Source organism: Meles meles, chromosome 8 (assembly GCF_922984935.1).
Source record: "Meles meles chromosome 8, mMelMel3.1 paternal haplotype, whole genome shotgun sequence".
Lineage (NCBI taxonomy): Eukaryota > Metazoa > Chordata > Mammalia > Carnivora > Mustelidae > Meles > Meles meles.
In genome coordinates this window covers 16,453,544-16,525,632 of record NC_060073.1, presented here as the reverse complement: position 1 = coordinate 16,525,632, position 72,089 = coordinate 16,453,544, and the positions used below count along the sequence as shown (strand labels likewise).

The following is a 72,089-nucleotide window of genomic DNA, read 5'->3' as shown; positions in this document are numbered from 1 at the left end:
GATCACAACTGACACCAAGGGAGTAGAAACAATGATCAGAAGTTATTATCAACAGTTATAGGCCAATAAGCTAAGCAACCTAGATGAAATGGGTGCATTCCTGGAAAACTACAAATTCCTAAAATTGAACCAGGAAGAAATTGACAACCTGAATAGACCAATATCTAGTAAGGAGATTGAAGCAGTGATCAAAAACCTCCCAAAAAAACAAGAGCCCAGAACCTGATGGATTCCCTGGTGAATTGTCTCAAATGTTCAGAGAAGAAATAACACCTATTCTCCTGAAGCTGTTGCAAAAAGATTGAAACAGAAGGAAAACTTCCAGACTCTTTTTATGAAGCCAGCATTACCCTGATCCCCAAACCAGGCAAAGACCCTACCAAAAAGGAGAATTTCAGACCAATATCCCTGACAAATATGGATGCTAAGATTCTCAACAAGATCCTAGGAAACAGGATCCAACAGCACATTAAAAAGACTATCCACCATGAGCAGGTGGGATTCATCCCTGGGTTACAAGGATGGTTCAACATTCACAAATCAATCAATGTGATAGAACAAATCAATACGAGAAGAGAGAAGAACCACATGGTCCTCTCAATTGATGCAGAAAAAGCATTTGACAAAAATCTAGCATCCATTCCTGATTAAAATGCTTCAAAGTATAGGGATAGAGAGAACATTTCTGAACTTCATAAAATCTATCTATGAAAGACCCACAGCAAGTATCATCCTCAATGGGAAAAAAGCGGACAGTCTTCCCATTGAGATCAGGAACACGACAAGGATGCCCACTCTCACCACTCTTGTTCAACATAGTATTAGAAGTCCTAGCAACAGCAATCAGACTACAAAGAGAAATAAAAGTATCCAAATGGGCAATGGAGAAGTCAAACTCTCTCTCTTCGCAGATGACATTATTCTTTTTATGGAAATCAGAAAAGAGTCTACCCCCAAATTTCTAGAACTCATACATCAATTCAGTAACGTGGAAGGATACAAAGTCAAAGTAGAGAAATCAGTCGCTTTCTTATACACTAACAATGAAAATGCAGAAAGGGAAATTAGATAATCGATTCCATTGACTATAGTACCAAGAACCATAAGATACCTGGGAATCTACCTAACCAAAGAGGTAAGGGATCTGTATCGAGGAACCACAGAACACTCATGAAATAAATTGAAGAAGACACAAAAAGATGGAAGACCATTCCATGTTATTGCATCTGAAGAGTAAACATTGTTAAAATGTCTATACTGCCGGGGCACCTGGGTGGCTCAGTGGGTTAAACCTCTGCCTTCGGCTCAGGTCATGGTCCCAGGGTACTGTTATCAAGCCCCGCATTGGGCTCTCTGCTCAGCAGGAAGCCTGCTTGCTCCTCTCTCTCTCTCTCTGCCTGCTTCTCCAACTACTTGAGATCTCTGTCTGTGAAATAAATAAAATTAAAAAAAAATTTAAAAATGTCTATACTGCCTAGAGCAATCTATACTTTTAATGCCATTCTGATCAAAATTCCACTGGTATTTTTCAAAGAGCTGTATCAAATAATCCTAAAATTTGTATGGAATCAGAAGAGACACCAAATTGCTAAGGAAATGTTGAAAAACAAATATAAAACTGGCAGCATCACATTACCTGATTCAAGCTATACTACAAAGCTGTGATCACCAAGACAGCATGGTACTGGCATAAAAGCAGACACATAGCCCAATGGAACAGAGTAGAGAGCCCAGCTATGAACCCCCAAATCTATGGTCAAATAATCTCTGACAAAATAGGAAAAAATATACAGTGGAAAAAAAAGACAGTCTCTTCAATAAATGGTGCTGGGAAAACTGGACAGCTATATGTAGAAGAATGAAACTTGACCATTCTCTTACACCGTACACAAATATAAACTCAAAATGGATAAAAGACCTCAACATGAGACAGAATCCATCAGAATCCTAGAGGAGAACATGCATGGAGTACTGGGTGTGGTGCCAAAACAATGAATACAGATACGCTGAAAAGAAATTAAAAAAAAATGTTTTGTTTTCTTGTGGGAAAAAAAAAAACTGGTTTATCTATAGGGGTAGCACTGATTGGGGAAAGGGGATTATTACCTTGAAACTTAAACATCAAATTCCATAATAACCTTTTAACCTGAATTTTTGATACATATACCTGTGTTTTTCTTTGCTTTTCTATTTTTTTTAATTTTATTTAAAAAATATATATATGTTCATATATATATTTAAAAAAGTATAAACTAAACTAAAATAAAAGTTAAAAAAAATAGAAAAGCAAAGAAAAACACAGGTATATGTATCAAAAATTCAGGTTAAAAGGTTATTATGGAATTTGATGTTACTGGACATCTCACTGTGATGGTAAATAGGTTAAAAAGTTATATACATATAAATGAACCAGAATAATGGGAACAAATTAAAAATAAAAGCTGTATTTATGAAGCAGTGGTGGTTTTCCTCTTGACTTTTTTTTTTTTTTTTAAATTGACTTTCTTGGGGAGAGTTCTGCTGCAAGTGTTTTCAGGGAATCTTGCTGGAGTTAAGTCCTCCTGCCCCCATCAAGAGTGTGGATTCTGAGGAAACCAGTTTTTCTGGCTTTTGTTCTCTGCATGTTTTTCTGTTTGTTTGTTCATTTGTTTTCTTTCCCCTGGGCAGCTTTTGATGGTGTTTGGAGGTTTAGAGAAAAGCAAACTGCCCCCAGACATCCCTCTCTGAGAGAAGCCTCTTTCTGTTCCCCTCTGGGTACTCCAGAGCACATAAATTTCCCCTATGCCACTGGCACAGCAAGTTCCCAGTCATGGTCTCTGGGGCCACAGGAACTCCTGCTTGTACCCAAACCATGATAGCCGCAGTTGTTTGGGCAGTTCCAGGCCACCAGAGAGGTCCAAACAGCGATAGCACACTGAGATTTTCCTGCTGGCCTGGGCTGGGAGTACTCAGACTCTCTGGGGTTCAAGAGAGTGCAACTCACACCTGCAGGGCACCTCTCTCAGGGGAGGGTGTGGGGCAAGACTCAGACTCTGGTCACAAGGCAGCAGGCAAGTGTGGAGAGTGCAAAATGCTGTGGTTCTGCTGGCTGGTGAGGCTCCCTCACCCTCATAGGAGCCACCACCCAGACACTCTCAGGGGCACTGGTGGCTCAGGGACCAAGACCTGGATTCTTCGCTGCACTCTCTCTGGCTCAGGGCCAGCGGTGGCTGTCCTGGGTCAGGGGACTTAAGCCCCTGTCCCTCACTGCTCTGATTCCCACAGCCTCCCCCTATGATCCTTTGCTTTTTTTGAGTGCTTTCAACCAAACTCCAAGTTAATGCTGGTCCCCAATCTCAGGGCACTCTCGTATTGGGGTATTATTTTCCAATGAGTCGCTTCTGGTGGCTCCTTCCCCCTTTTGTTTATCTTCCAATAACTGTGCACATAACTGATTTTACGCTGTAAACTTGTTCTTACCGTATCAAAGTCTACAAAATCACCTATGTTTTAAACTAATTTTTGTATGATTAAATTAATATTTCTTTCTAGTTATTATTAAACTCTAAGTCCCAAGTTCTGCCACTCATAAACATGATACCAGTTGAACAAGTTCATTTTGAGATGATTTCCTCCCTTTCTATTCACATCTAGCAGGCCCTCTGTTTTGGTAAAAAGATGTTGAGCTCTGATGTTTGACACCAAGTTTTTCTCATGGCCTGTTTCATCTTTGTGTTTCTCAGTGTATAGATTAAGGGATTGAACATAGGAACAATGATGGTGTGAAACAGAGCAAGTATTTTTCTTCAGAGAAAGGGTCAAAGGTAGGCAAGGATTGAAGGCCCAAAATATAAAGCTATCACAGTGATATGAGACCCACAGGTAGAGAGGGCTTTGCATCTTCCTTCAGCTGAAGGATATTTTAAACTGAATAACATAATAATGTAAGAAAAAAACAAAACCACAAATGTCACTAAGGTAACCAGTCCTTAATTGACAACCCTAAGGACACCAGGGATAATGATCAGTACAGGCTACCCTTAGCAAAGGAAAAAAATATCACAAAAGTAATGATCAATCTCATAAGACCACAGAAGGGCAACCTGATTACCATAAGAAATTGAGGAAAGGAGTGGACAGCCCCACCAGCCCACGCAGCCAAGACTAGGAGATGGCATCTTGTCCTGTTCATGATAAGCAGGTAGTGGAGAGGTTTGCAGATGGCAGCAAAGTAATCAAAGGCCATGACTGTAAGGATTAAAACTTCAATCATTCCAAAGAAGTGCATTGTAAAGACCTGTAACATGCAGCTACCATAGGAGATGGTTTTTCTTTCCACTAGCAGGTCAGCAATGAATTTAGGTGTAATGCTAGAGGTATAGGAGATGTCCATAGAGGATAAGTGGCTGAGGAAGTAGTACATGGGATGGTGCAAAAGAGGACTGCATTGAATGGAGACAAGGATCAGAAGGTTTCCTGCCAACAGGGCAACATAACAGAATAAGAAGAGCACAAAGCAAAATATTTGCATGTTCTGCTCATACAAAAGTCCCAAGAGAATGAATTCTGAGACATTCCTCTGGCTCTCCGTGTGTTTCAGACTGGCATAGATTATAAAGAGATGGGTTAAATATCTGAAAAGAAAAAATAGGAATCTGCATAAAAAATTAGCTGCATGGCAACAATACTATAAAATTTACCTTAAAGCAAATTGATGTCTTCAAATAAATATTATTTATTCCTGATAACCTAGATTTATGCTTCTTTTTTATTTACCCTATTTTAGAAATCTATTGTAAATAATTCTATAACAGGAAAAATGAGGTAATTTTCAACATTACCATCCATGATTATGGAATAATTAAATGTTAGGTTGATGTTAAAGAAATAATTTTATTATTATTAGTTGTATTAATTAGATAACAAATGGACTATAATTTATATCGTTAAAAAATTTGCACATTTTAAAATGTAGATGTTTATCCATAGGTGAAACTCTTTTTCTTTCAGGATGATCTGGACAAATTCTGTTTTTATTTAGGAGTGTATCATCACGAATGAAAATTTACTGAAAATATATCAGTTTGCGGAGTGCCAGGGTGCCTCAGTTTGTTAAATGTCCAACTCTTGATGTTGGCTCAGGTCATGATTTCAGGGTCGTGAAACAGAGCCCTGTATTAGGCTCTGTGCTATTGTGGAGCTGCTTAAGATTCTCTCCTTCTCCCTTTCTACCCCAACCTCTCTCTCTCTGTGTCTCTCCCTCTCTAAAAAAAAAAAAAAAAAAAAAAAAAAAAAAAAAAATTAACAATATAAAGGATTATCTTCCTTGTCCTGTGCACATTTAAAACTAAAATATTATCAGTCACATTAAAATAAATAATGTAAAAAACAGTACAACAAATAATCTGTCAATGGATTCAATTTGTAAAAAAAATAAAGAGCCCAGTCTTTCATTTCTCCTATTTACATTTTACAAGATAAAAATTGTTTTAAATTTATCTAAATTTATGATGGTAAGTGAAAAAAGAAAGATAAAAAGAAATCTCCCAAGTATATTTGCACTGTTTATATTTCATTTCTTTTCCTTGGAACTTCAGTATTTTATACATGATCTAGCGAATAAAATTCAACAAAAGAAGATGGTACAGAATGTAGCTCCAAGAGAGATTTGTTTCAACATTCAGCAACTAGATGTTACATCAATGAATGGATCAAAGATTCACAAATTTGCATCTTTCGCAGAATCTTGAGACTTTATTTATATACAGAAACAAAGGGTTGGATAGACAGAATAAACTCTGGGAGCTGTTTTAACCAACACAGAGGAATTAAATGTCATTCAATGAGATGCAGACACTACAACACAGCTTTCACCTTTATGTAACCTGATGTAACTACCACATCTGGCCACCCTGGGTGAATATTTTAAAAACACAGAATGCTACTATAGCCAAGGTATTTAGAAGTTATCAAATCCACCAAAAACTAAAAACCTATGACTTTGAGATCATTTTAGAGGTAACTGCTATAGCATTTTTGAAAAAAAAAGAATCCATCTGCTTTTACTATGACTTTGGTACCACTATCAGGCTTCCTGACCTCTCTCTTGTTTTTTTTTTTTTTTTTTAATGTTTAATTCAAATGGTTTTTATTTGTTTTTTTTTTCCATTTTATTTATTTTTTCAGCGTAACAGTATTCATTCTTTTTGCACAACACCCAGTGCTCCATGCAAAACGTGCCCTCCCCATTACCCACCACCTGTTCCCCCAACCTCCCACCCCTGACCCTTCAAAACCCTCAGGTTGTTTTTCAGAGTCCATAGTCTCTTATGGTTCGCCTCCCCTCCCCAATGTCCATAGCCCGCTCCCCCTCTCCCAATCCCACCTCCCCCCAGCAACCCCCAGTTTGTTTTGTGAGATTAAGAGTCATTTATGGTTTGTCTCCCTCCCAATCCCATCTTGTTTCATTTATTCTTCTCCTATCCCCTACCCCCCCATGTTGCTTCTCCATGTCCTCATATCAGGGAGATCATATGATAGTTGTCTTTCTCCGATTGACTTATTTCACTAAGCATGATACGCTCTAGTTCCATCCACGTCGTCGCAAATGGCAAGATTTCATTTCTTTTGATGGCTGCATAGTATTCCATTGTGTATATATACCACATCTTCTTTATCCATTCATCTGTTGATGGACATCTAGGTTCTTTCCATAGTCTGGCTATTGTAGACATTGCTGCTATAAACATTCGGGTACACGTGCCCCTTCGGATCACTATGTTTGTATCTTTAGGGTAAATACCCAGTAGTGCAATTGCTGGGTCATAGGGTAGTTCTATTTTCAACATTTTGAGGAACCTCCATGCTGTTTTCCAGAGTGGTTGGACCCAAAAACTATAAGATACCTAGGAATAAACCTAACCAAAGAGACTAAGAATCTATACACAGAAAATTATAAAGTACTCATGAAAGAAATTGAGGAAGACACAAAAAAATGGAAAAATGTTCCATGCTCCTGGATTGGAAGAATAAATATTGTGAAAATGTCTATGCTACCTAAAGCAATCTACACATTTAATGCAATCCCTATCAAAATACCATCCATTTTTTTCAAAGAAATGGAACAAATAATCCTAAAATTTATATGGAACCAGAAAAGACCTCGAATAGCCAAAGGAATATTGAAGAACAAAGCCAAAGTTGGTGGCATCACAATTCCGGACTTCAAGCTCTATTACAAAGCTGTCATCATCAAGACAGCATGGCACTGGCACAAAAACAGACACATAGATCAGTGGAACAGAATAGAGAGCCCAGAAATCGACCCTCAACTCTATGGCCAACTAATCTTCGACAAAGCAGGAAAGAATGTCCAATGGAAAAAAGACAGCCTCTTCAATAAATGGTGCTGGGAAAACTGGACAGCCACATGCAGAAAAATGAAATTGGACCACTTCCTTACACCACACACGAAAATAGACTCCAAATGGATGAAGGACCTCAATGTGAGAAAGGAATCCATCAAAATCCTTGAGGAGAATGCAGGCGGCAACCTCTTCGACCTCAGCCGCAGCAACATCTTCCTAGGAACAACGGCAAAGGCAAGGGAAGCAAGGGCAAAAATGAACTATTGGGATTTCATCAAGATCAAAAGCTTTTGCACAGCAAAGGAAACAGTCAACAAAACCAAAAGACAACTGACAGAATGGGAGAAGATATTTGCAAGCGACATATCAGATAAAGGGCTAGTATCCAAAATCTATAAGGAACTTAGCAAACTCAACACCCAAAGAACACACAATCCAATCAAGAAATGGGCAGAGGACATGAACAGACATTTCTGCAAAGAAGACATCCAGATGGCCAACAGACACATGAAAAAGTGCTCCACGTCACTCGGCATCAGGGAAATACAAATCAAAACCACAATGAGATATCACCTCACACCAGTCAGAATGGCTAAAATTAACAAGTCAGGAAACGACAGATGCTGGAGAGGATGTGGAGAAAGGGGAACCCTCCTCCACTGTTGGTGGGAATGCAAGCTGGTCTCTCTTGTTTTTAATAAAGCAAACACGATTATCAGTTCACTGTGTTCAATAGTGAATGGTACTTCAATAGAGGTTAATAATTTTATGATTCTTTGACCAATTTTCTCCTAACCTTATTACAGCCAGTGCTGATTCCTAATTGAGGAGATGACATGCCATTTACAGAGAGATGGTGTGCCTAAAACAAATGGACTCAAAGTTAATTGGTAGATAAACAACTTAAAGTGGACATCACTTATATATCCAATCCCCGGGTTTCCAATAAAAAAGATACAGATCAAGATAATCTAGGTAATTTAGCATTAAAATGTAATATCATGTGGAGGATAGATATCTTTATTCCCACTCAGTCCAGAGCTTAGCCCATGCTTGTGAGCAGTATGAGATGATGGGGTGTCCTGCAGACCAGCAAGTGAGAATATGCCTTTTGAATTCTCATCCCAATTATTAAAAACAAAAAGGTGTACAAGGTAACAGATTACTGATCACCTAATCTATGTTTATGAGTATTTTGAGGGATATATTTTGCAGTTAATGTTAATATATGTTCTAGCATTCTTGATTCCAAATCATTTTGAAACAAGTTTTTCATCAGTTATAGCAATGTGCCTTCCTTCTGGTAGGATTCTGACTCATTTTCCAGATTATCACCGATGTTTCACCCATAACAGCTCTTATGACTTTTTTTTTAAAGATTTTTATTTATTTATTTGACAGACAGAGATCACAAGTAGGCAAAGAGGCAGGCAGAGAGAGAGGAGGAAGCAGGCTTTCTGCGGAGCAGAGAACCCGATGTGGGGCTCGATCCCAGGACCCTGGGATCATGACCTGAGCCGAAGGCAGAGGCTTTCACCCACTGAGCCAACCAGGCACCTCTCACCCATAACCGCTCTTAAACTCTCATCCTGATATCTGAGCTGGAAATGTTATTATAATTACTGCTGTTAGCTGAAGTAAAATGGATCTGTGAAGGCAGTCTGTGATAGATTTATTGTGATTGAAACATGTAATATATCCTTGGCCATATTTTCTCAGTTTGTCAAGTAATTGAAATCATAAGTGATGAAAAGAAGAAATTTATGCATTCCCTGGTTGGAATCATGGAAAAAGAAAGATATAAAAACATGGAGAAGTATAATAACTGAACGGTAAACTGTTTTGCTTCAAGTTGTTTTTTGATAACAGTACCAATCTAAATATAAAAGGAAAACCATTACCTAAATACTTCCAGTGGTTAGAGGTTTGATATTAAGTAAAATGTGTCCTTATATATGCTTTATTCCCCTTTAATTATGATTATTTAAAATAGATGTATAAAGTTTCAAATCTGAATAATTTGGCCAATGTTCTATGAGAAGTCAGTTACCCAGTATAAGCAAAGACAATACCCATTTTTCTCATTAACGTTGTTTAACATCTTCCTTTCCTAGACATCAATAATATTTAAAAAGAACTCAGTAAACAAAACTAACTTTCTCCCTTTCCATACCATTTATGAATGTTGAGATTATTGCTAACTCCTTAAAGCTTCATTGTCCACATTTATAGGATCCATAAATTATTATATAAGTCAGACTATAGTGAAGAATACCAAAAATAATGTGGAATGTCCCAGTGTCATACATAGTTCAAAGTCACATATTAGCATCCTTTTACTTTTTCAAGTTAGCAATCTCTGAGATTGCCATGTACACATCTGTAACCAACCCAACAAGGAAAACAAAACAAAACAAAACAAAACTAAATGTCACAATAAATATTAATGAGTTTGACAATGATATAATACAGTTTGAAGCAATCTGTTAGTAAAAAGAAATAAAAATTAATCTATAAAATTCCTGGTCGTTGGAGACTTCTTAATACTAATCACTAGCCTGTAATTTCCCTGCACTATAAAAATACAATCAAATTATTATTTTATTTCTTTGGTTGCATTGCATAAAAATTCTGCATTGTGTTTTGACTGTGCTATTTAGATAATAAGAATAATTGCTCTTATAAAGTAGAGTTTCCACCATAGGTTCAGATTTTCTCCCAATGATATCAGAATATGGCCCATGATATTTCTGTTAATTCAATCAGATAAATCTAGTCCATTTTAGAATGACAAATTTTTTGAAAGTTAGAAAATTACTCTTCATTGGGACATGCAATCACAAATTGGGCTATTGCTTCATAAGAATATAATGGAAAATATAAAAGCACCAAAAAGAGACTCCATAAAGTTCACTGAAACTTAAAAATTTCATTAACTTCAACTCAACTGTTTTTGTTCTCATGTGGAATTCCACTCATGAATAATGCACAATAAGACTATAGTTAGTGAAATTATTTTACAGTAATCAAATTATCTTATGCTGCTAGAGAAAATATGGTTTAAGGATGAATTTAAGTTTAATAAATTGAATAGCATATAACCAACCCAAAGCACAGTTGGTGGATCATTCCCTAATGAAAGTGGCATGGTTAATTCACTGATCATTAGATCTCAGTGGCTGTAAGATTGGCTTTAGGTGAAATCAGGAGGGCTCCCTCCTGAGGTACTCACTCTGCTGATTCTTCTCCAGTATCTAAAGGTAAAATAAAATGCAAAGATTTATAAACGAATTATTCAAGCATATTTAGGTTAATTCTCTGAAATTATTTAGAGAATCTCAAAATGTCTTAAAACATTTTATACATTTGCAAGGGCAGTAGAACTTAAATGTCGACTGAACCATCAGGGATGTAAGAAGTGAATTTTGAAAGAAAGAAAGAAAGAAAGAAAGAAAGAAAGAAAGAAAGAAAGAAAGTTAAGTATTTTGAAATTCTTGCAAAAACAAATATACATTTTAAATTCTAGGAGTCACTTCTTTTATGCCAATTGCTGAAGGAAAGTTGATTCAGAAGAGCAGAATGTAACATATGACAACACAAGAATTAATAGGTCTTGAAACTCTAAGAAATTATATTCCCAGAGGCATTTCTGAACAGATCTTCACCGAAAGCCTCTGTGTTGCTCTCCATGGTATTGACTCAGGTGCCTGTTGGCAATTTCTGGATATAACTTTACTGTTCTTCTTTGTGTTGTCTTGTGTCAAACACTTTCTCAGAAGTCTCCATAATGCTCTACTCAAAGCAATTCAGAGACTCTGCCTGACTTGCACTCATCTTGCTTTCTGAATTAAAATAATACAGCATGGAATAGTATTAGGGAAGTGTTGGTTAAGAAAGGATTCACTGAAAACAAAAACATACATTTACTTGGGCAATTAAAATGACTATTTGAGAGATACAGATTCAGGTAGAAACCTAAATTGTGTTTCCAGGAAATCAAAGAGAAGCAGAGTTATACAGGTGAAAGGCTATGAGTGTAATTCTCATTCAGGTCCTCTATGTAAAACAGAGCTGGGAATTAGGGTTACTTAAATTGGTTGGGGTAATATGCAAATGAGAGATTGGAGCTCCTTTTGAAGTGAAGGATGCAATAATTCAGGTGTCATGGCAAAAACAAAGTTAACTCCAGGCTGGGGCTTGCAGCTCTCTGAAAGTTTCAGAAATCTTCTTGGGTTCTCTAATGGGGCCATGCATAAATTGTTCCTCACTAATGAATTCCTGATCCTATAAAAAAAAAAAAAGACTCTCTTAAGTAGGTTTGCTTGCTCCATTTTGGAAATTTCCTTTTATATTAGCCTCAGAAAACTCTGAAATGGAAAAAGACAAAAAGAAACAAACACATGCAATACAGTTCAATACACATCATTACCTAGAGTAACCTTCATGGGCAGAGTAGATAGATCAATAAAATAGTGACCCACCATCAAGACTGGAACAAGGGTTATTTATTGCTAAGGACTAACAGTGATGAAATAGATGGCTGAGGAATGGAGGATGGAAGAAAAGGAAAGAAAAAAGAATAAAGAATCCATTCTTTATTCACATGCTAGGGTAAAAATGTTATATCATTAAGTGAGAATTTAATAAAATATGACGAGAAATCAGCACTCAATGCCAAGCAATTCTGTTTACTATTTGTCCTGGCCCTATGTGTAAGTTCATTTGTACAGGTTATTTGGTTCAGCCAGAAATGTACACATTGACATTCAGGGAACAAATTTTCCATCATATACAAATCCATATATAAAAAATTTCCTTGGGATGCCTGGGAGGCTCAGTGGGTTGGGCCTCTGTCTTTGGCTCAGATCATGATCTCAGGGTCCTGGGATCAAGCCCCATGTAGGGCTTTCTTCTCAGTGGGGAGCCTGCTTCCCCCTCTCTCTCTGCCTGCCTCTCTGCCCACTTGTGATCTCTCTGTTAAATAAATAAATAGAATCTTTTTAAAAAATTTCCTTTATATATGTTAAACTTGAGGAGATCAAATTTTATAGAATCTCATCAGATACAAAATACTACTACTACTACTACTAATAATAATAATAAACATTTTATCAAGAGATTATTTTGTGTTTTAAGTTTATTGTATCATTGCATCTCCCAATAGTGAATACTGTGAGTTAAGTAATATTAGTTCTCTGGTTCCAATAAGAATACAGTCCTCTAGAAATTAAAAAGATTTGCTCAAAGTGCTACTAAATAAGAATAAGGAAAAGAACTGTGTGCCTTCTATGCGTGAAAAGAGCTGGTTTTTATTTGTTTACTATTTGCCTCCAGCTTGGAAAGTATAGTAACCCTGAGGAAATAAGAGATTCTACTACTTCAGAACTCCATGTTTTACTGGTTGTCCATTTCAACATAATGCGTGCTTTTGACAAAGCTTCACTCAGACCTTGTATCAATACACAGGAGATAGATAGTTGGTCATAAGTCTATCAATAACACACACAAACATATCAGGATACGCCTTAGAGATGTGTACAAGTACCTCAATTTTCACCTCAATCCCTGCATTTGTCTCAGTTCATATTAACTCACCCTTCTGAGAATTGATTTTGTTATATTTTTACTCTTTTCTAATTCCCTTCTAAAACCGTCTGTTTTTTGGGTTGTATGAGCTTACTTACAAAACTGAGATTTCAGGTATTTTTGAAGATATTAGGTATTACTCGATAGGCTGGAAAGTGAATTCTAGAGAGAACTACTTACAAGTGGATAACTAATCAGCTTCAATATATTTTTGGTGGGCCTACTATAGAATATTTTTATATTTTTTGCCAATAAAATCTTACAGATTCTTGAGAAAAAAACACAAATCAGAAAAGATTTTGGTTTTTTTCAGTAGCATTCTTTCTGATTTTTTGAGTATTTCCTTTGACCCATCCTGAAGGCCCTCAAAACCCCACATACCACACACCCAGAGACAAAAATGATCACACATATAAGGCACAAGTATTATGATACTATACTTTTAAAAATAATCCAAATTGTTTTTTGGAAATTTATATAGGTTAAACCAGGTCAAAACAAACTATACTGGACAGACTTAATTTCCTATGAAAGAGGCAGAATGTTTTCCCTTGATATTCCATAGGTTTTCATAGACCCATGGAGAAAAAAAAAAAAATAGATTTGTGAAAAGTTTTTTTTTTTTTATATTTTATTTATTTGACAAAGAGAAACCACAACTAGGCAGAGAGGCAGGCAGAGAGAGGAGGAAGCAGGCTCCCTGCAGAGCAGAAAGCCTGATGTGGGGCTCAATCCCAGGACCCTGGGATCATGACCTGAGCCGAAGGCAGAGGCTTTAATCCACTGAGCCACCCAGGCACCCCAGATTTGTGAAAAGTTTTAAGAGCAGAAATACTAAAAGAAACTTTCCTGACATTAAAGACAAGCACTATCCCATTTATGGTTTTACCTAGACTTCTTCTTGTCTGTGGGGCAGAAGAATTTAATTGAGAAAACTGTGTGTGGAAACAGTACAGTCATTCTGCTGAGAAAAGGCAAGTGCCTTGGCAGAGAGAAACGTCTACCCAAATGGGAGCCAAAACACAAAGCTGACTGGATTATGTGATTAAAAATACAAGGGATAAATGAAAATTAAAATAGTAGCACCTCAAAATGCAGAAAATAAGTAAAAAGACCCAATAGGTGGCTGAGAGTCAGTCACTTTTCATTCACTCCCTGATAGCTACATGAAATGTATGTTGAATTTTTAACCTTTCTGACATTGCATATTTTATTACTAATTCATGATAATTCATAGTGTAAGTGGAAGTGCTGGATATGTAAGAACAACCTATAAAGTTAATAAAAAGATAAGATAGAGTATTTGACTTTAATTCATTAATTGTTTATTTCTTAATTTTGTGCATTTATTGCTAGAAAATAGATAAAAGAAAAATGAAAATATAGTGCATCTTTGACTGAGTTGACTCAAACCAGGAAAATATAAGAAAAAATACTAATATGGGGCAGAGGATTAATTTAAAAGGAATAAATGTACAGTTTCATAACAAGAAAAGACAGAGAAAAATCAGAAATACTTCTGGTCTATCCATGAATTGGTAAAAACTCCTGGAAAAAGAAAATATCAGGAGTGTGACTTACATGTAAGACATGAACACTAACGCATAGTGGGGCAGCATTATAAGTAGAAAAGATAGAAGAAACAGTCATAGAGCTGATAGACTTTAGAGTGTGTTTCAGGAATGTGTCCTTTGGTGTAGTTGGTTGAAAGCAACCTAGCAAAGGGAAAAAAAAAATGAAGAAAGGTAAGGAAAGAGGAAAGATATATAACGTGTTTCCAGTAGCCATACGTCCTAGCAAAATCTTCCCATGTGTTAGACAAAGTACTGCTACAACTTCATAAAGTACAATATTATGCATTTCATAGACATTTGAAAAATGAGAATGCATATATAATTAAAGCATATTACCAAGACCTAAAGATGAAAATGTACAAAAGTCAGTAATCCCCCAGCTCTCCCTGACCCCCCAACCTGTCATTGCAACACCATAATTTCTACCAATGTATTGCTTCTGAGATTAGCAAATTTGTCCAGGACCAATTTTGATAAGCAAAAGAGAAGTTTGGATTTTATTCAAGGAAAATAGGTTTCCATCTATATTTTTGGAGAGGGCTGTGCTATGATTAGGCATGTGTTTTAGAAAGACATTTCTAGCATTCCTCAAAGCCATTCAACCACATCTGCCACTAGTTGGAAACTTTAGCATGTAGATTGCAACCTGAACTTTCTTCTTTGACTCTTAAAACATTAGAGATCATTTAGTCCAACTCCCCAAAGAAAGCTATATATCTTCTACAACATTCCAAATAATAAATGCTCTGGGAACACAGGGTCAGAAGTAAAATAAATATCATCTTTACCTGAATTTTTTTTAAGATTTTATTTATTTATTTGACAGAGAGAGCAAAAACAGGGGGAGTAGGAGAGGCAGAAGCAGAATCCCTGCTGAGTAGAAAGCCCTATGTAGGGCTTGGTCCCATGATCCTGAGATCATGACCTGAGCCAAGTGAACCACCCAGGTGCCCCTACCAGAATTTTGAATGTGACATTTTAGACCATACCTTCCCCATGGCAATTCTCATCTCCATGTTTCTCAGAGTATAGATGAGAGGATTCAGCATGGGGGCAATCACAGTATAAAACACAGAGACTTCCTTATCCTTGTTCTCACTCCCAGCAGGTGGAACATAAATATAGATACAAGGCACAAAGAATAAGATGACCACCATTACATGAGAGCTGCAGGTTGAAAGAGCTTTGCGTCTCCCTACAGAGGAGCGTGTCCTAAGATTGTGTAATATGAGAATGTAAGAACCCACCAGGACAAGAAAGACAGCAACCACCACCATTCCTGAGTTTGCAATCATTAAGATATTAACAACATGAATGTCTTTGCACACCAGTTTTCAAAGAGGCTTCACATCACATACATAGTGATTGATCTGATTAGGACCACAGAAAGGTAAATGGAGTACAATCAGCAAAAGAGAGACAGAGTGCCAAAAACCCACACCCCAGGCCATGAAGACCAACATGTTACACCTCCGCCGGTTCATGAGGACCATGTAGTGCAGGGGCTTGACAATAGCAACATAGCGGTCTAAAGCCATGGACACCAAGATGAATATCTCCACACCCGCCAACAAGTGGGCAGTGAAGAGCTGGGTCATACAGTTGTTATAGGAAATGTTTTTTCTTGCTGCAACCAAGTCCCTGATTAGCCTGGGGACCACAGTGGAGGTGTAGCAGAGATCCATGAGGGAAAGGTGACAGAGAAAATAGTACATTGGTTGTTCGATTAAATGGCTGCAGGTGATCGTGAGTAAGATGATAAAATTTCCAATTAAGATTACCAAATAACAAAGCAGGAACGAGAGAAAGAACAATAGCTCCATTTGCTTATTTCCCCACAGACCCATGAAGACAAATTCTGTGACATTGTTCTGATTTTCCATGTGGTTGAGGTGATTCCAGAGACATAATAGAAACTTAATTTATCTGAAATAATACAGAACATATGACATCTTTAATAGCACTTTAGTGTTTTGTAATATTTACAAATTGAAAAAAAAAGATGTAGGTTATAGAGAATTTGTTACAATCTTTTAAATCCTTTCAGATCAGGGGTGCCTCCATGGCTTAGTCATTAAGCATCTGCCTTCAGCTCAGGTCATGTTCACAGGGTCCTGGGATTGAGCCCCACATCAGGCTCCCCGCTCAGTGGGAAGCCTGCTTCTCCTTCTGGCACTTCCCCCGCTTTTGTTCCCTCTCCAGCTGTGTTTCTCTCTGTCAAATAAATAAAATCTTAAAAAAAATCCTTTCAGATCAAAGTCATCATTATATTTCAAATTATATTTAATGAAAGCATGTTTTATGTTGGAAACTATTATAAACATTTTACATGCATTTAACTTACAGCAACCCAGTGGTTACTATTCTGATACTCATTTTACATAGGGGGAAACAGAAAGATAGATTGCTTCAGTTAATTCCACTAAATCATTAAGGTATTAAGTAGCAACCTAAGATATGAACCTGTATCAGATGCTATTTCCATTCTCTTAACATTTATGCCACATTACCTACAGAACAAATGGACTTGCAGCTGTTTTACACCATCTTAGAAGATATGGGTCTTACTCCATCTCTGCCATTAACTACCTATATGACTTTAAACAAGTCCCATCCCTTCTCTATGCTCCATATAATTTATTTGTGTTTGTTGCATGCGGTTGTCATATTTCTTTTCTATTTCATTTTTAAAAATTTCTTTTCAGTGTTCCAGAATTCATTGTTTATGCACCACACCCAGTGCTCCATGCAATACATGCCCTCCATAATACCCACCAGTTCTAGTTGATTGACATATATGATAAAACTGGTTTCAGGTACAGAGTCTAGTGAATCATTACTTAACATACAACATTCAGTACTCATCACAAGTGTGTTCCTTAATACCAATTACCCATACATCTAGCCCATCTCCCACCAACTTCCCTCCATCAACCCTCATTTTGTTCTCAGTAGGAAAAAGTCTCTTATGGCTTGCTTCTCTCTCTCTCTTTTTTCCCTTCTCCTATGTGCATCTGTTTTGTTTCTTAAATTCCACAAAGGAGTGAGATCATATGGTATTTGTCTTTTTCTGGCTGACTTGTTTCACTTACCATAACACAATCTAGCTATATGCACATTGTTACAAATGGCAAGATTTCATTATTTTTAATGACTACTATTCCACTGTACACACAGGCCACATCTTCTTTATCTATTCCTCAGTTAGTGGACATTTGGGAATTTATATATAATGTCCCAATCACACAAAATTGTCCATATATCCAGTAGAACTAAAGATATATTCTTGAATTAAGGACAAAATCAAGGCTCTGAATCATAGCAGAGATTGGTTGATAATTAGTTGATAATAGTTTCAGTGAGTCTTCTTTTTGACAGGTTTGGTCAAGATTCAGTACATGGAGAGGCAGGGAGAAAGGAACTGGGACACAATCTGGGCATCTGAATATAAGATGCCCAGTCTGTTATAGCAACTTATTATTATATACAAGCTTTCCCTTTTTTTGTAATCACTTTAAAGACACATTTTGAGGTTGCTGTTTAAAATGCTAGATGCACTGTGGAGAGCTAGTTATCTTCTATTAACATATTGAAGAACCCAAGGTGATTAAAGAATGTGCTGCATGTTTAACCATGCAGTTAAGCAGCATAGCCACTTAGATGCAGTAGACCTCGGAGCAGAGAGTGACTATGTTGAGCCATCACCTTACCCATAACCAAATGACTGCCACAGTGGGCATAATTTGCCTAAAAGACTTAATGTCAATGAATTATTTTAATGGTGCCTCTGAAGGAACAGTATGATGTAATGGACAGATTTCTAGTCTAATGATCATGAACAAGCTCTTATGTCTTGTTACCTTTCTCTTGTTAGTGCAGGACAATTCATTCTCCCTGATCCTCTTTTTTCAGCTGGTATTGGAACCAATCATAAGGGATCTGTCTGTCCTGTTTCAAGGGCAAAATAAATAAAGTTCATTTGGGGATATAAAATATAGATGCTTATGATTCTGATATGATTAAGTCTGAAGGAGAGTGCTCCCCGAAATGGAAAGGAACAAGTTGTTGTATACGAAGAGAGTTATCAGTACTTCCATCAGTTCACTGGCTTTACCTGTGGAGTTTATATTCTTCCACAATGGGATAGTTGGAGAATTCATGTTAGACATACATTGAATGCAAAGAAAAAAAAATGATGCTAGTATAAATTTGTCCTGGGTTAATAAAACAAAGCTTAACAATTTATGTACAAATTGAGACTATCAAAACTTATTCCTTGTTAATGTGTCAGACTATGATCTTCCACAATGGGATAGTTGGAGAATTCATGTTAGACATACATTGAATGCAAAGAAAAAAAAATGATGCTAGTATAAATTTGTCCTGGGTTAATAAAACAAAGCTTAACAATTTATGTACAAATTGAGACTATCAAAACTTATTCCTTGTTAATGTGTCAGACTATGATCAGGTAAAGGATATATATGAACTTACAGACAACTTTTCATAGAATTGAAGAACAAAGCTGTAACAAGTTCAATCTTGGTTAAGACGCAACATCTTTCAACATTTGATCCAGTATTGCTCAGTATACACTGACTGAATATTAGTTGGGAAAACATAAGCCCATATAGAAAACAAACTAATAAACAAACAAACAAACAAAAAAACACTTTCACAAAACAGTCACCATAAAATTCTCTGGGAATGTTGCCTTATGCATATATACCCTCTGTTCATATTTGAATCATTTTCCTTTTCATCATTATTTAATCCATTAAATAAAATTCCTGTTTCTCTTCTCTCTCTCTCTCTCTCTCTCTCTCTCTCACACACACACACACACACACCCCGTATATGTGTATGAACAGGGTTTTTGTAGTAAATTTAGAGTCCACCTTTTTTTTTTTTTTTTAAAGATTTTATTTATTTATTTGACAGACAGAGATCACAAGTAGGCAGAGAGGCAGGCAGAGAGAGAGGAGGAAGCAGGCTCCCTGCTGAGCAGAGAGCCTGATGCGGGGCTCCATCCCAGAACTCTGAGATCATGACCTGAGCCTAAGGCAGAGGCTTTAACCCGCTGAGCCACACAGGCGCCCCTAGAGTCCACCTTTTTACATACGTTTTTATTTAACGAATTTCTCTCAAGAACCACTCCTTAGATTTTAAATCACTTGCGAAAAATCTATGAGGAATTCTTTGCATACACACCTTAACTACAGGTTAAAAGGAAAAGAAGTTTCATTAGCTTATTTGGAAGTGGATATTATGACTGAGGACATGAGAATCTATGGATAGTGTAAAATCCATCAAGGTCAATTTGATATGATTTTTCTGGCTTTTTAAAACTATTCATTCATTCATTCATTTATTTATTTTAGAGAGAGGGAGAGAGAGAGAATAAGCAAGCAGAGGCAGGGAAGGGACAGAGGGAGAATAGAAAGAGAATCTCATGCAGACTCCACAATGAATGCAGAGCCTGCCCGGGGCTTGATTTCAAGACCCTGAGATTGTGACTAGCATGGAAAATAAGAGTCAGATCCTGAACTGACTGAGCCACCCAGATGCCCTAATTCTTCTGGCTTTTTAAAACTATTACATCCAGGGCACCTGGGTGACTCAGTGCTTAAGCATCTGCCTTTGGCTCAGGTCATGACCCAGAGTCCTGGGATTGAGCCCTACACTGGGCTCCCTACTCAGTGGAAAGCCTGCTCCTCCTTTTCCCACTCCCCCTTCTTGTGTTCCTTCTCTCACTGTGTCCCTCTCTGTGAAATAAATAAAATTAACTTTATCACATCTATAATAAAGAAAAATGTGAAACTGAAATTTATGGGCTCAATTATGTGTCACATTTATACTAACATGTTTAAAAACCGAATGGTAAATAATAATATATTCTAGGCACTTTAGTAAACGCTTTTCATTTAGCAACCATTTTGTCTACACTATGACCTGATGAGGTATATTGTTGTACTATTGCTTGCAAATAAGGAAATTTGAACCCAAGGTTACACAACTATGAGAGGGCAGTCTGTATCTAATCATTTTCAATGTGATTATTTGGAAGCTCATACTTTATTCATTTTGCTTAAATACCCTCTCATAAATAAAAGCTTTAAACCTTCCCTTTGCCCTCAAATTACCAAGATTTTATCTTGAATATCCTGAATAACCTCTCTTAAAAATAACCAACAAGAAAATTTATTCCAGAAGAATTTAAACTTAAAGATAAGGATTCAATAAGATTACATTTTTACATAAAATAAATTGTTAAACATCCTAGTTATTTCCTCCCAATTTAAACATACATATTTATGTATATATATACATACATCAATATGTAAACATACATTACATTATACACATGCACACATACATACATAGTAATCAGGATGCGAACTTCTGTGAGATTTTAAATCTCTTTGGAATGTCAGGGTGATCCTTCAGGCTGTGTTGTTTTTATTTTAATTTCTGTGTCTGTGCTATAAAATAGCAAACACATGTTGAATGTCCCTGACTCTCCTGTGAATCTTCCATACAAAAGAAGCTTTCAGGAAAGTGTTACTGGGAATACCTTGAATTAAAAGGACGAATACCCAACTTTTGTAGCAACATGGACGGGACTGGAAGAGATTATGCTGAGCGAAATAAGTCAAGCAGGGAGAGTCAAGTATCATATGGTCTCACTTATTTGTGGAGCATAACAAATAACATGGAGGACATGGGGAGATGGAGAGGAGAGGGAGTTGAGGGAAACTGGAAGGGGAGATGAACCATGAGAGACTATGGACTCTGAAAAACAACCAGAGGGTTATGAAGGGGCGGCTTGGGGGTGGGGGGGGGAGGTTGAGGAACCAGGTGGTGGGTAATAGGGAGGGCACGTACTGCATGGAGCACTGGGTGTGATGCCAAAACAATGAACACTGTTATGCTGTAAATAAACAAATAAAAATAAATAAATTAAAAAAGACAAAAAAAGAAAAAAATAAAAATGAATAAATGGAGGATGCAGGAATAAAAAAAAAAAAAAAAAAAAAAAAGCACAAGAAGGAACTGAGGGAAAAGCTCCCACAGGCATTTTACAACGGCCGATGAGTATGTGGTTATAATTTGAAAACTAAAGCCCACGTTTTTATAAGGTCATATAGATGAGCTCGAGGCTTTTGCCATTTATCTCGTGAGAGTTATTAGTGAGTGGTTCAATGCTTCTGCAGTGTTAAAGCCCTGCTGTAATATTATGGGTATATATATATATTTTTTTCTCTGAGGTTGCCATCCATTTCATTTCTGTAAGTCTATCAACATCTTACAAATTTTTTTTTTTCAGTGTACCAAGATTCATTGTTTATGCACCACACCCAGTGCTCCATGCAATACATGCCCTCCTTAATACCCACTACCAGGCAATTCCATCTCCCCACCACCCTCCCTTTCTCCCTCTCTCCTCTTCAAAAATAATTTCCTTGAAGACTGAAGTCTCTGTTGTTGATCACAATACATAATACATATTTAACAAATGTTGAATTATTTATCAATCTGATTATAACTTTTTTGTGCTATGGATATTACTTAGTTTGGGCACTTGTTAGAATTTGGAAATGCCAGAGTGCATAATCATTTTCTCCCATTTTTTGGGTTTGTTTTTATTTTCCTCTGCTTTATCTCCTTCTCCTTGAGTGAGAGAGACATAGAATGTCAGTAGAACCTCATGGGGACAGGTGGACTAAATCATAGCCCTTAGTACATCGTAGATGATCCTCCTGGGTCCACGCCAGGTCCATCTAGGGTTTTATTTTAATACATATTTTTCCTCTCTGCATTGCTCATCTCCATTTCTGCTTGCCCCTTCTCTGCACCCACCATACTCTAACACACTCAACTTCACTAGCCTGGGATGTTGCACATTCCTTGGGTTCTTCTATAGCTTTCCACATCATGAAAGTAAATTCTTCCAATACTGCCCTTAAATTATAGCATTTGTCTTTTCCTTGGTGCATAACCCATACTCATATATGCACTCAGTAATACAGCCTCAGAATGAATGAAAGAAAATTAGGTAAATCCATATAAAAAAAATGAATTCATCTTCACAGGAGAAAATTGCAATACCCTTTTTTTTTAATTATTGATGAGTAAAGCAAACATTATATCAGGAGAATAGAAAATATCTGAAAAATGCAACTTAAAAGTATTGTAGACAGACACATAAAATTATACATCTAACAAGTATATACATTATTTATATATATAGATAGGATATTTACACAATTAATCATTAGATCATTAAAAAAGAAAAAGCCTCAATGTAGTTTGAAGAGGCATTACACCAAAGTCTGAGGACAACATAAGGTAGACCTAGACCTATGTTATTATTATTTTTTGTACAGATTGTTTAAAGAACTGGATATCCATATGAAAAAGAATAAAATAGGACACCTCTCTCACACTAATCACAAACTTAACATGGTGTGAATCAAAGGCTTACAGATAAGACCTAATAAAATAACCCACCCAGAAGAAAATAGAGGGTAAGAGATTTTTGACACTACTCTTGTGAAGTATTTCTTGGACTGGACAGAAAAAAATAAAATAAAACAGGCAATAAAATCTAAGATAAAAAGTGGGCTATTAAGTCAAAGAATTTTGTATAAAAAACAAAACAGTACACTGAAAGGCAATCTACAGAATGGGAAAATATTCACAAAACATCTAATGGGGTGCCTGGGTGACTGAGTCAGTTAAGCATCTGACTTTAGCTCAGGTCATGATCTCAGAGCCCTGGAACCGAGCCCCACATTTGGTTCCCTGTTCTGCAAAGAGTCTGCTTCTCCCTCTCCCTTGCTCCTGCTCATGCTCTCTCTTGCTGTCTCTCAAATAAATAAATAAAATCTTTAAAAAATATATCTGATAAGGAGTTTAAAAATAATTAAAGAAAAGGAAATACATAATAAATTCATACAACATAATACTAAATAAATAAATACATTAATAAATAAATAATCCAATTAAAATTGGGCAAAAGACCTGAATAGTCTTTTTTTTTTTTTTAAGAAGACATATAAATGGGCAAAGGATATATGAAAAGGTACTCAACATCTCTAGCTATCAGGGAAATGTAAATCAAAACCATAAGAGAATCTCACTGAACACCTATTCAGATTGTCATTATAAAACCAAAACAAGAGATAACAAATGTTAGCAAGGATGTGGCAAAAGGAACGCTTATACACTGTTGGTTGGAATGTAAAATGGCACAGCCATTATGGAAAACAATATGGTGATAATTCAAAAAATTTTTAAAATATGAGCTACTCTATATGTGATTTAGCAATCCTACTTCTGGGTATATTTGAAAGACTTAATTCAGCATCTTGGGGGTGCCTGGCTGGCTCAGCCCATAGACCGTGCAGCTCTTGATCTCAGGACCTTTGGCTCAAGTCCTGTGTTGGGTGTGGAGTCTACCTGAACAAAGTAAATAAATAAAACAGTATCTTAAAGAGATATCTACACATCCACATTTATGCTAACATTATTTACAATAGCCAAGCTATGGGGAAAAATATAAATGTCCTTCAATAGATGAATGGAGAATATAAATAATATTCAGGCATTAAAAAGAAGGAAATCCCGCCATTTACAAAGACATAGTAAATCTGGAAAGCATTGTACTAAGTAAAATAAGGCAGAAAAAGAAAGGAGATGGAGAGAAATGAGTTGGGAGAAACTGGAGGGGAGATGAACTGTGAGAAACTGTGCACTCTAAGAAACAAACTGAGCATTTTGGAGGGGAGTAGGGTGAGAGATTGGGTGAGCCTGGTGGTGGGTATTATGGAGGGCACATACTGCATGGAGCACTGGGGGTGGTGCATAAACAATGAATTCTGGAACACTGAAAAGAAATTAAAAATAAATTAAAAATGGAAAAAAAAGAGACAAATACTATGATACCACTTGTATATAAAATCTCAGAGGAATAAAGAGAACAGTTAGAGAACTTATTCTAGGGACACCTGGGTGGCTCAGTAGGTTAAAGCCTCAGCTTTTAGCTCAGGTCATGATCCCAGGTCCTGGGATTGAGCCCACATCGGGCTCTCTGTTCTCTTTCTATTCAACAGGGATCCTGCTTCCTCCTCTCTCTCTGCCTGCCTCTCTGCCTCCTTGTGATCTCTGTTTGTCCTATAAATAAAATCTTAAAAAAAAAGAGAGAGAACTTATTCTAGCTAAACTATGTGTATATGTGTATATATAATCTCCCATAAACAACACTGTGTGGTATTGCTATAAGGATAAATGTATAGATCATTGAAAAAATAGAATATCCATAAATAGACCTAAATGTGAGTTTTTTAAACAAAAATGTCAAGATAATACAATGGGAGAAACAATACACATTTTTTCAACTATGTTGGGTCAATTGGAAACCCATATGAGAAAAAAAAATGAACATGGACTACTACCTCACACCATACACAAAAATTAACTCAAAATGAAGCAGAGACATCAATTTTAAAGATAAACCTATAAAAATACTAGAAAGATTATTTTTATTAAATATTGCACAATAAGCCAAAACTACAAGAAAAACTGAAAATTGAAACTTGTTAGTATTTTAAGTCTTTTGTTCATTGGATGTCATAAAAAAGGCAATTCATAGACTAGGAAAAAACTGCAGCATACACACTTATGTATAAACATTTTATATTATATGCAATTGTGTATTTAAAATATATATAAATATATGGTTTATATTTATTTATTTGTTTGTTATTATTTATTTTTTAATGTGTAAAATGTCTATATGACAAAAATACCTATATCTAGAATATATAAAGAACACTTACAGTTAAGTAATAAGATACCCAGAACTACTATTTTTATACTCTATGAAGGACTTGAAAAGAAATTCTCAAAGTAAGGTATAAATGCTGGATCATAGGGTAGTTCTATTTTTAACTTTTTGAGGAAACCGTAATGTTTTCTAGAGTGGCTGCAAACTTTGCATTCCCACCAACAGTGCAATTGTGTTCCCTTTCCTCCAATCCTCACCAATATCTGTTGTTTCTTCCATTGTTGATTTTAGCTATTCTGGCAAGTATGAAGTGATACCTCACTGTAGTTTTGATTTGTATTTTCCTGACGATCAGTGATGTTGAGCATCTTTTCATGTGTCTGTCAGCCATCTATATATCTACTTTGGAAATATGTGTATTCAAGTCTTCTGCCCCTTTTTAATTGGATCATTTGTTTGTTGGCTGTTGAGTTTGATAATAATATACACATATTGGATGTTACCCAACAATCCAGAAATTGCACTCATAGGTATCTGCTCAAAGAATAGAAAAATGCTAATTCGAAGTAATACATGCATCCCTGATTATAGCAGCATTATTTACAATAGCTAAATTATGGAAACAGCCCAAATATCTATCAAGTGATGAATGGATAAAGATAGGTGATGAAAAAAAAAAAAGGAAAGAAATAAAAGGTGATGATATGTGATGGCATATTATTTAGCCTTCAAAAAGAATGAAGTCTTGCCATTTGCAATAACATGGTTGTTATTGCAGCTAGAGAGTATTATGCTAAGTGAAACAAGTAAGCCAGAGAAAGACAAATACCATATGATTTCATTCATATTTGGATTTAAGAAATAAAGCAAACCACTATGAGGTGGGGAGTGGAGAGAGAGATAGAGAGGCAAAGCAAGAAACAGACTCTTAACTCTAGAGAACAAAGTAATGGTTACTATAAGGGGGTGGGTAGGGGATGAGTTAAATAACTGGTGGAGATTAAGGAGAGAACTTGTGATGAGCACTAGGCATTGTATCAAATTGTTGAATCACTATATTGTACAAATGAAAATAATATTAGCCTGTATGGAAACTAATGGGAATTCAAATGAAGACATTTATATATAATATATATTATATATCCAATAATAATATTAAAAAATGTCCAACATTACTAGTCATCAAGGAAAGCAAATTAAAACCATAATACTATATTACCACATAACTCCTTGGATGCCTAAAAGAAAAATGAATAACAATATCAAGTGACAAGTATGTGTAACAATTCTTCTGGTTAACTTCCTGCTTGTTTTGATGTCTTGCCACAATTTTAATGTTACCTAGTATTTCTTACTGACCAGATCATGAATTCCAGAGATTATTAATTGGAATCCTATTAGAGTTTCTATTTACTTTCCTAGCTTTCTAGTGAATGTGTAAAATAGTTTTTGGAGTCAAGAATTTTAATGGCTACCTTTCCATTTTTTTTTTTATTTTAATTACTTAATTTGTTTATTTATTTATATTTTTTTAAAGATTGGAAACTACAAGCCAGGGAGAGATTCTTTTTTTTTTTTTTCCATTTTATTTTTTCAGCGTAACAGTATTCATTTTTTTTGCACAACACCCAGTGCTCCATGCAAAACGTGCCGTCCCCATTACCCACCACCTGTTCCCCCAACCTCCCACCCCTGACCCTTCAAAAACCCTCAGGTTGTTTTTCAGAGTCCATAGTCTCTTATGGTTCACCTCCCCTTCCAAATTTTCTTTTTTTTAATAAACATATAATGTATTTTTATCCCCAGGGGTACAGGTCTGTGAATCGCCAGGTTTACACACTTCACAGCACTCATGATAGCACATACCCTCCCCAATGTCCAGAGCCCCCTCCCCCCTCCCAATCCCACCTCCCCCCAGCAACCCCCAGTTTGTTTTGTGAGATTAAAAGTCATTTATGTTTTGTCTCCCTCCCAATCCCATCTTGTTTCATTTATTCTTCTCCTATCCCCCTAACCCCCCATGTAGCAACATGGGGCGTACCTTTCCATTTTTTATGCCCTCACTGCTCAAACTCAGATGCAGTCAATAGCAGGTATCCAGAAAAGTTTTAATATTGTTAAGGAAGCAGTTCTCTCTGGATCTGGAGTCAACAGGTTAAGTATATCACAGTCCCCACAATGAAATTATGCCATTTTCCAATTTACATGACATTTAGCTTTCTAAGAAAACAAAGTTCATGGGACATCTGTGTGGCTCAGTCAGTTGAGTTTCTGCCTTTGGCTCAGGTCATAATCCCAGGGTCCTGGGATTGAACACAGCCTTATGCTCTCTGGTGAGCACTGTCTGTCTTCTGCTTTTTCCTTTCCTGCTCTCCCTGCTTGTGCACTCTGTCAAGTAAATAAATAAAATATTTACTTGCACTCTGTCAAGTAAATAAATAAAGAAAGAAATAAAGTATTTCAGAAAAGGAAAGATGAGGAACCAAATTCCCCAAAGAGAAATTTTGATTGGGTTCCAAGTACAGGGAATGTAGTTTCCTATTTGAAATTGCATGTTTCTCAAACACGTCTCTTCAGCACACCTGTTTTTAAGAAAAGGCCTTTCCATCAGAAGAGATAATTAATTCCAGATGGAGAAAGCAATAGCTATAAGCCAAGGTCCTTGACAAATCTCAGTTTTTCTGAGAAGAATTTTGAGGCTTTAGGCTAGGAGGAAAGTTTTAGACTAATAGAAACTACTTTCTCAAGAACTGTTGATTGGTTATCAAATTACCTAAATAGTCCATGCCTGAGTGTGTCATATCTTTCATATTGAAAGTTCCCTATCCAAGAAGACATCAGTTTGAAGATGGAATTATTTCTGAAAAACTTTAAATATCATTAAGATCACCTAAGTCTATAAGGTAAGTTTTTCATTAGTGTTGAATCATCTTAAAGATTTGTCCTTTTTATATGTAGTAATCCTTATGTTTCAAAACTTGTCAAATGTAACAATATTTTATCTTCACACTAATTATCCAATAGATACTTGGCAAATGTCATTAACCTAACTTGGCAAATGTAGCTTTGAGGCTCATAAAGATTATACAATTTGTAGGACCCAGCTCTCTGAGACCAGGTGCTTTTCTTGTTGCCATGAGACACCTTCTTTCCCCTTTCAAGACTAATCATAAGTATGAAAATCAAATGTAAATACACCACACACACACACACACACACAGAAAATACAAAAATATGGAGTAATAAATGTCATAAATCACAGTCATTTAGTCCACGCAAGACCAGGAAGACTCTTTCCTGAGGTTAACTGTTATGGATAATGTGAGTCTCTGTGGCTTCTTGAGAAGTAAACTTGGAGATGAACCTTTGTGAGCTGATTGCATGGTTAAAGTTTTATGCATACGTCACTCAAAATACCAATTATTCAAACCTCCTAGTTGCATACACAGTCACAAAAATAAGTGAAAGTTCTTATGTGACCCCCTTAGTGTGGTGGACATTTGTATATGTTTCCTCAATCAATTCTTGTAACACCTAGGATACAGATATGATTATTTTCACTTCATAGATGAAGAAATAAGGATGTACATTGTCTAGAAATATACCCTGAATAAAGGAAGTTGCAAGTGTAAAAGGCAATGTTCTATTCTAGTCTTTCTAAAGTTCAAACCAATACAGTACACTTAACCACTCTGGTAGTCATTTTCAATGTTGTGCAGAAAAATCTGGGGACCTATGTTTGTAAGGGGATTGAGAAGGGAGCCAATGGGGCTGCATAAGAGGCCAACGTAAGAGTGCTCCTCAATGAAATCAGTGCCACATTTTTTATTAATATTTAGGGATTCCAATGTGTATATGTGTGTGTTTTGATGAAACTGCTTCATATATACTTGCCTCCAAAATGGCATGAAAGTCATTATAATTATTATGGTCTTGTGAAGAGATTACTACTTCAGGATTGTTTACTAGAACATGACAAGGTAGGGTAAGGATTAAAAATTTGGAGCAAAAAAAAAAAAGTAGCAAGTATAATTTGATCTAACCTTGGCTCTACTCTTTACTCTCTGCTGGATCTGGCCAGGATCCTTAATTCTTCCCTATGTTTGCATCTTCTACTGTGTAAAAGAAGTATAAAAATAGTGGTAATCATCTTACAGGTTTGTAGTGAGGATTAAAGAACTACATTTCTGTAAAAATAGAGCCTGGTAAGTGTCTAGTAAGTTTTAGTTGATATTGTATTTATTATTATTATTTCCATCAGTTCTGCAATTGTCTCTTCATTTGCGAAATTGGTGCTGTAATACTAAGCATCCAGGTTACTACCATGCCATCCATGCACATAGCAATCAATTATTAAAAGTATATATCTATTAGCTAGTATATTGTTCCTGGAGGGTTTTTTTATTTAAACTTTTTACCTAACATATAGTATATCATAAGTTTTAGAGGTAGTGTTTAATAATTCAACAGTTGCATATAACATACAGTGCTCATCACATCACTTGCCCTTCTAAATGCCCATCACCCAGCTACCCCATCCCCTACAATCTCCCCTTCACCAACCCTCAGCTTGTTTCCAAGAGTTAAAAGTTCTGGGACGCCTGGGTGGCTCAGTGGGTTAAGCCTCTGCCTTCGGCTCAGGTCATGATCTCAGGGTCCTTGGATTGAGTCCCTCATCAGGCACTCCACTGAGCAGGGAGTCTGCTTCCCCCTCTCTCTTTCTGCCTGCCTCTCTGCCTACTTGTGATCTCTCTCCCTGTCAAATAAATAAATAAAATCTTAAAAAAAAAAAAAAAAGACTCTCATGGTTTTGCCTCCCTCTATGATTTCTTCCCATTTAGTTTTCCTGGCCTTCACTTATTATCTGATGCACTATTTTTTGTATTCCACATGTGAGTGAACTGCATGATTATTGTCTTCCTCTGATTGACTCATTTCAATGTCATTTCAAGCCTATACCCTCCAGTTCCTTGATTTTTACACGATTACAACCAATTTTTATAGTAGCTCCTGTAGCCTTTTATTACATTCCCATAAGAAATATCCTATTACAGTTTTTGTCAACCCTTTAAATAGTCTGATAATGGGCTTTCTGTCTCTGGCTTACATCCCCTTACTGGAGCTCAGCTGAATTTATCCAAGACACACAATGATCACTACCAGAGTTTTATCCACGTGGCACCCTTCCTCCAACACCTGCTCATCCTTCCACTCATATTCTCAATTCTAAGGGTAAAGGAAAAATTCCTGGCTTTGTATTTATAGCCTTGACTACATCAACATAGCCTCTTGGTTATCTCAGATGATGAAGTGTGCACAGATGATCTTCAAGAACTTGAACTTACTTTATATGTCAAGAAACAGCATGAGAATTCATGACTCAATAGAATTTAGGCATTTATTATTTACTAGGTAATAAGCTTAAAATAGTCAAGGTTACATTAATCAAAAATGATTTATTTTTCAGGTAACATAATTAATCATAAAATGAAATGATGGAGAATAGGAACAACGTGACAGAGTTTGTCCTACTGGGGCTCACAGAGAATCCAAAGATGCAGAAAGTCATATTTGCTGTGTTTTTGGTCATCTACATCATCTCTGTGGTAGGAAATGTGCTCACCGTGATCACTATCACAGCTAGCCCATTACTAGGGTCCCCGATGTACTTTTTCCTGGCCTATCTCTCCTTCATTGATGCCTGCTATTCTTCTGTCAATACCCCTACACTGATCATAGAATCACTCCGTGAAAAGAAGACAATCCCATTCAATGCATGTATTATCCAAATATTTGGGGAGCATTTCTTTGGAGGTGCTGATGTTATCCTGCTTACTGTGATGGCCTATGACCGCTATGTGGCCATCTGCAAGCCATTGCACTACATGACCATCATGAATCGGCAGGTGTGCAGCCTTCTAATGGGAGTGGTATGGGTGGGAGGCTTCCTACATGCAACCATACAAATCCTCTTTATCATCCCATTACCCTTCTGTGGCCCTAATATCATAGACCATTTTATATGTGATCTGAACCCTTTGCTCAATCTTGCCTGCACTGATACCCACACTCTAGGGTTCTTTGTTGCTGCCAACAGTGGTTTCATCTGTGTCTTAAACTTCCTCCTCTTGATGGTTTCCTATGTGGTCATTCTGCGTTCCCTAAAGAACCACAGCTTGGAGGCAAGGCACAAAGCCCTCTCCACCTGTGTCTCCCACATCACAGTGGTTGTCCTATTCTTTGTGCCCTGCATATTTGTGTACATGAGACCTGCAGCGACTTTATCTATTGATAAAGCAGTTTCTGTGTTCTATACTACAATAACACCCATGTTAAATCCTTTAATCTATACCTTGAGAAATGATCAGATGAAAAATGCCATTAGGAAGTTGTGTAGTAAGAAAGTTATTTCAGATGCCAAATAATGTGCCTGGAGATTACATTGATTTGACTCAACCAAAGTCAAAAGGACATTTTGGATGGTTTCGGCAAAGAACACCTATGAATTGAAGAAAAAAAAATGAATGATATGAATCATAGACTTTGTATTGAAAAGAGCAAAATGGGTGCAAGAAAAGGAAAAATAACCCTAATCCAGGATTACTCTTTGAATATTTGGACAATTCTACCAAGTTGGGGCTTAGTTTTACTAGCTTCACTCATGTATATGGATTCATATGCTTTCATCCTAATTTAATAATTAAAAATATATTGGTATTAAGCAGCAATCTCTATAGCAATTCAAAGAGGGTGGCATTATCCCCATCTTATAGGAGAGGAAGCAGAAAGGGGAAAGTCTCAAAATAAGAACACTGAAGAGTCAGTAATCAGAATCTACCTGATTTCTCAGGCCATGCTCTTTAATGCTATGATGCAATGCAAGACAATGATGATAGAAAAATGATTGTAATTGTTACCATATATTGAACTGCGGACTGTGCTTCATACCACATATTATATGTAATATATATTATAATATATACATATTATAATGTTATATATAACATGCATATACATGTTATATACATATATTATATATCATAGTGATATATAGTTATATAAAATTATGTATTATATTTATATTAATTTGTGACTAGAAAGAAATTCTAGGGACGTTCCATTAACAACTCTGCTTAATTTTATTTATCATAGTTGATGATAATACATTACTGTAATATTGTGCTTTGTAACTACTTTAGGAATAATAATATTATACCATGTTTCCAAATTTCCTGTAGACCTCAGAATCATTTGGTATTGTTCATATCACCCATATTATGCTGATAAGCCATTTAAAAATGTGATGCTCAAATAAATATTTTTAAGTATCATACAGGAATTTCTAGATTTTATGTAAAGTTTTGCTCCTTAAAGTTCTTTCCTGCTAACAAAGAATAGTTTCTACAAGTAGAACAATGTCTAGTCCATGATAAATGTGGAAAGAAAAATAAAAGTATAAAGGAAGGTAAAAAAAAATACTAGGATGCATTGAATTATTTTCTCATTTTTATCTGATTCAGACTTTGAGCTTCTAACTAGATCCCTTCAAGAAACCCCAATTTGTTTTAACTCCTGCTTAAGATGTGTGATGAGAAAGAAATTGAAACTCAGATTCTCACTGAAAAAGCCAATAGCTTAACTTGCTACTCTTGCTGCTCTCAGTAAGATTTCATCATATGATTGGAAACTGTTCATGCTATTTTTCTCTTTTAATTAGTTTAATTTTGGTAACATTTAATTATGAATAGATATTTTTAAAAATATACGGTTCCATCTATACAGAAAACATCTATACAGAACATCTATACAGAAAACAACTTTAGGATAAATTTATTCCATTTATTCCTTCTGTTCCTCAGCAGAAGGAATATTAACATAAATTTGTTTAGCCAAAGAATATATCAGACACACTGATGGTGGTGTCTCAATGGTAAATAGAAAGGAACGTGGGTCTTGCCTTCAGAGAGCTTCAGCTCACCTGAGAGACACCCAGCAGGGGCAGAAAATGACAACACCATATTATAAATGGTAAGGTAGTGGCAGCAAAAGGGTGCTATGAAAGCATGTTGTGAGGAACACAAAAGAAAGGTCTAGGGGTTCAGGAATGGTTCTAATATGAAATGGCATACAGAAATGGAACCTGAAACATGAAATCCTGTCCATGGTTTGAATATGTACACATCATTTGGTGTAGGAGCATTCCTAAGAGAGAGATCACATAACCAAGGCCAGGGGTGAAAATCAGCTTGTAGGAAATCTGGTGAATTCAGTGTGGTTATGGTAGTTAATTCATATATTCAGTCAACAATTACTTAATGAACTCTTACCATGTGCCAGACAGTGTGCTAGACAATGAGTTTATAAAGGATAAATAGCAGGGTATGACCCTAGAGAGAAAGGAACAATGAAGATGGAGAAGATCTCATAATCCTGTTAAAGCTTAGTGTTAAATAAGTGTTTGCTTCCTCAAAAAGTTAAGAACAGACCTACCGTATGACCCAGCAATTGCACTACTAGGTATTTACCCCAAAGAAACAGATGTAGTGAAAAGAAGGGGCCCATGCACCCCAATGTTCATAGCAGCAACGTCCACAATAGCCAGATTTGGAAGGAGCTGGGATGCCTTTCAACAGATGAATGAATGGAGAAAGAAGATGTGGTTCATATATGTAGTGGAATATTACTCAGCCATCAATAAGGATAAAAAGCTACCTTTTGCATAGACATGGATGGAACTGGAGGTTATTATGTTAAGTGAAATAAGTCAATAAGAGAAAGACAGTCGTTATATGGTTTCACTCATATGTGGAATATAAGGAATACCACAGAGGTAAGGGAGAGACAACCAGAAAAGAATAAATCAGAGAGAAAGATAAATCACAAGAGACCCTTGACTATGGGAAACAAACTGAGGTTGTGGAGGGAGAAGGGTAGATAGAGGGATGGTGTAACAAGGTGATAGGTATTAAGGAGGGCATATGTTGAGATGAGCACTGTGTGTGATACTGAACTAATGAATTATGGAAACACATATGATAACCAAATGAATTTAAATGAAACCAGAAAAAAAAATGTCCCTTTCAAGGTGAAGGGTATCTTGGTCTATCTATCCCCTCCAACATCAAAAGATATACAATACCCAGTAAGACTCTTTGGACTGGGATGGCAAAAGATTTTTCGGGGTGTTTTACTCTGGCTTATTTACCAAGTGACTCAAAAAGCTGCTGGTTTCCATGGAGCTCAGAAAAAAGAAGAGGCCCTGTCACATGTCCAGGCTGTGGTGCAAGCTTCTATTCCACATAGGTGTTATGATTCAGCATATCCAATGGTGCTTAATGTGTCGATGGAAGAATGGTTTGGCAGCACTTAGTGTTTTTGTCACATGGTGTATTATTATTATTTTGGGGGTAGAATGTAGTGATTCATTGGTTGCTTATAACACCTACTGCTCATTATATCAAGTGCCCTCCTTAATACCCATCATCCAATTATCCCATCTTGCCACCCACTTCTCCTCCACCAACCCTCAGTTTTTTTTTTCTTATGGTTTAAGTTTTGTCTCCCTCTATGTTTTTATCCTATGTTATTTATTCTTTCAAAATAAATATTTTTTAAGGTTACCAAGTGGGCATTTTTACTTAAATTCGGTTAGCTAGCTTATAGTACAACATTAGTTTTTATGTTGATGTTGAAAGCTTTGGGAGTCCTCCATATATGAACTGCAGTGCAGACTCTCAGAATATTGGAGCAAAATCCTGCCATCCTCTATGGATAATTATTCTTCTTTTGAGAAATGGCTCTTGGCCTGCTACTGGGCTTTGGTAGACACCAAGTGTTTAGCCATAGGCCACCAAGTTTCCATGAAACCTGAATTTCTCATCATGAACTTGGTGTTTTCAGACCCACAGAGCCATACAGTGTGAAGCAGCGCTCCATTATGTAATAGAATAATCTCCTGTTATATGTGGTTTTGTTTTCCATGGACACAGTGACCTGAAGTTGAGAAACAGATGATCGTTCTTCTGACATATCATCAGAAAATAAGTAGTAGCCTAATCCTACATCACAATGCCTGTGTCATTCACCTCACTTCATCTCATCACAATGGTATTTTTTCACCTCACATCATCACAAGAAGGATGACTATAGTGCAAACAGGTATTTTGAGAGAGAGAGATACCACATCCAATAAACCTGTGTTACAGCTATTGATTAACTTTTTCTATTTATTATTATTGTTGTTAATATTTTACGGTGCCTAATTTATAAAGTATGTTTTATCTGAGGTATGCAAGTATAGAAAAAATAGTATATATAATACTATCCATAATTTCAGGCATCCACTTAGGGTCTTGAAACATATATCTTCTCCTACATAAAGAAGGACAACTTTATAGGTGATCAACCCAAGCAAGAACTGAAGCAAAATTACATGAAGAAGTGCCCTATTGCTCATGGTCACCACTTTTCCTATGATGCCTTCATTCTCCCAGCATGCACCCAGGTCTTGTGGAGCTTCATTATGATCAAATGACAGAAGAATAAGATTTGGGCCTGGTATACAGAAAATTCTACACTGATATGTGGGTGAAACTCATGAAAGAATAGATACAAAACTACAGTCCCATTCTGGAAAATCCATGAAGTTCAGTGGTGAAGGGAAATTATTTCAATGGGTAGAACTTTAACAAATGCACCTGGTGTTCACATTCTTGGAAGGAGAAAGGGCCAGATGTACTTCATATATTAATTCATGAATTTTGGCCAAAGGAATGGCTGAATAATCAGGGACTTGGAAAAACACAAAAACAAACAAACAAACAAAAAACCCATAAGATTGGAAAATTGGTAACAAGAAAATTTGAGGAAAAGGAATGTTTAGGAATGTTTCCATACCTTAAAAATACACAAAAATATTTATGTCCCTTGTGAATGCTCACCACTGAATGACCAGCAGAGGAAGATTTTAATAATTAAGTGAATAAGATGACTCATTTTGTGCATACAACACAGGCTTATCCCTACCCACTCCTATCATCACCCAATGGGCTCATGAACAAAATGGTCATGGTGACAGGGATGCATGAGCTCTACAGCATAGACTTTCACCCACCAAAACTAACCTGGCCATGTCCACTACTAAGTGCCAAATTTTCCAGTAGCAGAAACAACATGAAGCCCCCAATATGGCAGCATTCCTTGGCATGATCTCCCTGGTTACAGATTGATTACATGGACTGCTTCCATCATGAAAGGACAGTATTTTGTTCTTACTGCCATAGACCCTTTTGATACGGATTTTCCTTCCCAACAGGCAATGCTTCTGATAAAACAACCAGGCACAGACTTAGAGAATTTTTTGTCCACAATCATAGCATTTCACACAGCATTGCTTCTGATCAACAATCTCACTTCACAACAAATGAACTGGTACAATGGGCCTATGCTCATGGAATCACTGATATTACTATATTTCCCACCCTGTTGAAGCAATTGGCCTGATAATGGTAGAAAGACCTTTTGCAGAACTAGTTATAGTATGTGCCAGGTAGCGATACCTCCCAGGTTTAGAGCAAGAGTCTTCAGTTTCCTGGAAGCCTATTTATGCTCTGAATCAGCATTCATGGCAAGTGGCTGTTCCTCCCACAGCCAGGACCTGTAACCAAAGTAGGAAATGTGAGAGGCACCATTCATATTGTCTTTGATGACCTACTAATTTTTGCTTCCTATTCCCATTTAGTTATATTTTCTTGTTTCAAAGTCCTCATTCCAAAAGGGAAAATGATTCCAGAAGGAGACACAAACAAGAGTCTATGGAACAAAGTATTAAGACAGATGCCTGTCCACTCTGGCTAGTTCATGAGTTTGAATCAATAGATAGAGAAATAAGTTATTGTGCTGGTTGGGTGATTGATCCTGGCAACTGAGAGGAAATTGGATTACTACTCCTCAATGGAGATAAGGAAGAGTATATGAAGAATAGAGGAGATCACTTAGGACCACTCTTAGTATCACCATCCTCTGTGATTAAGGTCAATGGAAAACTACAACAACCCAATCCAGGCAGACCTACTAATGACCCAGACCCTTCAATAATGAAGGTCTTTGTTCCTTGCCAGCTGAAGAACCACAACTGGGTTTCATGGCTGCTGAAGTCACACTGAATACAGAATGAATAACAGAAGAAAGTAGTAAAAAATATCAGTGGCAACCATTTGAGTGTTACAAAATAAAAACTGTAATTATTTACTCCTTATGTTATGAATATGACTGCATGTGTGACTATATATAAGACAAATATCTGTTTTCTTCCCTTTCTTATTATTGTATGAAACTGGAGATATATTGACTATCACAGAAGGGTAGCTTTTTTTTTTTATTTTCCATCATAGTATTTAACTTACTATCAAGAGGAAAGTAAAAATTACACAAAAAAATGACCTTCCCTTCTTGTGGAGATTTTAGTGAATTTTCAGTTGTTTGCAGGATAGTTTTATGATGTTAGATGGAATTATGACCTTGTATTGTCTTTATTGGAAATGAAGTATGATTTACAGAAATGTGTATAGGTGCTATGTGGATAATCAATTGACTTCTACTAGTTAATTCTGTGTGTTAACTTGCCTAGACCACAGGGTTCTCAGATACTCTTTGGACTCTTGCTTTGGGTTGTGACTAAGAATTTTGGATGATATTAACTTTTGAATTCATAGGCTGAATAAATTAGATTGCTCCTGTTAAAGTAGCATCCTCATCCAACCAGTTGCAGGCCTGAAAATTATAAAAGACTAAGCTCCCCTGAGTAAGAGAGACTTCTGCCTGAGTGCTTTCAGATGGAACCATTCCTCAACCTCAACAAGCCATGTGCAACCGTGGCTTGCACACCAACACATTAACTCTTCCTGATTCTTCAGAAGGCTCCTGCATATGGACCTGAACTGAGACATCAGCTCTTACTGGTTTGTAGCACTTTCTGGCCTTTTGACCCAAAATGGGACACAGATTATGCAGATCTTCTGACATGCATATAATTAGTACAATGTATTTTATTCCAGGAAATGCTAAATGAAAATGATGACTTTAATTTGGATGGAATAAGCTTCCCTTTTCAGTAGTACCTGTGTATTGAATAGGAACAAACACTGTTGGATCATATTAATAGGAAATTCTCTTAATTCTTTCATTCACTTTATGAATACTTATTGTTAAATATGTACATTTTTTTCTAGATGCTTAAATTCAACAGTGAACAGATAAAATTATTTTCTTTATGTTGCTTCATTCAAATATATGGAATTTAAATTTGACTGTATTTTTCTGTGGATGAAATTATATCTTCATATTATTTTTAATAAGAAGAGTTTCTTTTGAAAGCAGGTCTTTAGCCTATTTTCATTTGCCCTTTTTTTTTTAAATAATTGTCTTTATTTATTTACTTATTTAGAGTGGAGCAAGGGTACAGGCAGAAGGAGAGACAGACACACAGACTCCACAGCAGGACCCATGACCAGCCCAAAGCCTGGCATGTGGCTTGATTCCACAACCCTGAGATCATGATCTGAGTGGAAATCAAGAGTCAGACACTTAAATAGACTGATCCACCCTATGCATTGTGTTTCCAAAGACTGATCTCTGAAATTCACTTATATTTGAGAAAATTCACTTCTGTATGGAATACATGTTGTAAATCTACTCAATGACTTGGCACTTATGCATTTAATTTTGCCACTATATGGAAAATGTATGCCATGAGTAAAGACAAGGATTTTTTTGAAGTGTACATGTTTATATTTATTAACAGATATTTAACATGTAAGAAAGAGCATATGTTTAAAGTGTATATATTTAGTTAATTTTCAAACATGTATACATCTGTGAATCCATCACCACATTAAATTAGTGAAATTATGCATCCACTTTCCTTGTGCCTTTTTATAATCTTTTCATCCTGATGTCACCAATCTATTTTCTTTCACTATAGTTAGTTTATACTTTTTAAATGATTTTTTATTATGTTCAGTTAGCCAGCTTATAGTATATCATTGATTTTTGATGTGATGTTCAATGATCAATTAGTTGCACATAACTAATTAACCCAGTGTTTATTACATATGTGTCCTCCTTAATGCCCATCACCCATTTACCCTCATTCTTTCTGATGGCTGAGTAATATTCCATTGTATATATGAACCACATCTTTATCCATTCATCTCTTGAAGGGCATCTTGTCTTCTTCCACAGTTTGGCTATTGTGGACATTGCTTCTATGAACATAGGGATGCATGTACCTCTTCTTTTCACTACATCTGTATCTTTGGGATAAATTCCTAGTAATGCAATTCCTGGGTCATAGGGTAGCTCTATTTTTAAGGTCTTGAGGAACTTCTACAACGTGGCTGTACCAGCTTGCTTTCCCACCAACAATGTAAGAGCATTCCTTTCTCATTTGTTTCCTGACTTGTTGATTTTTGCCATTATAACTGGTGTAATGCAGTATCTCATTGTGGTTTTGATTTATATTTCCCTGATGGCTAGTGTTGAGCATTTTTTCATGTGTCTGTTAGCCATTTGTATGTCTTCTTTGAAGAAGTGTCTGTTCATGTCGTCTACACATTTCATGACTGGATTATTTGTTTTTTGGGTATTGAATTTGAGAAGTTTCTCATAGATCTAGTCCTTCATTTGATGTGTCATTTGTAAATATCTTCTTCCATTCTGTAGGTTGCTTCTTTTTTTTTTTTAAGATTTTTTTATTTATTTCTTTGACAGAGAGAGAGATCACAAGCAGGCAGAGAGGCAGGCAGAGAGAGAGGAGGAAGCAGGCTCCCTGCCGAGCAGCGAGCCCGACGCGGGGCTCGATCCCAGGACCCCGAGATCATGACCTGAGCCGAAGGCAGTGGCTTAATCCACTGAGCCACCCAGGCACCCCTCTGTAGGTTGCTTCTTAATTTTGTTGACTCTTTCCTTTACTCTGCAATTTTTTTTTTAATATTGATGAAGTCCCAAAAGTTCATTTCTCCTTTTTTTTTTCCCTTGCCTTTATACACATGTCTTGAAACAAGTTGCTCTGGCCAATGTCGAAGAGGTTACTGCCAATGTTCTCTAAGATTTTGATGGTATCCTGTCTCACATTTAGTTCTTTCATCCAATTTGGTTTAATCAGAGAAAGATTTTTCCAGTGTTTAATACATATAAATAAATATGACTTCCCTTCCTGCTTCTCTTTTCTCTTACTGAAATCCAGGTATGGGATACTCAAAACATAGATACAAAGAATTCTATTGAAAAGATTCAGCTATGACTTGGAGCTTCCTTTGGGGAGCTTTATATCTCTGGGGAGATATTGGAAGATAAACAGGAAGGGAGTCTATAAGCTGGCTCCTGGAAAGTGGTATAACACTGGAATACAAAATAGGAACCCTTAGAAATCTGTGCTAGTAAGTGAAATCCCTTTCAGAAAGGGAATATGGAAATGCAAAGCTGATCTCTAAAAGGTGGAATTCTAGGAAGGGCATTGTGGTCTTGGGATCTGATAAGTCACAGAACAAATGCAAGTACCTGAAGAGGTAGAGTGGCCAAGCAGTGGAGCTGGGAAGCAGGTTATGATCAGCTATCCCAGGATATTTTGTTTTGGTCAACCTGTAATAGAAAGCCAGGCCATTGGTAATGGCCCTTTTCTTGAACAGCCTGAAAAAAGACTGGAACCTGTGCCCACAACCAGACAACATCTTTCAGGTGGTAGAAGTTTGGAAAGGACATTAGGGTGCACCCAGACATGGTCCAGTAGCTTTGGGTGCATGTGCAGGCCCATGGCCACTTGTGGTTTTAGGGTCACAAAGGGCAATGGTACTCCTGGGCCCCTGGGCCTACCTCTGAGAGAGTTGCAGTAGGTGCCCAACAGGAGAGGCTACAGTTTTGAGTACATACAGAAGTGGAGACTGTTTGTCCTGGAGGATTTATTAAAGAAGGCAGACTATGATCTTTCTGCTCTGGGCCAGGGTTTTGGGTTTGACCACTTTTGCTCTGTTCCTCTGAAGAGGTGCAGAAAGCCTCCAGGGGAACAGAGGCTTCCAAACACTCCGGATTTTGCTAGGGTGCATCTTACTTGGGCTGTGGTGGATATTTTAGACCATTCATTCGTCTACTCATTGTTCTCTGGACAGAATGACAAGAAGGCAGAGCTCATATGAAAAAGAACCAGAGGCAGTGTTCTCTGCCACAGAGCTAATCAATATGGATATAAGTAAGATTTCAGACATAGAACTCAGTACAAAAATCAAAAAGTTAATGGCTAGGCTTTCAAAAGCACAAGTGACAATATAGAAACTCTAAGGTCAGAAATGAGATCTTTTCAAGTCAAATTTTAAAATTCTATTAATGAGGTGCAATCTGAACTGCTTACTCTAACTGCTAGGATCAATGAGGCAGAAGACAGAATACATTATATAGAAGATAAGTTGATGGAAAGAGAAAAGGAAAACAGAGATAGGCAGTAGTAACCCATGACAAAAGTCTTGGAGAGATTAATTATGCCATAGAACATCCCAGTGTTTAAATTATTGGGATTCTTCAGGGAGTGAAGAGAGAGAAAGAGAGAACCAGGAGGTATATTTGAGCAATTCATAGCTGAGAACTTCCCTAATCTGAGGGAAAAAAAAAAAAAAAACAAAAAAACAAAACAAAACAAAACAAAACAAAAACAAGCATTCAAGTCCAAGAGTCAAAGAAGATCCCTCTGAAAAGCAATAAAAATAGATCAGGGGCACCTGGGTGGCTCAGTCAAGCAACTGCCTTCGGCTCAGGTCATGATCCCAGGGTCCTGGGATCAAGCCCCACATTGGGCTCACCGATCAGTGGAGAGCCTGGTTCTTCTCCCTCTGCCTGCTGCTCTGCCTAGTTGTGATCTCTCTTCATCTCTCTAATAAATTAATAAAATCTTAAAAAAATACTTGTTAAAAAATAAAAAAATAAATAAAAATAGATCAACACCCTGATGTGCAATAGTGAAGCTTGCAAATAGTACAACCAAAAAAAAAAAAAAAATTTTCCTGAGGATAGCTAGGGAGAGATGGTTACTTAGGAGTGAAGGAAGGAACATCAGAATAACATCAGACCTATCCACAGAAACCTGGCAAGTCAGAAAGGGCTGGCAAGACATATTCATGATATGGGATGAGAAGAACATGTAGCCAAGAATACTTTATCCAGCAAGACTGTCATCCAGAATGGATGAAGAGATAAAGAGCTCCCAGGACAGGAAGAACCTGAAAGAGTATTTAACCACAAAGCCAGCCCTGCAAGAAATATTACAGGAGTAATATGAACTATATAGTAACAGAAGCAATCTAAAGAAACAGGAACTTTTCAGGTTAATACAGTGGCAGTAAGTTCATATTTTCACTAGTTACTCTGAATGCAAATGGGATGAATACTCCTATCAAAAGACACAAGGCTTCAGATTGAATAAAAAGGCAGGACCCATCCATATGCTATCTACAAGAGACTCATTTTGAATCTAAAGATATCTTCAGATTGAAAGTGACGAGATGGAGAACAATTTACCACACAAATGGACCTCAAAAGAAAGCTGGGGTAGCAATCCTCATATCAGACAAATTATATTTTAAACCAAAGACTGTAGTAAGAGATGTAGAGGGATACTATATCATACTTAAAGGGTCTATCCAACAAGAAGATTTAACAATTTTAAATATCTATACCCCCAAGATTGGGGCAGCCATTATATAAGCCAATCAATAACCAAAATAAAGAAACATCAATAACAATCTATTAAAGGTAGGACACCTCAACACTCCACTCACAGCAAAGGAAAGATTTTCTAGGGAGATAAAAAAAGAAACAAGAGCTTTAAAGGACATACTGTATGAGGAGAACTTCATAGATATATCCTGAACACTGCATCCTAAAACAATGGAACACTCATTCTTCTTGAGTGCACATGGAACTTTTTCTAGAATAGACCACATACTGGGTTACAAATCAGGTCTCAACTGATACCAAAAGACTGAGATTATTCCCTACATATCTTCAGACCACAAGGCTTTGAAACTGGAACTATCAGAAGAAGAAATTTGAAAGGAACTCAAACACTTAGAGGTTAAAGAGCTTCCTACTAAAGAATGATTAAGTCTACCAGGAAATTAAAGAAGAACTTAAACAATTTTTTGAACCAATGAAAATGAAAACACATCAGTTCAAAACTTATGGGATACTGCAAAGGTGGTCCTAAGAGGGAAATTCATAGCCATCCAAGCCTCCATCAAAAAAATTAGAAAAATCCCAAATGCACAACCTAACCTTACACCAAAGGGACCTGGAGGAAGAACAACAAATAAAGCCTAAACCAAGCAAGAGAAGATAAGTAATAAAGACTAGAGCAGAAATTAATGAAATAGAACCCAGAAGAATGGTAGAACAAATCAACAAAACTAGAAGATGACTTTTTGAAAGAATTAATAAGATCAATAAATAGAATTAATAAGATCAATAAACCTCTGGCTAAATTTATCCAAAATAAAGGAGAAAGGGGCCAAATTAATAAAATCTTGAAGGAAAGGGGAAAGATCATAACTATCAAGGAAATAGAGATAATTATTAGAACTTATTATCAGCAGCTATATGCCAACAGATTAGGCAATCTGGAAGAAATGGATGCATTCCTGGAAACTTATAAATCATGAAGACTGAAACAGGAATAAATGGACAATATGAACAGACCAATAACCAGCAAGTAAGTTGAAGGAGTAATGAAAAGTCTCCAAACAAAGAAACAAACAAACAAAAATAAAAACAAAAACAAAAGTCTGGGGCCAGAAGACTTCCCAGCAGAATTCTACCAATCATTTAAAGAAGAAATCATACCTATTCTATTGAAGCTGTTTAAAAAAACAGAAATGGAAGGAAAACTTCCAATTTTTTTTCTATGAGACCAGAATTATCCTAACCTCAAAACTAGACAAAGATCCCATCAAAAAGGAGAATTACAAACCAGTATCCCAGATGAACATGGATACCAAAATACTCAACAAAATCCTAGTCAATAGGATCCAACAGTACACTGAAGAAATTATTCACAATAAACAATTGGGATTTATTCCTGGGATGCAAGGTTGGTTCAACATTCACAAATCATTCAATGTGATAGAACAAATTAATAAGAGAAGGGAGAAGAACCACAAGTTCCTTTGAATTGATGCAGAAGTACATTTGACAAAATGCAGCATCCTTTCCTGATTAAAACTCTTCAGAATGTAAGGATAGAGGGAACATTCCTCAACTTCATAAAATCCATCTATGAAAAGACCATAAAGAATATCATTCTCAATGGGGAAATGCTAAGAGTCTTTACCTAAAGATTAGAAATATGACAAGGATGCCCCACTCTCACCACTATTGTTCAATATAGTACTAGAAGTCCTAGCAATGGCAACCAGATAACAAAAATAAATAAAAGGCATTCAAATTGGCAAAGAAGTCAAACTCTCTCTCTTTGCAGATGACATGATACTTTATGTTGAAAACCCAAACGACTCCATACTCAAATAACTTGAACTCATACAGCAATTCAGCAATGTGTCAGGATACAGAATCAATCAATGCACATGATTTAGTTGCATTTCTATACGCTAACAATGTGACTGAAGAAAAAGAAATTCAGGAATAGATTCCATTTACAATTGCACTAAAAACCATAAGATAACTAGGAATAAACTTAAGCAAAGAGTTAAAAGAGCTGTACTCAAGAAACTACAGAACACTTATGAAAGAAACTGAGGAAGACACAAAGAGATTGAAAAACATACCATGCTCATGAATTGGAATAATAAATATTGTTAAAATGATAATGCTTCCCAGAGCTATCTACACTTCCAGTGCAATCCCTTACAAAATACTATCAACATTCTTCACAGAGCTAGAACAAACAATCCGAAAATTTGTGTGGAAACAGAAAAAACCCCAAATCACCAGGGGAAAGTTGAAAAAGAAAACCAAAGCTGGGGGCATCACAATCCCTGACTTTAAGCTTTATTACAAAAGTGCGATTATCAAGACAGCATGGTATTGGCACAAAAATACACTTAGATCAATGAAACAGGATAGAGACCCCAGAAATGGACCCTCAACTCTATGATCAACTAATCTTTGATTAAGCAGGAAAGAAGATCCAATGGGGAAAAGACAGTCTCTTCAATAAATGGTGTGGGGAATATTGAACAACCACATGCAGAAGAAGAATAAAACTGGACCATTCCATTACACCACACACAAAGATAAACTCAAAATGGATGAAGACCTAAATATGAGAAGAGAATTCATCAAAATACTTGAGGAGAACACAGGCAGCAACCTCTTTGACATCAACCACAGCAACTTATTTCAAGACATGTCTCCAAAGGCAAGGGAAATAAAAGCAAAAATGAACCTTTGGAACTTCATCAAGATTAAAACCTTCTGCACATCAAAGGAAACAGCCAACAAAATTAAGAGGCAAACCACGGAATGGAAGAAGGTATTTGCAAATAACATTAGAGATATAGGGCTGGTATCTAAGATCTATAAAGAGCTCACCAAATTCAACACCAAAACCAAATAATCCAGTCAAGAAATGGGCAAAAGACATGAATAGACATTTCTCAAAGACATACAAATGGCTAACAGACACATCAAAAAAATGTTCAGATCACTAGCCATCATGAAAATACAAATAAAAACCACAGTGAGATACCACCTTATACCAGTATGCTGTTGCTGGGAATGAAAGCTGGTACAGCCACTTTGGAAAACAGTATGGAGTTTCCTCAAGACCTTAAAAATAGAGCTACCCTATGGCCCAGGAATTTCTACAATAAAGATATAGATGCAATGAAAAGAAGGGACACATGTACCCCAATGTTCATAGCAACAATATCCACAATAGCCAAACAGTGGAAGGAGCCAAGTTGTCCTTCAACAGATGAATAAAGAAGATGTGATTCATATATACAATGGAATATTACTTAACCATCAGAAATTATGAATACACACCATTTGCATCAACATGGATGGAACTGAAGGGGATTATGCTAAGTGAAATAAGTTAATCAGAGAAAGACAATTATCATATGGTATCACTTGTATGTATAATATAAGAAGTAGCAGAGAACCCTAGGGGAGGGAAACCTGAATGGGAAGAAATCAGAGAGGGAGACAAATCATGAGAGACTCTGGACTCTGGGAAACAAACTCAGGGTTACAGAAGAGAGAAAATTGAGGTGATGGGGTAACCAGGTGATGGTTATTAAGGAGGGCACGTGTTGTGATGTGCAGTGGGTATTATATGCAACAAATGAATCCTTGAACACTACATCAAAAACTAATGATGCAATATAAGTTGTCTAATTGAACTTAAAAAAAATAAATAAATCAGTCTGAAAAAAAAAATAACCCTAATGAAAAATGTTAAAACCCATTTGTCATAGGTTTAAAATTTCTTCTATAAATGTAATAGGAATAAAAATAAATTAATTAAATAAGTAAATAAATTAATTAAATTAGGAAATAAGGAAAAATTAAAATTTAACAAGTTGAAAAGACATCTTGAAATTGAAGCTCATTGTTAGTTGTCTATTGTGATTCTGAATATGGAGGGAGACTTTGGGAGAAAGCCTTTCCCCAAGGTCATTAACATTTTGCATCACTCTCTTTAAACAGACCTTATAAGAAGTGGAGAAAACAGCAGTTATTGCCAAACATGCTGTGAAAGTTCAGATTGCCGTAGGTAGGAGACAAAAAATCAGGAATGACAAAGACCTGACTTCTGCCAGCTTTTGAGTTTTGGAGGTCAGAGATTCTCTGATAATAATTATTCACAAAGAAATCCCTACGGCACAAACTATTGTGGATAGCTGCAATCAAATTACCTCAGAAGATACTGAAGAAAAAATTGAAATTGGAGCTGTAGACAATATTGGTGAGATTTTTTCTTCTAAAATTAAAGAAAATGGATTATGCAAAAAAGGAATTAAATACAATTGCTGTATTTTGAATATCTAAAACAGAATTACAAGTCACCAGTCTCAGAAATAAGCAGAGAATAAAATTATTAATATGATGGCCAGATAATAAAGTACCTCTATACATGATTATAAAATGGGTAGCATGATTGTGAATAAGAAAATACCAATAATTTCAAAAGAAGTTGACATTGTCATCTTTGAAATGCTCAAAAAGTGGAGGAAGAAATTCTTTGAGATAGGTCTTAATTCAAGGACTAGTAAGAATTCCCCTAGGGCCCCACAGATTGAATAATGGTAGTACAATACCCAGGCTTGTGTTTAAACGTTCAGTTTCTTCTAGATGAGAGCCAAACAGCATAATTGACAGTTATCAAAAACTACTAGTTTTCAGACCTTTAAAACTGAAAGGTCCTTTCACTGATAATAGCTGGACATTTATTTATTTATTTATTTATTATTTTTTAATTTTTAAAAAATATTTTACTTATTTATTTGACGGAGAGAGCGGTCACAAGTAGGCAGAGAGGCAGGCAGAGAGAGAGGGAGAAACAGGCTCCCCACTGGGCAGAGAGCCCAATATGGGGCTCGATCCCATGACCCTGAGATCATGACCTGAGCCGAAGGCAGAGGCTTAAACCACTGAGCCACCCAGGTGCCCCTGGACATTTATTTATTGATTTATTTGTTTGTTTGTTAGTTTTTGTTCTTTTTTAATTCAGAGGGGTAAAAAGAGGAGAAAGAACATGTAAATCCAGGGGGTATTCTTGAGTCTAAACTTGAATTCTTATTACTACTATGATCTTTACCATTGATATTATCATTATTTCATGCCATATAAGAGAAAGCACATTTGTAATTACTACTCCATCAGCCATAATACACAGATCTGAGAAAACACAGCCATGCAGTTTCCCAAAAGCTGGAAGAGCCAGTCATAATGTTGCTGCAAAGGGACAGCTGAGACAGAGTACAGTAGAAGATATATGTGTTACATGTGACAGACCCAGAGGAGATAGGTCCTCAGACAGACAAAATTCCTGATCATGGACTAAGACACTGCGCAATGCCAACCTAACATACCACTAAAGGAATCATTTGTATCTGTGGCTTAGTTTGAGGAATAACTTGTACGTTTAAATCAAAACTATTACACAAACTCCTTTCCACATGTAACTTCTGGTGAACTCACTACAGCACATAAAGTCTCAGCCCTGAGGATGTATCCAATGTTGTTCTCTTCCTAAATACATTTAAAATATTTCCAGTGATGTTCTCCTCAAATGTCTAATGCATCCTGACGAGGAGACCAATATAAACAATATGAAACCCAAAGATTAAAAGGATGATGAATGGAGGACCCAGGCGCCAGCTGTGGCTACCACATGGTTTTATACAAGAAAAATAAAGTGAACTAAAGCTTGTTTAAAAAAAAAAAAAGGATGATGAATGAATTAGTGAAATTAAGGACAGAGTCCTTCCTACCCACCCCCCCCCCGTTTGAATTTTTCATATTTTAGTTAACAGGCAGATGTTTAAAAGTAATTCCTGAGGAATTCTCAAAAACTGGATTCGAAGATGAGAAATCACCCAAGATTTCACTTCCGCTCCTTTCAAATCCAACAGGTCTTGATGTGTCTCTGCAGTTCCCTTCGTTGCTTTATCTTTTTTTTGTCTCTGCCTCTTCATAAGGGTTTCGTGGCTATTCCGGGCTGACATAATGGATTTAATTTCATAGCAGAAAAAGCTGCTCATATAATAGATGGTAATGAAACTGAAATGTTCTCATTTCACAAAAGGGATAAAAGAAGACTCGTGAAGCTAATTGATTTATTTATAAAATTTCAGCACCATTGTCACAAAAGGAGACATGTACCGTTTTTGTCCTCTTTCTAACTATACCCATCACCTCCTGAGTAAAAGGCCTTGATATCAAATAGGGAAACACAAATTCATTTACTCAAAGATCAGAGTATTCTAAGAGAACCTGCAGAGATCACCCACACTCAAGTATTTGAACATTCATGGCAGTATTCAGAAGGGAAAATATGGGTACATGTTTTCACGTCTGTGACAAAAATAGATAAGCTTTTCCAGATATATAAAAAATATCATATTCCCCAACACTGAATTGTTTCAAAATTAAGATGACTGCCTTATACAAAATTAGAAGCCCTAAATTTTCTTCAACATGGATGGAACTGAAGGTTATTATGCTAAGTGAAATAAGTTAAGTAGAGAAAGTAAATTATCATATGGTATCATTCACATGTGGAATATAAGGAATAGCACAGAGAATCATAGGGGAAGGGAGGGAAAACTGAATGGAAGAAATCAGAGAAAGAAACAAACTATGAAAGATCTGGACTCCAGGAAACAAACTGAAGGTTACAGAAGGGGGGGGGGTGGGGATATGGGAAAACTGAGTGATGAATATTAAGGAGGGCATGTGTTGTGAAGAGCACTGGATGTTATATGCAATTAATGAATCCTTGTACAATCTAACACTAATGTTGTAATATATATTAGCTAATTGAACATAGCAAAAATAGATTAACCAATTAGTTCAAAGAAAAGAACTACCAAATTTTGAGAAACAACTAAAAAAAATTAAAGATGGGAAATTCTTCATTAGATGTGTGACTTAGAGAATTTGCTCTAATGTTAATTTGCTTCCTCATCTAACATAAATGAATGACTAAACATGAAGGTAAGATGATCACAATATATACCCCTTAATTTCTCTAAGTATGCATGCCAAGAAGCAGTAAATATCCATTTTTACATTTCCGACTACATGATTCTCTGCTTATTTTGAGTCATAAGTACATGTTCCCTGTTATATTTTTCTTTCAGATAATTTCATTGTCTCTTGGGAACTTGCTGTGCTAGACTAATTCCATGGAAAAAGTAAACAATGTAACTGAATTTATTTTCTGGGGTCTTTCTCAGAACCTAGAGGTTGAAGAAGTTTGTTTTGTGGTGTTTTCTTTCTTCTACATGATCATTCTTCTGGGAAATATCCTCATCATGCTGACTGTTTGCATGGGAAACCTTTTTAAGGTTCCCATGTATTTCTTCCTCAACTACTTGTCTTTTGTGGATATTTGTTACTCTTCAGTCACAGCTCCCAAGATGATTGTTGACCTATTAGCCAGGAGCAAAACAATCTCCTATGTGGGGTGCATGCTGCAACTGTTTGGGGTACATTTCTTTGGTTGTACAGAGATCTTCATCCTTACTGTTATGGCCTATGACCGTTATGTGGCTATCTGTAAACCCCTACACTATACGACCATCATGGACAGGGGCAGATGTAATAAAATGTTACTGGGGACCTGGATAGGTGGGTTCTTTCATTCCATTATTCAAGTGGCTTTAGTAGTCCAGTTACCCTTTTGTGGACCCAATGAGATTGATCACTACTTTTGTGATGTCCATCCTGTGCTGAAACTTGCCTGCACGGATACATATGTTGTCGGTGTTGTGGTGACAGCCAACAGTGGTACCATTGCTCTGGGGAGCTTTGTAATCTTGATAATTTCCTATACCATCATCCTGATATCCCTGAGAAAGCATTCAGCAGAAGGCAGGCGCAAAGCACTCTCCACTTGTGGCTCCCACATTGCTGTGGTCATCATCTTTTTTGGCCCCTGTACGTTCATGTATATGCGTCCTGATACTACCTTTTCAGAGGATAAGATGGTGGCTGTATTTTACACCATTATCACCCCCATGTTAAATCCCCTGATCTATACACTGAGAAATGCAGAAGTAAAGAATGCAATGAAAAGACTGTGGAGCAGGAGAGTTTTCTCCAAAGCTAATGGTTAATAGTTGAAGGTAACAATTTAACCTGGATGATCTTAAATTTTCTCTTCTGTTCAACAAAGAGAGTAGTAAAAACCTTATAGGGTTTTTGAAAGAACAAAAGACAGCATAACACTTTCTATATACCTGAGGTATTATTTATCATTATTATTATATTTATTCTAATATAAATGTTCTGAATTATCTAGGTCAGAGAAATCTTATTAAACAGAAGCTCAGGACAATGATGTTGACTACATTTGGTTTCTCATCCCCATTTTGGACTTTCTGTCCTTTTCCTTTGATTGAGAGTCTACTATGAAGTATTTAAGGCTGTTTTCTAGATATAGAACTCTGATAGAAACATATTGAGTACTCAAATATGTATATGTTGCATGCACAAAAGGATATAGGAAAAATAACAGAGATCTGAAGTACAGTACTGTGATCTAAGTCCTCCAAAACACAGTGGAAACTAAACCTATCAAGGCTGCAAAGGGAGGGGAGTTTGTGCAGTGTGTGAAAGCAAAAATAGGTTTAAAACACAGAAGATCTGCCCTCTTCTGCTACTCTTGGGAGAAAGCTTGCCATTTTCAAGGACTCATTTTCTTTACCCAAACAGTAAGGAAATTGGGGAAACCTCTATGATCCCCATTGTGACACTAACATCTCATTCATATGCTTCTGCTAACTGACTAACCTTGCCTTCTCTATAGTTAGTGGTTCCCAATTAACATAAAGTGTCTAAAACGAAAAACCAAAGAAACTGAATGAAAACAAAGAAAACTATGATCAGTAGACCACTTGAATCAACAGGGCAAATAAAATGGTGACATGCACAGCTGGGAATCTATTTCCTCTAATGTTTGAAACAAGCAGCTTAACTGAATACACTGAGCCATTCATCACACATCTCTCACTTCATGCACTCTGAGCTTTATTTTTCTATATAACAAATTAACATGTCACTGATTATCATTTTCACCATTTCCTTTTCTTTTGCACAAATCTGATTATTTGACTGCCTATACCTGAGTAAATATTTATGGTGAAGTTTGTGTGTGTTTGGGTGTGTGTAGCTTACATTAAGAACTGTACCTAGTGCTCTAAAAAAAAAAATCCCTGATATTGATGCATTCACAGAGGTAAAAATAAGAAAGACCAAAGGCAGCACCATTTCTGGATTGGAAGTTATAATTAAGAAACACTGGCCCTGGAACTACACCATGGAACACGTTTATTGTCCCAGTTTGGAATCTCAATGGATTTCCATTTACTCAGTTTTTAATGATGACTAGATTAGTGCTTCTCCAACTAGTTTGATCATGGGAGTCATTGGGAGAGACTTTTGAACAGATAATAGTATCTGTGTTCAGAGTTTCTAGTCTCTTTGGCCATGATTAAGGGGTTTTCAAAAATCTATATTTTTAACAAGCTCATATCATGCTTGTTGTATAGTTAGTGGCATATTTGGGCACTTAGATTTGGAAACAGAAAGACTAGAGGATACTTGATGTCCTTAGAGCACAAGAGGCCTATGAGTTAATGAAATTCCAGGAGTCCTACATTTGAATATATGCCCCTGTCTGTTCTACTAACTGATGCAAAGGAAATTAAATTTGAACTAAAATTTAGAAAACAGTGGAATAAATGACTATTATCCATTTATAACTTTCCTCCACACCAATCTTTCATTCATGTCTTTGCACTAATATCTTGACTACCAAGGGACATTAGTTCCATTGAAGTTCTGACATCCTTAAGAAGGTAAAAGATTATATATATATATATATAGAGAGAGAGAGAGAGAGAGAGAAAGAGTATATATATAGATAGATAGATAGATAGATAGATCTATCTATCTATATATAGCTATATATACCAATTCTACTTATAGATATATCTAATATACATCTGTCTCCTGTTCTATACACTGAGAAATAGATATATAGATATAGATATATCTATCTATCTATCTATATAGATATATCTATAAGTAGAATTGTTATATATATAGCAAATCTATTCTACTTCTGGATATATTTGAAAGACTAAATGAGTATCTTGGTGCCATCTGGCTGGCTCAGTCAGTAGAACATGTAGCCAAGATATGGGGAAAAATAAATGATCTTCAACAGTTGAAAGAATAAAGAAGATAAATATTATACCACCATTAAAGAGAAGGAATTCCTGGCATTTACAATGACATGGCAAATCTGGAAAGCATTATGCTATGTAAAATAAGCCAGAAAGAGAAAGACAAATACAGTATGTTATCACTTACAGGTAAAACCTATGGAGTGGTGGCAGAGAAAAGTTAGAGAACTTATTCTAGCTAAATTAGAGATTTATCTTAAGCTTCCATAAACAATGCTGTGTGGTATAGCTGTTAAGGTTAAACATACAGATCATTGAAACAATAGAATGTCCATCAATAGACCTAAAAGTGTAATTGTTTAACAAAATGTCAAGGTAATTCAATGGGGTAAAGAATAGACTTTTTTTTTTTTTTAAGATTTTTTTTTATTTTTTTTTATTTGACAGTGAGAAATCACAACTAGGCAGAGGCAGGCAGAGAAAGAGGAGGAAGCAGGCTCCCCGCGGAGCAGAGAGCCCCATGTGGGGCTCGATCCCAGGACCCCGGGATCATGACCTGAGCTGAAGGCAGAGGCTTTAACCCACCAAGCCACCCAGGCGCCCCAAGAATAGACTTTTTTTCAACTAAGTGGGCTAGGTCAATTGGATATCCATCTGAGTAGAAAACAAACCTCAATTACTACTTTATATCATATACAAAAATTAACTCAAATAAGTCAGAAACCTAGATGTTAAAAGATAAACCTATAAAAATAGTAGAAAAAAGTATTTCTAAAGTTAGGGTAGATCAATATTTATTAAATGTAACAAAATAAGCATGAACTATAAGAAAAACTGGGTGTGGTGCAAAAACAATGAATACTGTTATGCTGAAAAGGAATAAAAAATAAAAAAATAAGTAAAAATAAAAAAAGAAAACTGAAAATTGAAAAAATTTTCTAAATATTTTAGCTCTTTTCTTCATTGGATGTTATCTCTTTTAAAAATGAAAAGGCAATACACGGACGAGGAAAAAAACTATATATATAGACACACATTTATGTATAAACATTTATATTATATATCATATACATAATTTTATATAAAATTATATAGAAACATATACTTTATATTTATTTTTATGTTAGACACGTATGAAAAAAGACCTATATCTAGAATATATAAAGAACACGTACAGTTTAAAAATAGGAAACCTAGAACTACTATTTTTAAATTATGCAAAAGAATTGAAAAGGAATTTTTCAGAAGCAGATGATCCTCCTTCCAACATTATGTCAGAAGGTCAGTGGTATTCTTTTTTTTTTTTAATATTTTTATTTATTTGACAGAGAGAAATCACAACTAGGCAGAGAGGCAGGCAGAGAGAGAGGAGGAAGCAGGCTCCCTGTGGAGCAGAGAGCCCGATGTGGGGCTCGATCCCAGGACCCCGGGATCATGACCTGAGCCAAAGGCAGAGGCTTTAACCCCTGAGTCACCCAGGCGCCCCGGTCAGTGGTATTCTAATGCAACAAAACAACGTCTGTGCCATTCACCACATTTCATCTCATCATCTCATATCATCATATATCAGAGGAAGAAGGGGGAGTACAGTACAATCAGGTATTTTGAAAGAGGGAGACCATATTCAAATACTTTTGTTAAAATATATTGTTCAATTAAAAAATATTGTTGTTATCTATTAGGGTGCCTAATTTATAAATTAATCTTTATCACAGGTATGCATGTATAGATATAGTGTTCAGTAATATCCATAGCCTCAGGCATCCACTGGGGGTCTTGATACACAACACTATCCCCACATAAGGAGGGGATACTTTATAGGTGATCAGTCCCAAGCAGGAACTGAAGAAAATGTTAAATAAAGAAGTGCCCAAATGCTCACACTCCCCACTTTTGCTACCATGCCTTCTCTATCCCAGCCTGCGCCCAAGGCCTTGTGGGGAATTCACTATGATCAAGTGACAGGAGAAAGGATTTGGTCCTGATATACAGAACATTCGGCAGTGATATGTGGGTACAGCTCAAAAGTGAATAGATACGACACTACATCCCCATTATGGAAAAGTCCCTGAAGGCCATGGTGAAGGAAGTTTCTCTCAATGGATAGAACTTGAAACAATGCACATGGTATTCACTGTCTTTGAATGAAAAATTGCTGGATGTAGAATTTATACTGATTCATGTGTTTGGCCAAAGGTTGGCTCAATAATCAAGACCTTGGAAAACAAACAAACAAACAAACAAACAAACATTATTGGAAAACTGGTAACAAGAAAATTTGAGGAAGAATCATGTTTCCATACCTTTCTGTATGAGTAAAAGCACACAAAAAACACACAAACATATTGATGTCCATTGTGAATGCTCGCCAATGACCAGCAGAGGAGGATTTTAAGAGTCAAGCAGAGAGAATGACCCAATTTGTGTATACCAGTCAGGCTATTTTGCAGACACTCCTGTCATTACGCAGTGGGCTCACGGACAAAGTGACCATGACCCAGGCACTTCAGTAATGAAGTTTTGTGTCACTCCACCAGCTAAAGAACAACAACCAGCTTTGTTGCTTGCTGAAAACTCACTGAAAACAGAACAAGTAACAGAAGAAAGTAATTATAAATTAATCCTGTGACTGTTACAAAAATGAAGACTGTAATTATTGTATTTACTCCTTATATTATGAATAATTTTATGTGCTTGAATATATATATGTACACACACACACACACACACACATACACACACACACATATATATATATGTCTTTGTTTTCTTCCCTTTATTACCTTACCATGAAACTGAAGAGATATTGAATTTCTGCCATAACATTTTAGTATTTTTATTTTCCATCATATTTTTTAACTAACTAAATATTAAGAAGAAAGTAAAAATCACCCCAAAATTTTAAATTTTCTTCTTGTGGAGGTTTTAGTACATTTTTGTTTGTATACAGGATTGTTGGATGATGTTAGTTGGTATTATAACCATTTGTAGTGTTTATTGGAGATTAAGTATGATTTATCCAGACATGTATAGGTGCTATGTGAATAATCGATGGACTTCTAATGTCAATTTTTCTTATGTGCTAACTTGCCTAGACCACAGGGTGTTCAGATATAGCTTTAATTATTGTTTTGGGTTATGACTATGTGATTTTTCTGGATGATATTAACTTTTGAATTGTTAGAATAAATAAAGTAGATTGTTCTCACTGATGTAAGGTTCTGGTCTAATGAAATGAAGGCCTGAAAATTACAAAAGGCTAACTTCCCCTGAGCAAGAGGGAATTCTCCTGCCTGAGAGCTTTCAGACTGAACCCTTAACTCTTCCTGTCTGATGGCTTGCACTCTGACACATTAACTCTTCTCTGATTTTACACTAGCCTCCACTAGCCTCCTTCCTATGGACCTGAACTGGGACATAGACTTTTTCTGGTTTATTGCAGTTTCTGGTGCTTAGACTCAAAATGGGACATTGTGCAGTTTTTCCAATTGCCATCTTCCATATACACAAAAGAATATTCTTTTCAATATGTTGTATGTGTGTCTGTGTGTGTGCACAGAAAGATTTTAGATTTTCATGGATCAAGAGATTCAGTATTGTTTAGATGTCAATAATATCTGAAACAACACGCATTTTATGCAAACCCTATCAAAACTCCAAAGACAATTTTTGCACATATAGAAAAATCAGCTGAAAGTTTCACATGGAATCTCAAGGGATCTTTAGAAAACAAAATCTTGACCATAGCCCGCTCCCCCTCTCCCAATCCCACCTCCCCCCAGCAACCCCCAGTCTGTTTTGTGAGATTAAGAGTCATTTATGGTTTGTCTCCCTCCCAATCCCATCTTGTTTCATTTATTCTTCTCCTATCCCCCTACCCCCCCATGTTGCTTCTCCATGTCCTCATATCAGGGAGATCATATGATAGTTGTCTTTCTCCGATTGACTTATTTCACTAAGCATGATACGCTCTAGTTCCATCCACGTCGTCGCAAATGGCAAGATTTCATTTCTTTTGATGGCTGCATAGTATTCCAGAGGGGGAGGGGGCTATGGACATTGGGGAGGGGAGGCGAACCATAAGAGACTATGGACTCTGAAAAACAACCTGAGGGTTTTGAAGGGTCAGGGGTGGGAGGTTGGGGCAACCTGAGGGTTTTGAAGGGTCAGGGGTGGGAGGTTGGGGGAACAGGTGGTGGGTAATGGGGAGGGCACGTTTTGCATGGAGCACTGGGTGTTGTGCAAAAAGAATGAATACTGTTACGCTGAAAAAATAAATAAAATGGGGAAAAAAAAAAAGAAAACAAAATCTTAAAAAGAAACATTTGCTTCTCCTAATGTCCTCCATGTTATTCCTTATGCTCCACAAGTGAAAACCTATGATAACTGACTTTCTTTGCTTGATTTATTTCACTCAGCATGCATGGAGGACGTTGGGAGAAAGGAAGGAAAAGTGAATTGGGGGAAATAGGAGGGGGAGATGAACCATGAGAGACTGTGGACTCAGAGAAACAAACAGAGGGTTTTGGAGGGGAGGGGCTGGGGGCATGGGTGAGCCTGCTGGTAGGTATTAAGGAGGGCACGTATTGCATGGAGCATTGGGTGTGGTGTATAAATGTTGGAACACTGAAAAAATAAATTTAAAAAAATTTAAAAAAGAAACATTTGTATGTCTCACATGTCCAGATTTTAAAACATTATAAAACTACAGTAATCAAAACTGTGGTAATGGCATTAAGACAGGGACATAGACAAATAGAATGAACTGGAAAGCCTGGAAATGTGCCATCCCTTATATGGTCAGCTGAATTTCTGCAAGGGTGACAACACCATCCAATAGGAAAGAATAGTGTTTTCAGCAAATAGTTTAGCCAAACTAGATATTCATGTACAAAAGAATGAAGGCAGACCTCTTACTTAAACCACATACAAAATAAACTCCAAAGGGATCAAAGACCTAAGTATAAGAACTTAAACAATAAAATGTTCAGAAGAAAACACTAATGATGCATTATATGTTGGCTAATTGAACACAATAAAAATAAAATATAAATTTAAAAAAACCTCAGAGTATTACCTTACGAAATAATTTCTTGAATATGACACCATAAAAAAACAGGTTACAGGAGAAATAAGTAAATAAATTGAACTATCTCAAAATTAAAAATTTCTATGCACCAAAGGCTACAATCAACAGAATGAAAAGCAATTCATGGAATTCCTAAAACTCAGTATCAACAAAAGACTTGAATAGATATTTCTCAAAAAACATATACAAATGGGCAATGAGCACATGAAAAAATACTCAACATCACTAAACAACACTCATGTACACTGTTCATAAGAATATAAAAATGTTGCAGCCACTGTGAAAGTATGACGTTCTTCAGAATGCTAACAATATGATGACCAAGTGATCCAGCATTTCCACTTCTGGGAATATAGCAAGAGCACTGAAAGTGGGGACTGGAAGAGATATGTGTACCCTCATGTCCATATCAGCATTAGACATGATAACCCAAATGTGTAAGCAACCCATGTGTCCATCAGTGTATGAATAAACAAAATGTGGAATGCATACAACATTATTCAGCATGGAAAAGGAAGGAATTTCTGACCCATGCTACAACAGATATACTTTGATCACATATTAAATGAAATAAATGTATTTTTAATAAATTTTATGTGTTGTAACAGCATTAGATATACACAGAAATTGTGGAAATGATATAGAGTTCCCATATGCTTTGCACTCAGTTTCCCCTGTATCTTACATAGTATGGTTTATTTATCACAACTAATTCACCTGATGTGAACACATTATTTTTAATTAACATCCATACTTTATTCATATTACTTTGTTTTTAACTAAAGCCATTTTTATTCTCCAGAATCTCATCCAGCATACCACATTACATTGAGTTGTCATGTCTTCTTCAATATCTCTAGACACTGACATTTTCTCTGAATATCCTTCTATTTATTTATTTCAGTAATGTTGACCATAGAGCATTATATTAGTTTCACTTGTGTAATACAGTGATTCCACAATTCTATAGCTTATTCAGTGCCCATCAAAATAATTCTGCTCAACTTTCCTTGTTTTTGACAACCTTGAATGTTTTGAGGAGAACTAGTCAGATATTTTACATAAAACGCATCATTTGGGGTTTGTCTGATATTTCACTCAAGATTGGACTGGGGTTCTGGGTTATTGGGAAAGGTCACAGAGACAAAGTGCCATTTGCATCACATCATGCTAGTGGGTACATAATTTCGTTGTGACTCATCACCATTGATGTTAATCTTTATCACCTGGTTGAGGTAGAATTTGCCACATTTCTTCTCTGTAATTACTCCCCTTGCTTCATTACACAATGTGGAATTTGGGAAGGAATTCATTTGTGTGCTGCCCACAAATAAGAGGTTGTGTGTTATCTAATAACCCTTTGAGAGCAGAATACCTACAAAATAATTAGGAATTCCTTTTTTTTTTTTTTTTAGTTTATGATTTCTGCCATTATTTCTTTTTTTTTATTTTTATTTTTTCAGCATAACAGTATTCATTGTTTGTTGCACAACACCCAGTGCTCCATGCAAAACGTGCCCTCCCTATTACCCACCACCTGTTCCCCCAACTTCGCACCCTGACCCTTCAAAACCCTCAGGTTGTTTTTCAGAGTCTATAGTCTCTTATGGTTCGCCTCCCCTTCCAATTTTTTTTTTTATAAACATATAATGTATTTTTATCCCCAGGGGTACAGGTCTGTGAATCGCCAGGTTTACACACTTCACAGCACTCATGATAGCACATACCCTCCCCAATGTCTACAATAGCCAAACTATGGAAAGAACCTAGATGTCCATCAACAGATGAATGGATAAAGAAGATGTGGTATATATACACAATGGAATACTATGCAGCCATCAAAAGAAATGAAATCTTGCCATTTGCAATGACGTGGATGGAACTAGAGGGCATCATGCTTAGTGAAATAAGTCAATCGGAGAAAGACAACTATCATATGATCTCCCTGAAATGAGGACATAGAGAAGCAACATGGTGGGTTAGTGCGATAGGAATTCCTTTTTATAGGAGATTTTCTTCCCTATTATCCCCTATTTATTAGTTTTTTTATTTAAATGTTCAAATCACTATTTGAAGATTTCTTAAATTATGAATTATATATCAATTTGTGCCATTTACTTTGTTGCTCAATTTTTTTCTTTTTCTCAATTTTGGCACTGTGGGCTCTTCCCATTGCCTCTTGTGTCCCTTTGGCAGATTCTCACCACAGTGTGACGTACCTCTGTGTGTGTGTGTGTGTGTGTGTGTGTCTGTGTCTGTGTGTCTGTCTGTCTGTCTGTTACCACTTTCTTACAAGTTCATCTTATACATTCCCCACCTGAGACCTAGAATCAGCATTTGATTAAGAAATCCTAATTAGTTTTCTTGGATAAAAATATCAGGAACCCAGTCCTGCCCCTAGATCACTAGATAAACACTATTTTATTATTCTGTCAAAACTCATCCTTTATGACCTATATAAACACATTAATTACAAGAAGAGGTCATCTTTTCCCCCAAATCCATTAATACATAGTGAAGATTAAGTTCTTATTACATCTGGCTCATGCGTCTTAACTAACAGGGAAGGAACACTTTAGGGAATGAACTCCCAAGACTTTTGTATTTTGCATCACTCGTGTTTAAATACTGCTGTAGGAAAGGCAAAAAGAAGCATGTCCCTGTCCAAATTATAAGTGAGAGTGGATATCAGAAAGTGTGGGATGAATCCTGGAGCAACTTTGCCTTATGGCATGCAGGAGAGAACCTGAGTCTCAGTGACATCAAAAGAGATCAGACAGAATTTTATTTTATGTATGTATGTATGTATTTATTTATTTGTTTTTTAATGATTTTTTAAAATTAATTTGACAGAGATCACAAGTAGGCAGAGAGGTAGGCAGAGAGAGAGAGGAAGAAGCAGGCTCCCTACTGAGCAGAGAACCTGATGTGGGGCTCCATCCCAGGAACCTGGGATCATGACCAGAGCTGAAGGCAGAGGCTTTAACCCACTGAGCCACCCAGGTGCCCCATCAGACAGAATTTTAGAAGGATATTTTTTATTCTCATTGGAGTAAAGAGCAACTGAATTACATTGAGGAGAAAAGAGAATGACTGAACATCCTACCCTTTGCATAAGCTCTTAAAAACAAAACAAAACTGGTGAGCTTTGTGTTGGGGATTAACTTAGTTGTATTTAATATTTAGAGAAAATTCATCTGCTAAATGTCACAATGAGCACCTAGCACATAAAAGGCATTTGTGGAAGGATAGAACGTTTAGGGAATTTTCTACAAGTGCTTGACAATCTAAACTGAGAAGACAGAATAAAAGAAATACATAGTAGTTCCTGGTGGAGAGAGTGGCAAATAAAAATTGTATCTAGTCCAGTGTTCCAGGATGCTCCCTGGAGATGACGATTTTACTTGGGATGTAGTAGGCTTCCCTTTTCAGTGGTAACAGAGTATTGAAGGACTGAACACTATTGGATTGTATCAATAGGAGATTCTCTTAATTCTTTCATTTACTTTATGAATACTTACTATTAAATGTGTACATTTTTTCTAGATGTTTGCATTCAGCAGTGAGCAGTGAATATTACATTCTTCATGTTGCTTCTTTAGAATGTATGCCACTCTAGTATCTATTCTTATTTGAACTACACAAATCTTTCAGTCTATATCTTTGTAAGATAGATGGATGATAGCTAGTAGATGATAGATTGATTGATCAATAGATAGATAGTAAATTGATAGGTAGATGTATGGATGAATTGATAGTTAGACATCTCATTATAATATTTAATTGTTAAGACAATCACACAAACAAGTTTCACTACTGTTTGCTGAAGAGTTGGACAACCAGCATATTTGGCAAACTCCTGAGGGTGTAGGGGAACCTGTAGTGAATGGCAGTGTGGTTGGGATATGATGTGGGAAAGAGCCTTGAGTCCAGAACTGTCTCTACAGTGACTCACCCTATACACAGACATTTAAATCTTACTCTGGCCCTAGGAACTTTGCTGTTTCTGCAGTCTATGTCAGAACACAGTTGTTACCATCCAGTAATATGCCAATGTGATTACCCATCTACTAAAAGAAGGTCTTTAAAAACTTTATTTTGTTGCAGCACCACTATGACAGATTTTCAACTACCAATGGGAATATTTTAAAAGGTAAGTCATCCTTCTAACTTTGAGTCCAAGAAAACAATTTCCCCACCCTGAGGCCACACATATGCTATCTCGATACTCTTGTAAATACAATTAATTGATATGACTCTGTGTGTGTGTGTGTATGTGATATTATTATACTGTTAATAAAAACATTACCATCTTCAACAGATAGTCCTGAACTCTGCCACTTTACAACATATTTTAGAAACCATTGTATATATATCCACTTCCCTTTGTTTGATGATTGCATAAAATACCATCCCTGAATCATTTAGCTTCCTTCTGGAGGGCATTGAAGTTGTTTCTTACATTTGGTCAACATGGAAAGGATTGCTGTGATGATCTTCCTACCTGTGAGTGAGATTATTTGCAACAAATGCAAACACTAGACCTGTGTCTATGTGACATTGAAATATCATCAATGCTAAAAATCACCCCCGGAGAGATTGTATCCCTTTAAACTCCTGCCAAGAACGTGTGGAATCAATTGTGTCCAACATCATTTTCAGAACTGTTTGTTAAGAGACATTTATCAAAACTGTCATTTTGTTAATCTGATAAGCGAGAAGATATATAATTGCAATTTGAATGGAATGTATTTTTCTATGAAAGAAATTGATAAACTCTTCACATTATTTTTAATAAGAAGAGTTCCTTTGAGATCAGTTCTTTTGCCCATTTCATTTCCACTGTTTATTTTTTATTATTATTTTGTTGATTTATTTTTAGAGAGAGAAAAAGAAATAAAAAGCAGGGGCAGGGACGGAGGGAGAGGGAGAGATAGAATCTTAAACAGTCTCCATGCTCAGCACAGAGCCTAGCATGGGGCTGGATTCCAGAACCCTTAGATCATGACCTGAGTGGAAATCCAGAGTCAAATGTTTAACCAGCTGAGCTATCCAGGCACATTATGGATTGTGTTTTCAAAAACTGATCTCTGAGACCCATTCATATTTGAGAAAATTATGCTTTTGTCTATAATACATGTTGTAAATATACTTAAATGCCTTGGCACTAACACATTTAATTGTGCTTTTATATGGGAAATATATGTGATGAAGACAGAAAAGGATTTTTTCAGTTTGCTATAGATAAATGAATATTATTTCCCTTCCTGTTTCTATCTTTTACTGAAGTCAGGGCATGGGACTTACAAGAACATATGTTCCAAGAATCATATGAAAAATTTTAGCTATGACCTGCAGTTTCTTTAGCTCATTGTCTAAATCCCTGGTGCTTAAAATAACATGAAATTTGAAACAGTATTTTGATTTATGCCAAACATTCCCTACTTATCCTTTATTTTAGTCTCAGTCTCTCCTTGTGTCTTAAGAAAATATGCAGAAAGACCCATCAAAATACTGGACAGCGTGAAGAATTCCACTTTGGACAACATAGTATAATTTAAAAAGTGAAAAACTGTATGATGGAAGCTGAATTTACAGCTGTAAACAACTATACATTGTTGAGAGTTTAAGTAAAAGGAAATAAATTATGTCAAGGTAACGGATTTAAACTTAATGATGGATTACACAAATTGACCAAGTGTTCACAGCTAAAATATTGTTTCACTCTTGTCTCCTCTCTCTCTCATAGATTTCACTCAAAAACAAAAAAACAAACAAATTGTTAAAATTTTCTACATTGCTTGATTGCTCAGAATATTATTAGAAGATACTTTATAAATGAACTATCAAGTCAGAAAGTATGAAAGCACATTATGTATATCATGCAATACTTTTCTCCATTTTTCAACATTCTACCCCAATGTGTCCTTGATGTAAAATAAGGAAAGACACTCAGCGCAAATTCACTAAATTAATGTTTACTATGCCTAAAGAATAAGGTACTCTTTTATTATTGATATATTTCATTGTTTCCATAAGCAATCAGGTAAAGAGTTTGTGAATAAATATTATGATTTCTACTTTATTCAGATGAAAACATGGAAGGTAAGGGATAACCCACTGGTAAGTGGCACTTCCATGATCAAGCATATGGATTTGACCTCCAAATGCAGTACTAATTTCATGTTGGTTTTTTTTTTTTTTTTTTTTTGCAGATTATTTCCAACCTGCACTTTTCCAATTGACCTGAAATAATGCAAAAAAATAACAATGTAACTGAGTTCATACTGCTAGGATTGACCCAAGATCCTATGAAAAGGAAGATAGTATTTGTAATCTTCTTCATTTTTTACGTGGGAACCATGGTAGGGAATTTGCTGATTATTGTGACCATCAAGTCCAGCCGGACACTTGGGAGCCCCATGTACTTTTTCTTATTTTATTTGTCTCTTGTTGATGCCTGCTTTTCAACTTCCATGGCCCCCAGACTTATTGTGGATTCACTCTCTGCACAAAGAACCATATCTTACAATGAGTGCATGACTCAAGTCTTTGCACTACATTTCTTTGGCACAATGGAGGTCTTTGTTCTCATCCTCATGGCTATTGATCGCTATGTCGCCATTTGTAAGCCCTTACATTACCCAACCATCATGAGTCAGCAGTTCTGTACCATCCTGATTATTCTTGCATGGTTAGGGGCTTTTATTCATTCCATCGCTGAGATAATGCTGGCCTTGAAATTGCCTTTCTGTGGACCCAATTTGATTGATCATTACTGCTGTGATTTGCAGCCCTTGCTGAAACTTGCTTGCATGGACACGTATATGATCAATCTAGAATGGGTGTCTAACAGTGGGACTGTTTGCATAGGCAGTTTTATGATCCTGATGATCTCATACATTATCATCTTACATTCCCTGAGAAACCACAGTGCAGAAGGGAGGAAAAAAGCTCTCTCCACCTGCATTTCTCACATCATTGTAGTAATCTTATTCTTTGGTCCATGTATATTCATATATGCACGCCCCCCAACCACTTTCCCTACAGACAAGATGGTGACTGTATTTTATACAATTGGGACCCCTTTTCTCAACCCATTCATCTACACACTGAGGAATGCAGAAGTGAAAAACGCCATGAGAAAGCTCTGGCAGATCACAGCTACCTCAGAAAGTAAGAGATGAAATGAGGGTTTTGGCTGATTCCATAATCTGTACAGATATTAAATACAATGGTGTGTATCCTTATTTGACCAATTCACTCTCCTACAATACACCTGATTTCCTTACTTTTCTTCTGTACTTCTGCCCTTAAACTAGTAATTTCCCTCATATCATCAACCTGGTTCTTACTTTTCCTGAGAGCTCAGTTCTGACATTGCTGATTATGAAATACTCCTCACATTTCAGTCTACACTCTGGTTTGATAAGGATAAATATATTTATACAATCACAACTGGTCAAACAGTGAGCATCCATAAATGAAGAATGACCTGTAGTCTATGGTTTGTAATTCTCTCTAGAGTAAATTTCAAGTAAGGTACCCTGCTTTCATGTGAACTCATTTAAAGCAAAGGAACTAACATTGTGTTTTTAGAGATTATTTTCTTTTTTTTTTAAAAGATTTTTTTTTTAATTTATTTGACAGAGAGAGATCACAAGTAGGCAGAGAGGCAGGCAGAGAGAGGGGAAGGAAGCAGGCTCCCTGCTGAGCAGAGAGCCCGATGCGGGGCTGGATCCCAGGACCCTGAGATCATGACCTGAGCCGAAGGCAGCGGCTTAACCACTGAGCCACCCAGGCGCCCCAGAGATTATTTTCATTGTCATTAGTTTATCTTAGTAAGCTCCACATGATTGAACCAAAGGCCAAAAAGATTTCAAAAAACTATATGTCATCTATTTCATAAACAATTTCTCTTATTGTTTCCTTTGACTACCAGGATAATTGAAGCATTATGTGTGGGATTTTTTAAATGTAGTATTACAAAAGCCTGGAAATGTTCAGCTAATTTATATGATTGGAATATAGGAACTGCAACAAGAGAATACTGCAACTCTAAGGTAGAAAGAAGTAAAAATATTGTAAAGACAAAATATGAATTTAAAATACAACAGAAATAAAACATATTTTCTGAGATTTTAGTACAAAAAAGTAGAACCCAATTTGAAGGGAGGAAAAAAATCACATTATTTCATTTACTGCTATGTTTTATCAGCGGAATAAAAGAAAGGACCAGAGGCATTCAGAAATATACACTTGAAGGTCTCTACCTAATGGAATTAGAGTGAACCTGCTTTTGCAGCAGGAAGCCACTTTGTTTTTCTTCTTGTGCTTTCCTACTAAAGGGATAGTGTGGATTGACAAATTAGAATTGCCAAGAGAATGTTGGTGCTCATAGTGAACAGAACAGATTAGCACACATGAATTGAATATGTGCATTCCAAGGGTTATAGAATGAATTTTTAAAATTCATTGATTTCAGAGAGTACAAAAATGTTAATTCAAAGTTATCCATGATCCCTGATGTTTATATAAGCATTATTTACCAGAGCAGAACTGTGGACACAGCACAAGTTGCCATTTTAATTGAATGATGAATTGATAAAGATTATATATATATATATATATATATATATATATATATTCCCATTATATGTATGTAATGGTATATTATTTAGCCATCAAAAAGAATGAGGTCTTGCCCTTTGCAATGACAAGGTCTGAGCTAGAGAATATGAGGCTAAGCAAACAAGTCAGTCAGTGAAAGATAAATACCATATGATTTCCCTCATTTGGAATTTAAGAAAAAAAAATGAGTACAGGGAAAAAGAGAGGGGGAGGGGAAATCAAAAAATGGGTTCTTAACTATAAAAACAGATGGTTACAAGAGGGAGGGGGCTAGAAAGATGGGTTAAATAGGTGATGGGGATTAAGGAATAGACATGTTGTCATGAGCACTTGGTGTGGTCTGTAACTGTTGAGTCTCTAAACTGTACACCTGGAACTCATATTACACTGTATGTTAACTAACTGTAATCTAAATAAAAATTTAAAAATAAATAACAAATAAAATTCATTACTTGCAGTGATTCCAAGTGTTCCACATCCTTAGTAACTGTGAAAAGATACAATTTCAATGTTGTTCCCCATTAATTACCTGGAAAACTTTTAATGCCAATAGTTTCCTCCTGTCAAACACATTTAAAAAAATCATTAAAATATCATGCTTTCAGTGTTCTCACTAATTTTTGCTTTTTGGGTTATTATGAAGCTAGTGACTTCTCTAATGTCCCAAAGTTGGCATGCTAACATAAAATGTTGTATATATATTTTAGTTGCCCAAATAGATTTTCTAACATACATATAATATGAAATGATCACCACAGTCTAACTAATTAGTACATCTATCTTCTCTATATAGTTACCATTGCATGTGTGTGTGTATGTATGTGTGTAAGATTTAATTTACATCTATCCTCTTTGTAATTCCAAGTATACATTATAGTATGGTTAACTATAGTGACCATGCTATATATTAGATCTCTATAACTTATTCATGCTACATAACTGAAACCTTGCACCCTTGGGACAATGTCTCTCCACTTCTCAAAATCCTTGGCCCCTGGTAACCACCATTCTACTCTCTACTTCTGTGTATTAGACTATATAATTTCCACATACAAATGAGATCATGCAATATTTCTATTTCTGTGACTTTCTTGTTTCACTTAATTTCAAGTCCTCCAGCTCCATATAGCTCCAATTTGTTATTGCAAATGACAGAGTTTTCCTCTTTTTAATGTCTGAATAATAAAGATCTCACATTTTCTCTGTTGATCCGACAGTCAGGGGTGAGGTTTTGTTCATACTTTGGCTACTGTGAATAATGATGTCATGAACCTTGGAGTGTAGGGAGACCTTCACAATCATGATTTCAGATCCTTTGGATGTATATCTTACAGCAGAATTGATGGATAGTAGTTCTACTGTCAGTTTTTGGAGGAACATCTACACTCTTCTCCATAATGACTATATCAATTTATATGCCCATCAGTAGTATACATGGGATCCCTTTACTCCACATCCTCACCAGCATTTTTATCTCTTGTCTTTTTGATAGTAGTCATTCCAATAGATATAAAGTGGTATCTCATTATGATTTTGACTTGCATTTCCCTGATGGTGAGTGTTGTTGAGCACCCTTTGTTGTACCTGCTGGACATTTGTATGTCTTTGGAAAAATTACTATTTTGTCCCTCTGCCTATGTTTTCACAGAAGAGATGACGGAAATCTCCATAGTTTCTGCTCAATTTTCCTGTGAACCTGAAACTGCCCTAAAAATAGAGTCAAGTATTAAGAAAATATATTAAGAAGTAGAGAAAATAGAATATTATAAAAAGTCATCTACTCAATTGCCTCAGAAGAATATATAAAAGAATTAAAATAACTTAAAGAGAAATAAAATAGTAAGCTACAGTAAGATGAACTATTCCCCAACATTTAACAATTACATTAAATTCAATACACTGCACTTGCAATGCAGAATCTGACAGGATAGATGGAATACTCAGCAAAGAAAAGTGGTGGACCAATTATATACATGTCAATATGTTAAATTCTAGAAAAAAAGATACCATGCGCTATGAGTAAATGCTGTGATTAGATTTACATGAAGTTAAAGAATAGAGAACACTACAACACAGAGATACAAATCAGGACAATAGTTGCATCAGTGGGAATTAACTGAAAAAGAAGCATGACAGAAATTTCTGAGTGAATGAAATGTTGAATCTGTTAATGGAATGTGACTACATACGTTTATCCAAACACCTGGGTGGCTCAGTCATTTAAGCCTCTGAATTCATTCAGATCAGGTCATGATCCCAGGGTCCTGGGATAGAGTTCCACATTAGGCTTTCTGCTCAGTGGGGAGCTTGCTTCTCCCTCTGTCTGGCACTCTTCCTGCTTGTGCTCTTTCTCTGAAAAATAAATAAATAAATTCTTAAAATTATATTTATCAAAACTAATAAAACCGTAGGCTTAGAAAGTCTGTATTTCTTTGTATCTAAAATTTCTCTCAGCAAAAGAATTGTATTACCATTCTCACTTTATAGATGTGGAAGTAAATGTATATCATGCCAAGAAATGTGCCCAGGATTTAAAAAAAAAAAAGTTGCAGTTTCAAAAGCAAGATTCCAATCTTGTCTTTCTGATTTTTCAAACCCATACACTACAGTTAACCACTGTGGTAGTCATTTTCAACATTGTGCAGAAATCTGGGAACTCAAGCATGAAAGGACATTGAGAAGGGAAGAAATGGAGCCACATCAGTTGCCAAGGTAAAAGTACTCTTCAATGAAAGCAACACCCATGTTTTATTAATATTTAGGTATCCAATTTGTGTGTGTGTGTGTGTGTGTGTCTGTGTGTGTGACCGTGAAACTGCTTCATGTACACTTGTCTGAAATAACATTAGTGACATTATAAGTATTACAATCTTGTCAAAAGATTACTAGTTCAACATTGTGTATTATAACATAACAATGTAGGGAAAGGATTAAAAATTTCCAGGAAGGGGCGCCTGGGTGGCTCAGTGGTTTAAGCTGCTGCCTTCAGCTCAGGTCATGATCTCAGGGTCCTGGGATCGAGTCCCGCATCGGGCTCTCTGCTTGGCAGGGAGCCTGCTTCCTCCTCTCTCTCTTTCTCTCTCTCTCTCTGCCTGCCTCTCTCCCTACTTGTGATCTCTATCTGTCAAATAAATAAATAAAATCTTTAAAAAAAAAAATTCCAGGGAAAGGTCATGAGTATAATTTGGTCTAATCGTGGCTCTACCTTTTATTAACTGCTTCATCTTAGGCAGGATCTTTAAATTCTTCACTATGTATACATCTCCTATAGTGTAGAAGAATTATAAAATAATAGTGATAATTATCTCACAGACTTGTGGTAAGGATAAAATAGCCACATTTCTGCAAACACTTAGCACATGTCTAGTAAATTTTAGTTGATATGATCATTATTATTACTATTATCATCAGTCTCTGTAATGGTTTCTTCATTTGAAGAATGAAATAATACTACACACGTTACTGCCATGCCATGCACATAGCAATCAATCATTAAAAATTTATTAACTATTGTAATGTTATTGAATTTAACAACATGTATTATCAAGTCATTTATAGTAGCTCCTGGAGACTTCTATCACATTCTCCTAAGAAACACCCTGTTAAACTTTTTGGCAACTGTTATAAATAGTGTGATACTGGGCTTTCTGTCCCTGGCTTGCATCCCCTCACTGAACCTCAGCTGACTTCAGCGAGGCACACAAAGTTCTTACCAGACTTATATGCAACACTCTCTCTTCCTTCAATCCCTGTTCATCCTTCCACTCAAACTCTCAATTGCCTTCCATGTGTCCCCATTCCCTTAGGACAAAGGAAAATTTCCTAGATCTAAACTCATAATTTTGGCATCAATTTCTGATCAATGATTTTCAGACTTAATAGCCAGTGGGACTACATCAAGATAGGCTCTTTGTCATCTCAGACAATGACGTGTGCACTGATGCTCTTCAAGAACTCAAAACCATTTTCTATCTCAAAAACCTCATGAGAATCCACAACTCAGTAGAATTTATGCATTTATTATTTATAAGATGAAGGTTTCTAAAGTCAAGTTTACATTAATCAAGGGGATTTCTTTTTCAGGTAATACAATTAATCATAATATGAAATGATGGAGGATAGGAACAACCTGACAGAGCTTGTTCTACTGGAGCTCATAGAGAATCCAAAGATGCAGAAAATCATATTTGATGTAGTTTGGGTTATCTATATCATCTCTGTGGTAGGTAATGTGTTCACTGTGGCCACTATCACTGTCAGCCCATTTTCAGGGTTTGCCATGTCCTTTTTCCTGGCCTCTCTCTACTTCACTGATCCCTGCTATTCTTCTGTCAATATCACTACACTGATCTTAGATTCATTGTTTGAAAAGAAGATCATCCCATTTAATGCCTATATTATCCAAATATCTGGAGGACATTTTTTTGGTGGTGCTAATGATATTCTGCTTACTATGATGGTGCATGACTGCTATGTGGCCATCTGCAAGACATTGCATTACATGACCATCATGAACTGATGAGTTTGTGGCCTGCTAACAACAGTGGTGTGGGTGGGAGGCTTCGTACATGCAACCATAAAAGTCCTTTTTATCATCCCATTATCCTTCTGTGGCCTTAACATCATAGATCAATTCATGCATGATCTGAACCCTTTGTTCAATCTTCCCTGCACAGATATCCACACTCTAGAGCTCTTTGTGGTTTCCAAGAGTGCTTTCATCTGTCTGTTGAGCTTTCTCCTGTTGACGGTCTCCTATGTGGTCATTCTGTGCTCCCTAAGGAACCACAGCTTGGAGGCGAGGTACAAAGCTCCCTCCATCTGTCTCCCACATGGCAGTGGTCATCCTATTATTTGTGCCCTGCACATATAAGTACATGAGACACACAGCTATTTTGTTTACTGATAAGACAATTGCATTGTTCTATACTACAATGATGCCCATGTTAAATCCTTAAATCTATAACTTGGTAAATGACTAGATGAAAAATGCCATTAGGAAATTGTGTCGTTTGGAAGTTATTTTAGGTGACACATTAAATGTGCTTCCAGTTTTCCATTGATGCACTCAAGCAAAGTCAAAAAGATGTTTTGAATGATTTCAGCAAATAACACCTATGAAGAAAAGAAGAAAAAAGTGGATGCTATGAATCA

The 72,089-nt window shown here is 36.3% G+C and overlaps 3 protein-coding genes and 1 pseudogene across 3 annotated transcripts; 3 read left to right on the top strand and 1 right to left on the bottom strand.

Annotated features, from left to right (window-relative positions):
• Positions 1-15,459: 15,459 nt before the first annotated feature.
• Positions 15,460-16,389, bottom strand: LOC123948635 (annotated as a pseudogene).
• A 14,398-nt stretch (positions 16,390-30,787) lies between these two features.
• Positions 30,788-31,720, top strand: LOC123949067 (olfactory receptor 4C46-like). Its single transcript, XM_046016363.1, has one exon. It carries the CDS (start codon positions 30,788-30,790, stop codon positions 31,718-31,720), a length of 933 nt encoding a protein of 310 aa, XP_045872319.1.
• An 18,489-nt stretch (positions 31,721-50,209) lies between these two features.
• LOC123948634 (olfactory receptor 4S2) lies at positions 50,210-51,142 on the top strand. The gene has a single exon (XM_046015829.1). It carries the CDS (start codon positions 50,210-50,212, stop codon positions 51,140-51,142), a length of 933 nt encoding a protein of 310 aa, XP_045871785.1.
• A 13,416-nt stretch (positions 51,143-64,558) lies between these two features.
• Positions 64,559-65,491, top strand: LOC123949169 (olfactory receptor 4C11-like). The gene has a single exon (XM_046016523.1). The coding sequence runs from the start codon at positions 64,559-64,561 to the stop codon at positions 65,489-65,491; it is 933 nt and encodes a 310-aa protein (XP_045872479.1).
• Positions 65,492-72,089: the final 6,598 nt, after the last annotated feature.

Coding starts and splice junctions, on each gene's coding strand:
- LOC123949067 (XM_046016363.1), top strand. CDS start 30,788: ATGATGGAGAATAGGAACAACGTGACAGAGTTTGTCCTACTGGGGCTC.
- LOC123948634 (XM_046015829.1), top strand. CDS start 50,210: ATGGAAAAAGTAAACAATGTAACTGAATTTATTTTCTGGGGTCTTTCT.
- LOC123949169 (XM_046016523.1), top strand. CDS start 64,559: ATGCAAAAAAATAACAATGTAACTGAGTTCATACTGCTAGGATTGACC.